Raw genomic sequence first — 72089 nt, 5'->3', positions numbered from 1 at the left:
CCCTGGAGTCCTGGCAACTTCTTTGTAAATCTTCTACGCACCCTTTCCAGCTTGACAACATATTTACCATAACACAGTGACCAACACAAAGGAAAGGACAACTTAGTCATCAGCGGTTTATTCGGGGTATCGATTTCACCTGTAATTTGTCCGAGAGGAAAAAGTTTTGAGTGTGAGATGAAGTCTAGTTCGCAGTGTGTTGGACTATTAAAATGTCTGCACATCATCGCATGTATATAGGGGGCTATGCTTAGAATTTAGAGATATAGCATCAAAAGAGGCCCTTCGGCCCACTGAGTCCATGCCGACCATCGGGCAATTGAACAAGTACACCAGTTCTGTGCTAGACCATCCTACACACTAGGGACAATTTACAGAGGCCAATCAACCTACGTCTTTGGAAAGTGGGGGGGAAACCGGAACACCCGGAGAAAACTCACACGGTCACAGGGAGAATGTGCGAACTCCACGCAGACAGCACCCGCAGTTAGAACTGAACTCTTTGGCTGGTCTCTGGTCCTGTGAGGCAGCGATGCGCCCCAGTGTTGGCCAGTCTTGTAGGGCGGACTGTGATGTGGGCGGTTTCTGGGGCTCCTAGATGGTTGATTAAGCCACTGTGAAAACAGAGTCTCTTCCATAGACGGGGAAGAAGTAGTTAGTGGGGCAGCGGGGAATATGGGAGAAGGTCCACTGATCGCCTGGACACGCTGCCTGTCGTGGTTCTCAATACAACACCAAACCCACCTCTAAACGTAGGCCGTCATGGGTCAAAGGTTCACAGGAGTCAGTGGGGATATTGGATCTATTCAATTCACAAAATGCTGGAGCAACTCAGCAGGTCAGGCAGCATCTCAGGAGAGAAGGAATGGGTGACGTTTCGGGTCGAGACCCTTCTTCAGACTGATGTCAGGGGAGCGGGACAAAGGAAGGATATAGGTGGAGACAGGAAGACAGTGGGAGAACTGGGAAGGGAGAGAGGAAGAGAGGTTACAGAGGAACTATCTAAAGTTGGAGAAGTCAATGTTCATACCGCTGGGCTGCAAGCTGCCCAGGCGAAATATGAGGTGCTGTTCCTCCAATTTCCGGTGGGCCTCACTATGGCACTGGAGGAGGCCCATGACAGAAAGGTCAGACTGGGAGTGGGAGGGGGAGTTGAAGTGCTCAGCCACCGGGAGATCAGGTTGGTTAAGGCGGACTGAGCAAAGGTGTTGAGCGAAGCGATCGCCGAGCCTGCGTTTGGTTTCGCCGATGTAAAGAAGTTGACATCTAGAGCAGCTGATCTATTCAAGGAAGCTTTCAGTACATCCTTGAATCCGTTGCGCTGTCTGCCTTGAATTAAATTCCCATAACGACCAATTTGTTTCAGGATGCAGAAACAAGGAACTGCAGATGCTGATTTATGCAACAACAAAAAAAACGCAAAGTGTTGGAGTAACTCAGCAGGTCAGGCAACATCTGTCAAGAACATGGATAGGTGATGTTTCGGGTCGGGACCTTCTTCAGACTGATTCGGGTCTCGCCAACAGATTCGACTACCGCCGGCCGCTACACCCCAACACCTGAAGCGCAGTTTACAGTGCAAACATCGCATAGACAGCACCAGAGGTCAACACTGTACCCTGGGGCACTGGAGTTGAGACATAGGATCATCCAACAACAGCTCCATCCAAGACCGCAAGAAATTGCAGCCAATTGTGGACGCAGCCTAGACCATCACACAAACTAACCTCCCTTCCATTGACTCCATTTATACCTCACGCTGCATCAGTAAGGCCAGCAGCATAATCAAGGACGAGTCGCACCCTGGCCACTCCCTCTTCTCCCCTCTCCCATCAGGCAAAAGGTATAGAAGTGTGAAAACGCACACCTTCAGATTCAGGAGGTTTCTTCCCGGCTGTTCTCAGGCAACTGAATTAAGGTTCAAGGCCACGGTTTCAAGGTCAGTTTATTGTCACATGTACCAATTTTGTATTGTCACATGTACCAATCGTTTTGTTACAAATACCTATGAGAGAGAAGCGAGTGTTACCGAACTTCTAAATTCATTGGGGTGGAACACTCTCCAAGCCCACTGTTTGACCTGTTTTTACAAAATGTTAAATAGTCAGCTCGACATAGATTACCACATCTACACCAAACCCAAACCTATCAGGAGTAAACGAGGGCATTTGATTCAATTTGAGATACCAGCTGTCAAGACAGATGTGTACAGCAATTCATTCTTCCCTCGCACAATTAAAGCATGGAATGGTCTTCCCCCTACTATAGTTACTCAACCAGGCACAACCAAATTTAAGGCAGCTCTTCCCCAAGAAGCCCTTCTTACTTAAGTCCATACTCCGCCACCTCCAGTTTAAATTCTATTTGGACCCAAGAACCAATCCAAAATCCAAATCCAAAATAGCTTTATTTGTCATTCGTTCAGAACGAGATTACTTAGCCAGCAGTACAAAAAACACAAGACACAACCCCAACACAAACATCCATCACAGTGACTCCAAACACCCCCTCACTGTGATGGAGGCCAAAAACTTCCCCTCTCTTCCCCCATGCCCCTCCCACGTACAGACAACTCGACCCCTACCGAGGCGACCGACCCGCACAGCCCCCGCAAGGAGATGGAAAGTCCACGCGGCCGAGCCGCACCGGGCGATGGAAAGTCCCGCGGCCGAGCCGCACCGGCGCTGTTCAGTCCCGCGGCCGCGCCGCACCAGGCGATAGAAGGCCCCGCGGCCGAGCTGCACCGGGCGATAGAAGGCCCCACGGCCGCACCGGACGTTGTTCAGTCCCATGGCCGCGCCACACCGGGCGATGGAAGATTCCCCCCCCCCCCCCCACATACACCCCCCCCACACATACACGCCCCCCCCACACACATACACAACCAAAACAAAACACCCCAACACCAACACACAAACAAAAAAGGACAAAGGACAAACAGACTGCCAGCGAGCCGCAGCCGTTAGGCACCGCCACACGTGACCGATTAAGGTACAGTGAAATTTGAGTTGAATAATCCTACCACAACCAGAGAGCAGTGCTGAACTACTATCTACCTTGTTGGTGACCCTGGACTTTGATCAAACTTCACTGGCTTTTCCCTTATCATATTCCCTATACACTGCAAATAGCTCGATTGCAATCATATGTATTGTCTTTCTGTTGACTGGATAGCAGACAACAAAAGCTTTTCACTGTACCTCGGTAGACGTGACAATAAACTAAACTGAATAGCAGCCGTTCTAGCAGCACCTTTTGTGAACTGCTCTAGTGTTTTTAACCGGGTCATTAACTCAGTGAGTTAACAATTCCATTCTCGGAGACACGTCATATATATAAAAAAAGGAGTGTACGTTTCCTTCATACACTGTGTATGGTGCGGATGGTGGAATGCATTCAGAAGAACAGAAAGGAATCCTGGGACCATTGCAGTGTGACAGGAGTCAGAGACATTCACTGATTGTTGTCAAAGCCCTGAATAGCCAACTGTTATTTTTTTACAGGATAGTTTTATGTAGGCAATTATCTTACACATAATGTGGCCCTCTGTAAATTCCAGCCTTTGCCTCGATTTCTTGTCTTTCTGCGCTGCAGCTGTGACTAAACCTCAAACTATTTAATTGACAGTAAACGTTCTTTGTGATGTCCTGCCAGGGTTGTGAAAGACGCTTTTGTAAATGCAAATGTGTTTTTGACCTGGGAGAGGAGTCTGGGTCATTTATTGCTCGTTACTTCATGCTGTTCACATTATGGACGCATACTTTTGCTTTATAGGACCGGGTTGAGCTCACTACATTTTCCCCCTGCTATTTCCAACAAAAAGCAGGAAAAATGTTCCCCATGTTGGAGAGCCCAGAACCAGGGGTCACAGTTTAAGAATAAGAGGTAGACCATTTCGGACTGAGATGAGGAAAAACTTTTTCACCCAGAGTTGTGAATCTGTGGAATTATCTGCCACAGAAGGCAGTGGAGGTCTATTCACTGGATATTTTCAAGAGAGAGATAGATCTAGCTCTTGGGGCTAACAGAATTAAGGGATATGGGGGAAAAACGAGGAATGGGGTACTGATTTTGGATGATCAGCCATGATCATATTGAATGGTGGTGCTGGCTGGAAGGGCCAAATGGCCTACTCCTGCACCTGTTTTCTTTGTTTCTATTTGGTTGTTTTTCGAATCTGTCAGGGACTTGGGGTGGAGCTTTATTGCCATTCTTAAAAAAAACTAGAATTTTTCAGTAATTGATACATTATGCCATTAAGGATCATTCCGAGTCAGCATGGATTTAGAAGGGGAAATCATGCTTGACTAATCTTCTGGAATTTTTTGAGGATGTAACTAGGAAAATTGACAGGGGAGAGCCGGTGGATGTGGTGTACCTCGACTTTCAGAAAGCCTTCGACAAGGTCCCACATAGGAGATTAGTGGGCAAAATTAGAGCACATGGTATTGGAGGTAGGGTACTGACATGGATAGAAAATTGGTTGACAGACAGAAAGCAAAGAGTGGGGATAAATGGGTCCCTTTCAGAATGGCAGGCAGTGACTAGTGGGGTACCGCAAGGCACGGTGCTGGGACCGCAGCTATTTACAATATACATTAATGACTTTTCAGTCAGAGAGTTGTAAATCTGTGGAATTCTCTGCCTCAGAAGGCAGTGGAGGCCAATTTTCTGAATGCATTCAAGAGAGAGCTAGATAGAGCTCTTAAGGATAGCGGAGTCAGGGGGTATGGGGAGAAGGCAGGAACGGGGTACTGATTGAGAATGATTAGCCATGATCACATTGAATAGTGGTGCTGGCTCGAAGGGCCGAATGGCCTACTCCTGCACCCATTGTCTATTGTGTGATAGGGTGAGGAATTGTTTCTTCATTTGGGAAACCGGATTTAAATCTAGCTCAAGCTTCTGCGATAAAAAATAACCCCTTCTCTCCTTGAAAATGTCAGATAAAACATATAAAATAAGAGCAGGAGTAGGTTGAAATGTAGAGAGCACCCTGCCTGAGGTTATTTGTGGCTGGCCCCAGTTTCGTTTAGTTTATTGTCACGTGTACCCAGGTACAGTGAGAAGCTTTTGACGCGTGCTAACCAGTCAGTGGAAAGACAATACATGATTACAATCGAGCCATTTACAGTGTATAGACACATGATAAGGGAATAACGTTTAGTGCAAGGTAAAGTCAGTAAAGTCCGATCAAAGATAATCCAAGGATCACCAATGAGGTAGATAGTAGTTCAGGACTGCTCTCGGGTTGTGAAAGGATGATTCGGTTGCCTGATCCCTAATCGGTGGTGGTCTTTTCTCACCTGCAGCTCTTCACCCTTCCCTTCCTTCACCCACCCCCAATGCCGTTCTTTCAGTCTGAAGAAGGGTCCTGACCCCAAAAGTCACCTATCCTTTTTCTCCAGGAATGCTGCCTGACCCGTTGAGTTTCTCCAGCACTTTGTGCATATCTCAGGAATAGGTTATTGAAGCTGCTCCACCATGCAACACAATCGTAACCAGTCCTCTGTTCCAATATCATTTTGCTATTCTCTCCCAAATCGCTTGATGGCTTTTGCATCCAGAAATGTATTTGGTTCAGTTTAGTTTATTGTCACGTGTACCGAGGTACAGTGAAAACCTTTTGTTGCTTGCTAACCAGTCAGCAGAAAGACAATACATGATTACAATCGATCCATTAACAGTGTATAAGAAAATAACTGCAGATGCTGGTACAAATCGAAGGTATTTATTTCACAAAATGCTGGAGTAACTCAGCAGGTCAGGCAGCATCTCAGGAGAGAAGGAATGGGTGACGTTTCGGGTTCGAGACCCTTCTTCAGACTGAAGATGGGTCTTGACCCGAAAGAAGGGTCTCAACCCGAAACGTCTCCCATTCCTTCTCTCCTGAGATGCTGCCTGACCTGCTGAGTTATTCCAGCATTTTGTGACATTAACAATGTATAGTAATTTAAGTATATTCATAGACATAATCTCCACAGCCTTCTAGTGAATTCCATGGGTTCACTACTCATTAAGTGAAGACATTTCTTTTCATCTCAGTCTCAATTTTCTTGCCCTTTGTATGATTCACTATTCTAGCCCGGGGACAAAACATCTCGCATCCAGTCTGCATACGTCTACCAAGGAGAATATTCTCCCTGCATCCAGTCTGGCTAGCTTTGGGATTAGTTTGTTTCATGCAAGGAACCATGTTAAAATGAAATATTAGTGAAATGTTAGTTTCATCCAAAAAGTAGCTGTTTTTAGTTTTAGAGATACAGTGCGGAATCAGGCCCTTTCGGCCCACCGGGTCCGCGCCGACCAGCGATCCCCGCACATTAACATTATCCTACACCCACTAGGGATCATTTTTTTACATTTACCAAGCCAATTAACCTACAAACCTGTACGTCTTTGGAGTGTGGGAGGAAACCGAAGATCTCGGAGAAAACCCACGCAAGTCACGGGGAGAACGTACAAACTCCGTACAGACAGGATGGAACCCGGGTCTTCGGCACTGCATTCGCTGTAAGGCAGCAACTCTACCGCTGCGCCCATGCTGTTGGCAATGCAATGCTGCATGATTCTCCATTAGACATGGCAGCACACAAAAAAATAACCTTGCTTTCTTGCCTTGAAACTCAGATGATTTACAAATATAAGCTTCAGATAGGTCAGCTTTTGTTTTGCCATCCATGCCATTGTTGCTGAATTGTTGTTTGAATGCTGTGTCTTAAATATCGAGGATTTGCTTAAAAACAGGAAATCTTTGTTGATATTTCGAACAAGAGGTTGTTTGGAAAGAATGTTATTGAAAATGTTGCTTAGTGCAGGGACCACAATTTAATCCACTATCCGAAACCATAGAAATGTATGGCTTTGGAAGAGGCTATTCTGTCCATTATATCTATACTGACCCAAAATTAGCAATTTCAGCTAAACACACTTTTCAGCAGTCTGTAGCCTTAAGTTATAGTGCATTGATAGCTGGATGGTACTCAGTCTGAAGAAGGGTCCTGATGCGAAACGCCAACCATCCTTTTTCTCCAGAGATGCTGCCTGACCCGCTGAGTTACTCCAGCACTTTGTGTTTATGGTATAAACCAGCACCTGCAGTTCCTTGTTTCTACTTCTTAAATACAAACATTTCTGCCTGAACCAACTTTACAGTGAGTTTCAAACCCCCACAATCCTTAAATGGTTTCCTTTTCCTCTTAATGCATAACCAATCCCATCGATGATGGGTATTCACAAACACAATACAATTTAAACAAACATTTGATTGGATCTCAACTTAGTTAGTTAATGAGTGAATGTCACAACACTGACCTATGGTGTTAGTTTTTGTCACCGATCTCATTATCACAAAATGAATGAAGAAACAGGAACTGCAGATGCAGTTACAATAAAAAGACAAAGTGCTGAAGTAACTCAGCGGGTCAGGCAGCATCTCTGGGGAACATGGATAGGTGACGTTACCAAACTGAACTCATCAATTCTGAAGAAGGGTCCCAAACTGAAACGTCACCTGTCCATGTTCTCCAGAGATGCTGCCTGACCCGCTGAGTTTCTCCAGCACTTTGTGTCTTTTTAAAATCATAAAATGAATGTTATGTTTAAAAGTTAAATGCTTAAACTTTTAAACTTTAAACTTTAAAGTTTAAATGTTTAAACTTTAAAATCTGTCTTAGCTATGCTTCTGTTTCCAAATGCAGGATGAGGTGTCGACACTTAACTGTAAAAATGCTTTAAACTTGTGTTGCAGACATGGGAAATGGTGCTTTGCAAGGGATTAGTTATTCCAAAGGGTAATGAAATTGGTACAAATTCAGTCATTCATTAATTGATTCCAAGCTCTATTGCACTGGAAGTTATGAGTACCTTTGGAAAGATAATATCAAGCTTCATGGTTTTTAAGTTCAGAGGCACCCCAACCTAAATTATAATTACATGCAATGAGGGAAAAAGGAAAAGTTGCTAGAATTAAAATGCCAAGTGGGAAATGCTTAATTAAGAGTTAAGTCAAATTGAAAGTGAAATTATCCCCTTTACTGAACACAAATATCCAGATAAGAAAATTTAAAAAATGCAAATGCTTAAAATCTAAAATAAAAACAGGAAAAGCTGGAAACACTCACTAGGTCCAGGCTCCATCCTTTGAGTATTTACACTATTTTCTCATAGAGGAAGTGTTAAGCTTTTGAAAGTGGATCATTCAGCAGGTCTGGATGGAATATATCCAAGCTGTTCAAAGAAGCAGGAGAGGAAATTGCAGAGGCTCTGACAACAGTTTACCACATACCAGAGTGGTGGCAGAGTTTAAAGTACTGTTAATATTGTCCTAAGTTTCAAAATAAAGTGATAATTACAGGCCAATTAATTAACATTTAGTGGCTGGCAAATTTGTGGTAAGAGACAAAATAAACCTCCATTTGGAAAGGCACAGGTTAGTTAATCAGGGACAGAGGATTTGGCAAGTGATTTAAATTAAACTCTTTGAGAAATCACATTGAGGATCAATGAGGACAGTTACTGTGACATAATCTACATGAATTTCAACAGGGCTTTAGAATAAGTAAACACCCACAGGAATGTGTATGGCATGTGGATTCACTTTTGGCTCAGTGGGAGGAAGCACAGGTTGTTTTTGTGAGTGTATGTTAGATGCCATTGCTGTGTCACAGGGCTTACTAATTGGTCCCATGGTTTTGGCAATATATATTAATGAATTGACCAAATTATAAAATAATTTTACAGTCGGTACAAATTATGTGGTTGCCAACAACGAAGAAAGCTTCGAGCTGCAGGAAGATATAAAAGTTCTGCTTAGTTGGGCAAAGAAATAAAACAACATGTAAGGTAATGCATTTAGGCAGGTGCGATATGGTACCACAGAATATTGGAACCACAATAAACGGGAGGATATTGAGTTGTGTAGAAAATCAGAGGAACCTTGCAGGTACAAAAAGCTGGAGTAACTCAACGGGTCAGGCAGCCTCTCTGGAGAAATGGAATTGGTGACGTTTCGGGTCCAGACCCTTCTTCAGACCCAGAGCCAGGGAAAAGGAGAACGAGAGATAAAGACGGTACAAAGGACAAATGCATGCAAGATATGCACCAAGCAACGATAATCCTAGAGCCGGCGAGCAGGAGGAATCACAGAGGTGGTGCAGCGTAACCTGATAGATGGTCAAAAAGGCATGCTGAATGCCATTCTTTATTGTAATATAGAATGCAAGGGCAGGGAGGTTGCGCTAGAACTTTGAACACTAGTTAGGTCACAGCTTGAGTAATCTGCATTGGGCAGGAGGGACCTTGACACAAAAGATTGTATGTTATACAGTGGAACTCTGCATTATCACCTTCGTTAACTTGTGTACCAGTAGGACTTGAACCTGCCATCTCTGTACCACAAGCAAAAGTTTAACATTTTTTATTTATTTAAAGGCTAGGGATCTATGATGCTATTTCAATCATTGAATTGCAATTTTTTGAAAACAAAGGTTCTCCTTCAGTTTAATTTATTGCTGTCTACAAATATAACTGATAAAAGGGTGAACAAATATAAAAGATCTCTTACACAGACCTAAGGTATTTATTCACAAAATGCTGGAGTAACTCAGCAGGTCAGGCAGCATCTCAGGAGAGAAGGAATGGGTGACGTTTCGGGTCGAGACCCTTCTTCAGACTGATGTCAGGGGGGCGGGACAAAGGAAGGATATAGGTGGAGACAGGAAGACAGTGGGAGAACTGGGAAGGGGGAGTGGAAGAGAGGGAAAGAGGAACTATCTAAAGTTGGTAAAGTCGATGTTCATACCACTGGGCTGCAAGCTGCCCAGGCAAAATATGAGGTGCTGTTCCTCCAATTTCCGGTGGGCCTCACTATGGCACTGGAGGAGGCCCATGACAGAAAGGTCAGACTGGGAATGGGAGGGGGATGACCCGAGATGCTGCCTGACCTGCTGAGTTACTCCAGCATTTTGTGAATGAATACCTTCGATTTGTACCAGCATCTGCAGTTATTGTCATAAATTATCTTACACAGACCTGACCTCTTTAATCCCCAAAATATAATAATTGTAGCATTTGGTCAAGTAATATCATTGATATGTATTGTAAAGTTGGTGTTTATGAAATAAAGCTTATAGTGTGGTGATATTAACATGTTCCTTGTATTATTTTGCGCAAAGACGAAATAAAAATGTTTGATGATTCCACTATTGGGAGAGTCGCCGACCAGAGGGCACAGCCTCAGAATAAAAGGACCACTTTTAGAAAGGAGAGGAAGAGGAATTTCTTTAATCAGAGGGCTGTGAATCTATGGAATTCATTGTCACAGACTGCTGTGGAGGCCGTCAATGGATATTTTTAAGGTGGAAATTGACAGATTCTTGATTAAGTCATAAGGGATAGGATAGGAATTAGGCCTTTCATCCATCAACCCCGCCTTCTCCCCATAACCTCTGATTAATGAATCAATTAATTAATACATTAATTAATACATTAATCAAGAATATATCTATCTCTGCATTAAAAAATATCCATTAGCCTCCACAGCCCTCTGTGGCAAAGAATTCCAGATTCACCAGCCTCTGACTAAAGAAATTCCTGATTAGTAAGGGTGTCAAGGGTTATGGGGCAAAGGCAGGAGAATAGGATTGAGAGGGAAAGATAAATCAGCCATGATTGAATGGTGGAGTAGACTTGATGGGCCGAATGGCCTAATTCTGCTCCTATGACTTACGTATGACAAGGCAAATAAAGTAAAAACTGTTCTGTCATAACACGATAGTTGCCTAAGAAACATCATGTCATAGAACATCGCATTCTAAAATCATTCGTGAACACGAGACAGACTCGGATCCCTCTGCGTCATGGTGCGAACACGCGATGGAGCGATGGGCGATTTCTCCAACTCGCTCATCAGAAGGATGATTTCTCCTGGTATTGGCGCTTGCGATACCGTCGCTCGTCGTGGGAGTCGGCTAAGCGCGTCTGCGTTGGCTGAGCCAGGTTTGGATGCAATGTCGTAATCGTACGCTGCCAGTGTTAGCGACCAGCGAATCACTCGCGGTGAAGCCATTAGCAGAATAGCCTTGTCGTTACTGAACAACCCAAGAAGCGGCTTGTGGTCAGTGTTGATTACGAATAGTCGTCCGTGCAAGCATATGTGCAACCTCTTGTTTGAAGCCCTTCACCAGCTTCGTAAACAACTCATCAATCCGAGGTATCGGATACGTATCAGATCGAGCTGCTGTATTCACCATTAACCTGTAGTTTCCGCAGATTCTCACGCTCCCGTCTGCCTTGTCAATGGAGACAATCGGTGCCACCCATTTCGAGTGTTGAACGGGTTCTATGATTTTCTCTTCCTGTAGGCGATCTAATTCACAATCAACGCGATCGCGACGGGCCAGCGGCACTGGTCGAGCCTTGATGAATTTCGGTGGTACGGCCGGGTCGATGTCGATTTTGACGCCCTTGAGCATCTCGAGTTCCACTTTGAAGAGGTCACCGTATTTGGAGAGGAGGCTCTGCAGGCGGTCGTTCACGTTGACCTGGTTCACCTCCTGCCAGTTGAGTCGCAGAACTCTCAACCACTCACGGCCATGTAGGCCTGGCCCCGCCCCCTTCGCTACCAGCAGCTTGAGCGTCGCTGTTTGCTGGTTGTGAGAGACGGGCACCGAACATTCTCCCAACAATTACACTTTCTCTCCAGTGTAAGTACAGAGAACCACGGTGCTATCACGAAGGCGTTACCTTTCACCTTTTCGCCACTGGTCCTTCCACGTCCCTTCACTGATAAGCGTAACTCCAGCTCCGGTGTCGATTTGTATGGGGATAGTCTTTCCCCCCCACACACATGTCCACAGTGAAAGGAGTAACTTTCTTCTTCTCACTTTTAGTATGATAAAGACCATACACATCACCTTCCTCGGTCAGTTGGTGGCTTTTTGCCGTTTTTCCGGCTGACTGCTTTTCTGCTGTTTTTTCCTTCCACTCTGAGCACTTTTCCCACTCGACTTGCACACCCGCGAGAAATGCCCTTTTTCCCCCGCAGTTGAAACAATCCACCTGTTTTGCTGGACAGTCGTTCGGCTCAGCGTAACACGAAGATCCTCTCACGGTTCCCCGCTTGGGCTGACCACTGTGAGGCCCCCTTGATTTCGCGATGTTGTTTATCGCTTCGCTTGGCTTTTGTTTCCCGTCACGGAGATCAGCCGTGTTGCGGTCTGCCGTCTCCATGGCGGTGGCGATACCCAGTGCCTTGTTGAAATCCAGCGTGGCTTCCGACAATAATCGACGCTGAATGCGGTCATCATCAATCCCACACACCAAACGATCACGTAACATTTCATTGAGATTCGAACCATGAGCACAATGTTCAGCGAGGTGACGTAACTCGGCCACATAATCAGTGACTGACTCACCCGGTTGACGATGACGAGAGTTGAATTTGTAACGCTGGACGATGACCGACGGTTTCGGGACCTTGTGATTCGTGACTGTTGACACAATCTCAGAATATTCAACTTGCCCAGGTTTCTGTGGAGCAAGTAAACTCGAGATGAGTCTGTACGTTGGTCCTCCACACATGGAAAGTAAGATGGCCCTCTTCTTTCCTGCATCTGTAATGTCGTTGGCTAGGAAGTAATGTTCAATGCGCTCAGCGTACTGCACCCAGTCGCCCTGTGCAACATCAAATTCCCCATTGAGCCAAAAGTAGCCATGGTAGCCACAACAGCAAGTCACCAGGCGAAACTTCAAAACAAGTTTAGCCTCGTCGCCAAATAATGATAAGTTCTACTCAGTATCATTCTCAAAAGCACGCATTAAGTGGGAGACCAAAACAGGACACGTCTGGACACAAGATCGCCATTTTAACTCTCTGTGTATTTTCGCAATGCGCAGGGCAGCTTTACCATATTGTTGCATGAATACATCACATAGCAGCTTTACCATATTGTTGCATGTATACATCACAGTTGTGACACTAAAATCTATTATCGCAGATGGCAAAGGTTATCAGGAATTAGTGGGTGTGTAAGCATTGAAACATAGAAAATAGGTGCAGGAGTAGGCCATTCGGCCCTTCGAGCCAACACCGCCATTCAATATGATCATGGCTGATCATCCAAAATCAGTACCCCATTCTGGCCAGACAAGTGCGAGGCACTGCATTCTGGCAAGTCAAAGAAAAGCAAGACTTTCATAGTAAGTGGTACACAGAGGAGCCACATTCGTTCAAAGTCTGCAGAGGCTGGATACTAACTGTTCATGGGAAGAAGCTGTTCTTGAACCTGAAGGTAACTGTTCTCAGCAAGAAGAGAGGATGTCCAGCGTGGTGTGCTACTCTGATATTAGCTGCCTTTGTGAGGTACTTTTCCTTCTAGATCTATTCGATGGTGTGGAGGTCCGTATCCATGATGGACTGAGTGATGTCTACCACTTTCTGCAGCCTCCTCCATTATTGAGCATTCAAGTTACTGAACCAGGCCACAATGCAACTGGTGATTATGCTCTCCATCACACACCTGCAAAAGTTCAATAGAGTATTTGGCAACTTACTGAATTTCCACAAACTACTGAGGAAGTATGGGCATTGGTGAGGTTGCACTGTGATTGAATCAATGTATTAGGCCCAGGGCAGATCAGAGATATATATGCCCAAGAACTTGAAGCTGTTGACAATAGACAATAGGTGCAGGAGTAGGCCATTTGAGCCAGCACCACCATTCAATGTGATCATGGCTGATCATTCTCAATCAGTAATTGACTGTTGACTGTACTGTCATCCCACCAATGAAGGTGGCACATGGTCTTTCAGCATTCCCTTCCTGGTCAACAATCTTCTTGTTATTGTTGAGAACAAGAGGGGATGATTCAACTCCCTCTTGTTCTTTGACCCATTAGAACCAATTATTTGTGCAACAGAGGTATTGTGGGCAAATTTTAATATGGTGTCACGGTGGCGCAGCGGTAGAGTTGCTGCCTTACAGCGAATGCAGCGCCGGAGACTCAGGTTCGATCCTGACTACGGGCGCCGTCTGTACGTTCTCCCCGTGACCTGCGTCGGTTTCCTCCCACACTCCAAAGACGTACAGGTATGTAGGTTAATTGGCTGGGCAAATGTAAAAATTGTCCCTAGGGTGTGTAGGCTGGTGTTAATGTGCGGGGATCGCTGGGCGGCGCGGACCCGGTGGGCCGAAGGGCCTGTTTCCACGCTGTATCTCTAAATCTAAAGAACTGTGTTTAACTTCAGTCACAAGTATAGAGTAGGGCACGGGTAATGAGCACAGAACTGGTCAACAAGTTGTTGTTGCAGCAAATCTATATTGAGGTCGGCTGATGTGGAAGTGGAGGATCTATTTGCAGAGTGAGGCCAAGAGACCCAGTTCCTGGAGTTTGATGATGGATTTGGAAAGAACGATGGTGCTGTGGTCAATGAACAACTGCCTGGAGTGTGTTCCTGTTATCAATTCATTCAGTGCAGCGTGAAGAGCCAGCGAGTTCACATCTATTCCTAATGTGTTGTGGCCGTAGGCAAATTGAAGTAGTTTCAGGTCATTACTGATGCAGTTAATTTGATTCATAACCAACCTCTTGAAGCACTTCATCACAATGCAGTAGTCATGGCTTACAGCACTTGCAGCACCGGAGAACCAGGTTCGATCCAGACTATGGGTGCTGTCTGTATGGAGTTTGTATGTTCTCCCCGTGACCTGTGTGGGTTTTCTCCGAGATCTTCGGTTTCCTCCCACACTCCAAAGACGTACAGGTAAATAGGTTTGGTAAAATTGTAAATCGTCCCTAGTCTGTAGGAAAGTGTTAATGTGCAGGGACTTGCAGATCATGGACGCGGTGAGCCAAAAGGCCTGTTTCTGTGCTGTATCTCTAAACTAACTAAAAAACTAAACTAAACTTGCTCTTCCTGGGCATCAATATTATAGTTATCCTTTCAAAGCAGGCGGAGACCCAAGACTATAGTAGTGAGAGGTTAAAGATATCTGCAGAAAATCCCACCAATTGGTCTGTACAGATTTTGAGAATGGAGTTAGGTACACATCAGGTAGGATGTTGTTGGGCTGGTTTGGACTTTATTCTTTGGAACAGAGACCAAGGGATGACCTTAGAGGTGCACAAAATAATGAAGTGCATGGATAAGATGGATGCACAGTCCTTTTCCCAGGGAACAGAATGAAAATTAGATGGCCTAGCTTTAAGGTGAGAGGGGAAAAATTTAATAGGGACATGAGGGTGCACCTTCTTTACAAAGGGTGGTGCATAAATGGAACAAGCTGCTAGCAGAGGTGGTTGAGGCAGGTATAATAACATCGAAAAGACATTTGGACAGGTACCAGGGTAAGAAAGATTTTGAGCTACATGGGTCAAACAAGGAATAAATTGGACTATCATTAGCTAGACATGTTGGTCAGCATGGATGAATTGGGCCAGAAGGCCTATTTCAGTGCTGTATTAATTTCACGGCTCAAAATAATCATCTGAAAATTATGCCAAACTGTAACCCATATTTAATACACGCAGCAGCACTGAACCTTGAAGTAAGTCAGTGAATAAACAGTTCCATTTTTAATTTTCTCATAGATACCCGTGTGCAAAGCAGTCATGAAAAAAACTTTCACATAACTGAATTAACATACTAAACTAAATAATTTGGAAGGAAAATTAACAGACGGCCACTTACATGTTTTTTAATACTTTGGTACCCAACTAAATTACATATGTAAAGCAATAAACAAAATATAGTTCATTAAAATAATAGGGACTGCAAGCCTGCCATTTAAGATTCATCTCCTCCCACTATCATATCTGATTTATCCAATTTATGCAATTATTTTGATGTGCCATTTGCACAGCCACTCATTACCAAGTCAGGTGTCAAGAGTTGGGAACCAAACAGACCATGAGTTTAAGCAGCTAAAAATTCAGAAGTCCCAAACAGAATGCTTCTGCAGTCATTAGTTTGTTAGTTATTTAAATGGGGATAAAATATCACATTCTACAAACATTTATTGTGGGTGAATAAGGCATCATTCACCCCGATTTTAGGTGGCCTCTTTGACAAAATCCTTTAATTCCAGGAAATTTCTTCATGGCCGTTGTTCTTCATTTAATATTACACTACAATATTTGGTAAAGAGCATTTTAAAGCAAATTGAAACATTAACCTGCCCAAATCAATAGATAACTGGACAAATTATGGAAGATGTATACAAAAACAATATGATCCATGCCTTTCAGGACTATCATTTTAAAATTCAAACTGGACAATATTAACTTAAATTAAAACTACAGGGTAGTGATGCTTAAAAATGGATTAAGTCAAGCAATACACAAATTCATGTTTTACCTAGAGTTGCAAAAAAATATTGTGAACACCATTTAAGGATTACCTATCACAGCAGTAAACAAAAGAAATTGTTGTATTGTTTTATTTAGTATCATTCATGTTAACATCTTTTGTTCATTTGTCAGAGTAAAAAGTTGAGCAATAGTGCTGATCTTTTTTCCTTATCACCATCCACAATCTGAATATCATGTTACTTCATAAGTAATTAGCCTTTGCTCCATTAGAAATGAAAGGCCTATAGGATTAAACACAAATGTTGTTCTTGCTGAATAAATTGATTAGGTACAGCAAATGAGGAAAAAAAAGTAACGTTTTTTTTAAAAGCATAGTAAATTTTGGATTTGTTGCGAGTCAAAAGAGGAAGCTTTGACTCAGATATCTTGCAAGGGCACTTTTGCATACATTCCCACCTAATTTTTCCCCAATAAAGCCAGTAACTTCTGCATATCATGTGAGAGTATTACCGAAAATCTCAAACAATGGATTTAAAATGACAGTAAATCCCAAGGACCAGCATTCCATATTCTGCAAGAGTTGAAAAGTTAAAAAGAAAATGTATTTCCAGACTTGCAAGAATGAACAGTGAAGATTTTAAAGATTTTTTTCCCTAAAATCTTCCAAGGATTTTTGTGCTGTAACTAAAGCAGGATCTTATGAATGCAATTAACATTCCAGGTTTTTTTTTTCCATCTTTATTAGATGTAAAGTTAAAACTCTCTCTGGGACTGGAACAGCAGTGCTTGCACAAAACCACTCAAAATCTTAAGCTCAAAAGCAACAATGAGGTTATGGGAAGCGGAGAAGTGCACCCAAAACAGAGTGCCGCAAAAGAAACAAAAGCACATTTAAAAAAAAAAAATCACATTGATAATCCAAGGAACGTTATTTGGGAGAATTTGTTTTCCTGTCATAAATTTATAAAGCTCAATTTAGTAATGGAACAAGCATATGGTTGAGTCACACCCACCCCCGATAAACATCAAAATAAATACAGAAAAAGTTTACTATACATACAAGCAAATTATATGGAAGTCATGCCAGCAAAATAAAAGTTGTAGAAGTAGCTGAAACCTGCTGTTCCATCCCAGTGTCTCTTGTGACAACTGCTGTCCTAGCCTAGCGCCCCCAGGAGAGGAGGTAGAGTCGTGGGTGACTATTGTTGCTATTGTGTGACCTTTAAAAAAAACACAGGGACACTGACACCCATTATATTACTTTTTATCACACGCTTTACATTCATATCTTTTACAGCATGCCAAACCCTTTGGCATAGGTAATGGCCTTTAGTAGTCTCTCACTGAGCTTTTCCTTGTTGTAATACTCAGGGAGTAGGAGGACATTAAAACATGTGTGAGATGTCGGTAACCTGGAAGGGAAAATTGAGACATTAATTTTAGTATTAAAGAAAACAATTTTCATAATAAAGAATCATATAGTCGTACCTTTTTAATTTTTTTGCAGTTAATTTGAGGATGAAGAGGAATAAACATTTGAGGTAGTGACCAGCATTCTCGATCTACTACCTGGTTTTTGCATTTATTCAGCACCAATATAAAGAACTTTCAAAATATTAATGAGAGGCAAAAACTCCCTATGGAGACCATATGTTGTTATACAACTGGGTCAGGTAGATATTACTTTAAAATTCCATGTTAGCTACAGATGAGAATGATCAACCTGCTTTAATAATTAAGTGCAAACTTGCTGTGGGACTCAAGATTTACAAGTAGAAAAACATTTTCATTGCAGTGACAGAAATCAGCAAGGCATTTGACAAGGTCCCGCATGGTAGGCTGCTCTGGAAGGTTACATCGCATAGGATCCAACGAGAGACGAGTCAACTGGATAGAATATTGGTCTCATGAAAGGAAGCAACGGGTGATGATCGAAAGGTGTTTTACAGGCTGGAGGCCTGTGATTATTGGTGTGCCTCAGGGTTCAGTGCTGGGCTCATTGGTGTTTGTCATCCACATCAATGGATTTGGATGAGATCATATAAGGTACGATTAGTAAGTTTGCAAATGACACTCATGACGGCTTTATAGCAGACCATTACCTCTCAGAATCTGGTCCGTTCTTAGCTATGATCATCTTAAGTTTTCCAAGGCCACCAACCGGTGCTCGATCTGTGCCTGTTGTAAACTGCAGAAAGAGTCGTTTTTGCTCATCCGAAAATGCCTGGACTATATCCCAGAAATCCCTGAAAATTAATTAAAATTCACTGATTAGAACACCTAAGTTCACTGCTTGGTAACACACAATGCTTCATTTCATACAGAAAGTAATTTATTTAATGCCTTTTAAACAGATTCACCACATGTACGGTGCCTGCCATAATGTTTGGGACAAAGACCCATCATTTATTTATTTGCTCCACAATTTGCTTGTACTCCACAATTTGACATTTGTAATAGAAAAAAAAGTCACATGTGGTTAAAATGCACATTGTCAGATTTTAATTTAAGGGTATTTTTACATATTTTGGTTTCACCATGTAGAAATTGCAGCAGGGTTTATACATAGTCCCCCCATTTCAGGGCACCATAATGTTTGGGGCACAGCAATGTCATATAAATGAAAGTAGTTATGTTTAGTATTTTGTTGCATATCCTTTGCATGCAATGACTGCTTGAAGTCTGCGATTCATGGACATCACCAGTTGCTGGGTGAACTCTCTGGTGATGCTCTGCCAGGCTGTATTGCAGCCATTTTTAGCTTGTGCTTATTTTGGGGGCTAGTCCTCTTCAGCATATAAAAGGCATGCCCAATTGGGTTCAGATCGGGTGATTGACTTGGCCACTCAAGAATTGACCATTTTATAGCTTCGAAAAACTCCTTTGTTGCTTTAGCAGTATGTTTGGGATCATTGTCTTGCTGTAGAATGAACCACCAGCCAATGAGTTTTGAGGCATTTGTTCAAATTTGAGCAGATAGGATGTGTCTATACACTTCAGAATTCATTATGCTACTACCATCAGCAGTTGTATCATCAATGAAGATAAGTGAGCCAGTACCTTCAGCAGCCATACATTCCCAGGCCACAACACCCGCACCACTGTGTTTCACAGATGAGGTGGTATGCTTTGGATCTTGGGCAGTTCCTTCTCTCCTCCACACATTGCTCTTGCCATCATTCTGATATAAGTTAATCTTCATCTCATCTGTCCACAGGACCTTTTTTCCAGAACTGTGGGTGCTCTTTTAAGTACCTCTTGGCAAATTGTAACTGGGCCATCCTATTTTTGCGGCTAACCAGTGGTTTGCATCTTGCAGTGTAGCCTCTGTATTTCTGTTCATGAAGTCTTCTGCGGACAGTGGTCATTGACAAATCCACACCTGACTCCTGAAGAGTGTTTCTGATCTGTCGGACAGGTGTTTGGGGATTTTTCTTTATTATAGAGAGAATTCTTCTGTCATCAGCTGTGGAGGTCTTCCTTGGCCTGCCAGTCCCTTTGTGATTAGCAAGCTCACCAGTGCTCACTTTCTACTGCATGATGTTCCAAACATTTGATTTTGGTAAGCCTTAGCTTTGACTGATGTCTCTAACAGTTTTACTCTTGTTTCTCAGTCTCTTAATGGCTTCTTTGAGTCATTGGCACAACTTTGGGCCTCATGCTGATAAACACCAATAACAGTTTCCAAAGGTGATGGAAAGACTGGAGGAAAGACTAGGTGCTGAGAGCTCTCTTATACCTGCATTAAGGCGGCATTTAAACACACCTGAGCAATTACAAACACCTGTGAAGTCCTAAAATGGGGGAACTATGTATAAACACAGCTGTAATTTCTATGCGGTAAAACCAAAATGTATAAAATACCCTTTAATATAATCTGACAATGTGCACTTTAAGCACGTGATTTTTTTCTATTACAAATCTCAAATTGTGGAGTATAAAGGCAAATAAATAAATGGTGGGTCTTTGTCCCAAACATTATGGAGGGCACTGTACAAGACCTTTATACGTCATATTAGTGTAACTACTTGACAACAACCCCCTCCCCAGGTATTACATGCAAGTTAGCCATATTAAAGTGACAAATTTATGTTTAGACTTCTTCACACAGTAAATATAAAGATATTATGAATTGCAACACTTGACTCGACCAACTCCACTTGGAAATTTAAAAAAACCACCTGGAAGTTGGAGACGGCAATTGTGGGTCTTCAAAACTAAAATTACATTGCTCTCATTTGGTGAACAACCATTTGGTAAGAAATGCTCAAAAAGAGGGACTAGTTATAAAACACATGCTGCCTTTCTTGCTGTTAAAATAGACACTCCTAAATAGTAGACTCTCCTATAGAAGACTCTCCTTAGACTCGAGTCTTCTACTCTAAACCATTGTAACGTGGAAACTAGTTTTCCATTTACATATCGTGAGCACAGAGCAAGATATGTGGTGCAGGTGCTTCTATTGATCTGAACAAATGTATATTTTTGACACGTTACCCAATTAGCTTCACTTGCCTCGCATGCCTAGGATTTTTTGACCCCTTCCAGTATTAACCAATTCTCATTTGAAAGCATAAGAATAGCATCTACTCTGAGTGAATTCCAAATTCCAACTATTTATTGTGTAAAGTTCTCCCTTCCATTGTTTCTGGTTCTTTGTCAAATCCTATCAAATGTATAATTTAGTGAAGAATCCAATTAAAATTTCTCCACAAGTGCTTCCTTAATATTATAGTAAATCCATAGGGAGGGGGAAACATTTTTTTTAATTGCACAACAGTTCTTCTGTTCAAGACTTCTACAAAGCCTTCTCTGCCCGCACCTCCAGACTAAGAAACAGCTTTATCCCGAGAGCTATAGCTGCTCCGAATTGGTCCTGCTGAGAGCCCGCCATGATCTGTCTCTGCCCCCAGGGTCATCTTGCACAACTGACCCCTGCATGAACCTTTTTTGCACTTTACCTTGTTCCCCCTTTTTTTTCTTCCCCCCCCTTTTTAGTTTTCATTTTCGCCATGAATTATTTATATATTTGATAGCATCGATATGGAAGTGACATTCTCAATCGTTGTACTTGTACAATAACAATAAAAGATATTGTATTGTATTATTCAGATGAGACCTTTAATGCTTAATTTCTAAATACACAAAATCCTAATCAATTACCTCAGCAACATGAGATGTAGATAAAAAGGCACAATAAAATTTCAAACCAACTGCCACATCATAATAGAATCAGTGATCAGTTATTCTTTTCAAACAGAAAACAAAATAAGTTTTTTGCTAAAAATAATGTAGAACAGTTTTCCAAGTGTGAATTCCAAAGCCCTAGAGCATATCAAAATCACATTTACTCTAGTTTGTTAATGTCATACATAGATTAAAATACTGTTATAACAACCTTTTCTTTGAGGACATGATTCTAAAAATCATACTAGTTTAAATTAATACTCTTCAATTATACTGGGGATATGGGCTTCATTGTAAAGGTCAATACTTATTCTCCATTCCCAATTGCCCTTGATGATACTACCCACACCGTGACAGCTCACTCAAAATTGCCACTGGATAGGAAGGTACAGGATTGTGATCAGGATTGCAATACTTGCAATGAAGATGGCTTCGCAAATAATCTTGGAGATGGTGGAGCTTCCATGACATTGGTGTCCTCGACTGCCTGGACAGTAGAAGTTGTACATTTGTGAGTTGCTGCCAAAGAAACCTTTCCATTGCTGCTACACCTCTTGCAGGTAGCAGACAATGATGCCACTGCGTGCCAATGAAAAATGTGAAGATTTAAGTTGGTAGATAGTGTCAAACACCCTGGCTTCTTTGTGCTGAATAATTGAGTTGACTATTCGGAACATATTTGAGCAGACAAGCAGATAGCATTCAAATCACACCATGACTTTGAATCTTGTAGATGGTGAATAAATATGGGGAAACACTTACCACTGAGCATCCAGGCTTGAAAGTGCTCTTGAAGTAACACTTTTTCATCAATATGACTCTTGGGACATTTATATTGAGGCTTCAGTGTTTGTTCTTTAGCATAATTTATACAGATTCCTCTTTGCCAGAAAAGGTATTTGATTAACAGTTTATCAGCCCATATCTGAACATGCCCTACATCCTCCTGCACCCTGGCATGACTGCTTAACTACTAAGGGATGGGCAAGTGGAATAATCAGTAAATACCTCACTTCTAATGCTATGAAGGAAAAATCACGAAGTAAGAAGAGACGGATAGGATTTTGTCATGTATTAATGAAATCAATGCAAAACTGTGGAAAACATTGCACTTGCTGTAATCTCACTTCGCATAAAAGTGATTGAAGCTGGTGAAAGTTAATGTTTATAGAACCATGATATTATTCCATGGCTATTTGGTGAACAATGGGACAAAATACTCAATCTTAACCAATGCAGCTAAACAAAGGATAAGCCAAAATTGAATTGAAAGAGACATATTTTACAAATGCTAGGCTATATGGCAGCACACATGCTAAAATCAATGTCAATAGAACCTAGGATATGAAGAAAATTGGGAGAACCAAAATTAAACGTATAGCTCAATGCTAAAATAAATCACCTACAATGTTGATTTTAGACATTAGTGCCAACTTAGAAATTGAAGTAAACTTAATACCATACCTTACAATACGAGAATTCTTGGAATATCCACCATCATATTCTGTGGTATCTTCTAGTGCTTGAAAATCTAGGTTCTAAATTTGAGAGATCTTTCTTTATCAACTTTAATAATATAAAAGTTCATGGTCTTCAATTATAAAGTTTAGTACATAGGTTTTTAATACTAATTTACCGGACTTCCACAGACTAGTAGCTCAATCTCTTCTGCTCGGAATAAATACTTGAGTGGTGACTCATTGGTTACCATATGGAAACCTCTTCGAAACGCTTTAAACTGCTTTTCTACTGATTTGTTGAGAATGTGCTCTGTATAAAGATCAACAAATTCCTGTTTGGAACAAAATAACATCACATTAGAGCTGAGTACCATATCAGCAGTGGGAAATACTATCAATGTATCTAATCTAATTTAATATGACACAAAAAAATTGACAATTATTAATTCATGGTTCATTCTTCCATACTATAAATGTCTGCACTGACAAGCTCTACCCGTTCAAGAATTTCTTCGCATTCTCCCACAATTTTTCCTCCTATTCACGAGTTCCTCTGCATAACTTTCATAATATTAATTTGCCAAATGTATTTCCAACTACCAATACTTCTCCGGTGCAATACACTTTTGTCACAGTGTTCTTACATTTAGGGTGAATGTTGTTCTGCAGTAGAACCACAAAACTGGGCTGGACCGCTGGATCTTGAGCAGAAGAAATTTATTTGGATCTTGAGACATGGATCGTCTCAATAGGCGATACTCAACGGAAAGCTCTTAATTTGTACTATTGCAAGTCCATGGCAAAAAGCAAAAAAATAATTTTATTGATATTTTGTGACAGCTCAAAATGGAGGGGAAAAAAAAATCACATCCTTCAAACGTCCATTTCTTCTTCTCTAGCTCTTTGCCCCTCTCCATTGCTACTTGTCTTGCATTGGTCTTTTATTTTCTATGCCCCATTTCCCCCCCCCCACCTCATCCTAAAAGTTAAATGTCCTATACTCACGGGTGAACTTGAGCTCAAGGACCTCAGTTTGACCACAGCTCCCTCAATTTATTCAGATTGGTTTTTATTTATTTTTAAAGAGATAAACAAAAAGATGAAAGCCATTTTGCATTCGCTCAGAGGCAAGAAACAGGAAAGACTACACAGTCCTACAGCAATAGGAGGAAAAAATCTTAAGTATCACTTGGGAAGTATTTAAATTTTTTTTAAATTAGATTGATGTACAGCAACTGCCATCGTGTGAACTGTTATATGTGTACTGGCACCTTTGTTTAAAAAAAAAAAAGCACTATATACAATTATTGAAGCAAGTTTTTCTTTGAAGGAGGTCTGTGCCCACTATTTTATAGTGACATCTGGACAAAGTTATTGTGGCCATCCGTATATCAATGAAAAAATGCCAGTTCTCCAATTTAGGTTATTCTAAATGCAAACTGGAATTATCATGACTTTACCTTTCTGTTTTCATTCGTCACCGGAATCTGATTTCCATTTTCCTTTAAGTCGCACATCACTGGAGTTCCAAACAAGTCATTCTGGGATATTTGGAAAGTGATCATCATGTCATCCTCGACACTGCCATCATATTCAAGAAGTTCTTTTAAACTCTGAAACAAGACCTGTGGGGTAGGGACCATAAATAATGCACATGCATTTGAGTTTCACAAAAGTTATTGCTGATTACATATCACTTTAATGAGTAGATGTATTTCGTATGGTTAATAATCGATCTTGGTTTACATAATTTTATGCAAAACAATGCTAATCGCTGTAACATTGCATACAAAGTGCTCACCACTCTTAATTTGGAGCCGCTTTGTTCAGCTGCCCGATATATATTTGATTAGTTCAAACGGATAGAAAGCTTAACAAGCAAAAGTTGAAATTAATGCGCAATGTTCCCCTTTCTGCAATTGTTTCCTCATCATTCCCCCTAGTTTATTTCATTTTGCTCTTACTTCAATTTTCAACTTTCTTGGTTACCCAAAACCCATGTCTACAGACAAATTGATTAAAATATCAACTAATAGAAACTTGCTCATGCAGATGGGAGGAAAACAGCTCTAGAACTTAATTAACAAGTTGCATGATAATAAATTATTTAAGTAGAGAAAGCTGATAATTCTTGTACGTTACCGGGTGAGAGTCTTCCAAGTCACGCAACGTTCCCTTTTTGCCTAGCAATTTTCTGTAAACGACCATAGGAAAATGCACATCCAGTATACAGTTGTTGTAAATAGCCAGGCCGAGAACTATGCCAATTAGAGTAAACTGTCCCTCGGTCTCAAATGAGGAAGTGTTGAACCAGAACAATTTTGAAGATTCATCATATGTGAACATTCCTGTGAAGGGAGGGAGGGGTGGAAGAGGGGAAGAGGAGCAAGGAAAAAAAAAAGGAAAAATCTTTTATATCTCAAAAAAAGTTACAAATAGTGTATGTTGAAAAATGCTCTAGGTGCTACGAGGTCGGCTGCAGGTGGCACCCCCGGGGCATGAAGACTGTATGGTGGACGGGTGAGGCGAGGGCTGATGGTTCGTGGCTCAATGTGTCCGGATCGAGGCATCGGTGGAATGGGCCGCTGGAGGCCCTGCGGCAACTTGGGCACTGCTCCAAGTGGCCGAATTGGGCACTGAATTGGGCACTGCTCCAAGTGGCCGAATGCATGGATCGGTTGCGGTCTGCAGCGGCAGAGTAGCAGTGGAGGACACTGCACGGTAGGCTGCTCTGGAAGGTTAGATTGCATGGGATCCAAGGAGAGGTAGCTGAATGGATAGCAAATTGGCTCCATGGAAGGAAGCAGAGAGTGATGGTGGAAGGTTGCCTCTCGATCTAGAGGTCTGTGACTAGTGGTGTGCCTCAGGGTTTGTGCTGGGCCAGTTACTGTTTGTCATCTACATCAATGATTTGGATGAGAACATACAGGGCAAGATTAGCAAGTTTGCTGATGATACAAAAGTTAGTGGTTTGCAGATAGTGAAGATGGTTGTGAACGATTACAGCAGGATCTGGATCTATTGGCCAGGTGGGCAGAGGAATGGTTGATGGAATTTAATACAGAGAAGTGTAAGGTGTTGCATTTTGGGATATCGAACAAGGGCAGGACCTACACAGTAAATGGTAGGCTTCTGGGTAGTAGTTGTAGAGCAGAGGGATCTAGGAGTACAGGTGCATGGTTCCTTGAGGGTCGAGTTGCAGGTGGATAAAGTGGTCAAAAAGGTTTTTGGCACTTTGGCCTTCATCAGTCAGCGTATGGAGTATAGAAGTTGGGAGGTCATGTTGCAGTTGTGTAAGACATCGGTGAGACCGTATTTAGAATATTGTGTTCAGTTCTGGACACCATGATATAGGAAAGATATTGTCAAGCTTGAAAGGGTTCAGAAAAGATTTAGGAGGATGTTGCCAGGACTAGAGTGTGTGAGCTATAGGGAGAGGTTGAGCAAGCTGGGTCTCTATTCCATGGAGCGCAGGAGGATGAGGGGAGATCTTATCATCATATCATATCATATATATACAGCCGGAAACGGGCCTTTTCGGCCCACCAAGTCCGTGCCGCCCAACGATCCCCGTACATTAACACTATCCTACACCCACTAGGGACAATTTTTACATTTACCCAGCCAATTAACCTACATACCTGTACGTCTTTGGAGTGTGGGAGGAAACCGAAGATCTCGGAAAAAACCCATGCAGGTCACGGGGAGAACGTACAAACTCCTTACAGTGCAGCACCCGTAGTCAGGATCGAACCTGAGTCTTATAGAGGTATACAAAATCGTGAGAGGAACAGATCAGGTAGATACACAGTCTTTTGCCCAGAGTAGGGGATCGAGGACCTGAGGACATAGGTTCAAGGTGAAGGGGAAATGATTTAATAGGAATCCGAAGGGTAACTTTTTCACAAAGGGTGGTGGGTGTATGGAACAAGCTGCCAGAGGAGGTAGTTGAGGCTGGGACTATCCCAATATTTAAGAAACAAGTTAGACAGGTACATGGATAGGACAGGTTTGGAGGGATATGGACCAAGCGTCGGCAAGTAGGACTAGTGGGACATGTTGGCCAGTGTGGGCAAGTTGGGCCGAAGGGCCCGTTTCCACATTGTATCACTCTATGATTCTGTGACACCAACAACTTTGCTTGGCCAGGCTTACCATGCAATGCCGTCAGGACAACAGGGCTTTATGAGTCAGCTACCTACATTTATAACTACTTGGGACTTGAATCATGAAAAACAACGCCAAGACAAGGTGACTTGTATACTGTCTCAGTGTACTATTCCAATACACTTATTGGAATAGTACACGATTGTGCTGATGTTTACTTTTCAATAATACTTTTACTGAACTGTATGCATAAAAGGAATTGCGCACTACCTCGGTACATATGACAATAAAGTACCATTGAACCATTGAGTTGTACAACACATTGGTGTGGCCACATTTAGAGCATGATCACCATGTTATAGGAAAGATCTTGTTAAGCTGCAAAGGGTGCAACAAAGATTTACAATGATGCTGTCTGGACCCGAATGTCTGAGCTATAGGGAGAGGTTGAGCAGGTTAGGACTTCATTGGCTACGAGAGTGTACAGTCAGAATTAAAGATTTCCTAGTCTAATGGAGGCCTACTACATCACTTCAAGCTAACACGAGTAGCTCTGCGAATGCCTGCAGCTGCAGCCAACATACAAAAATTGGAGCAGTATAAAACTCAAATCCATACCAATGTCAGGGTTGAAGATTTCTTCCACAACAAGCTGAAAAAACTCTTTGGAAACGCCTCCTTCATCCACACCTTGTTCACCTTCAAATTCTACATAGAGCTGTTTCTTCAGATCTGCAGGGTTTTCCATGGCAATCATCTCCAGCTATTACAAACAGTTTAAATGTTGATGGATTATTAATTTAATCAATAACACACTCACACTCAAATTTAAACACACTCACTTCAAAATACTTCAGACGGACACAATCTATCCACGTTTTGGAAGCACGCGTTTGAGATCCTTGCTTTGTAATAAAATATACTTATTTCAGTTTCAACACTGAAGCAGGCCTCATTTGTTGTTTCAGTGCAAATTACAAGGCAAAATGGTTGCATTAACATTCTGTTCACAATTAAAGAAAAGGCTTCCAAGTATGGAATGGAAATACAACAAGAGTGTCCTTTCAGTAGAATGAAACCGATGGTAGTACACTTGAAGTTAGTACATTCTCCATCTTTTGAATTTCCGATAAAAACTAATAGGTTGACCCCCAGTTTATGCTGTTAATATTCACCCTGGATGCAGTGCTTGCTGCCATTTGGAATTTAGTTGAAAATGGAGAAAATAAATTAAAGTCAGTGAAAATGAGAAATCTTAAAATCTACTCGAAGTGAGATCAAAATAGACAGATAGTAGGTTCGCTTGAACATAGTTGTATGTTACCTTTGCTTAGTTTGTAAATTTCACACACTGACAGTAGATGGTACCTTAAAAATGATAACCTTTATTCTCCCATGGACAGAAAATTGGGTCCATGTCAAGAATCATTCACCGATTTCATTCCTCCAGTGCTCATCATAACTTAGATATTATAAAATATTATAATTTTTTTAATTCTGTATTTAGTAACAATTTCATATCATAGCAGATATACTTAGATATTATAAAATATTATAATTTTTTTAATTCTGTATTTAGTAACAATTTCATATCATAGCAGATAAAATGTTTGCATTCTATAACAAAATGCACACTTCAGTATATCGAGATGCAGCAACTAAAAATCATATGAGCCATTTTATACTGTGCTCCTGGAATGCAGGCAAACCAAAATGGGATGGTTGTTTGCCATAATGAACCAATCGTGGTGTGTGGGATGAATGATAGGTTCCCCTTTTCTTAAAGATCGTGATGATCTAGCTGAAATTCTCAGGCAGATATCTTTCATCCATAAATTCTACACCTTCACCTATTAATTTAGTTTTATTTAACCATAATGGAGTTTGAGCCCATGACTTTAGGCAGCTACACCATGAGAGTCTATTTTTAAGTCAATAACATCAAATTAGAAAATATATTTGAATGTAACATGCAAATCCATTAATTTAAAAGCAAAAAAAAAACTGCAGCTGTTAGAAATCTGAAATTTAAAAAACACATGCAGGAAATGCCACATCTGGCAGCAGTGGATATATAAACTCTCATTAAATGCTGGGCATTTAGCAAAATTGATATTTTTGGTCTCCACAAGTATTTCCAAGCATGTCCTGTGGTGAGTTTAGTTTAGAAATACAGCATGGAACCAGGCCCTACGCCACCAACCAGCGATCCCCGCACATTAACAGTATCCTACACACACTAGGAACAATTTGCATTTATACCAAGCCAATTAACCTACAAACCTGTACGTCTTTGGAGTGTGGGAGGAAACCAAATGTCGGAGAAGACCCTTGCGGTCACGGGGAGAACGTACAAACTCCATACAGACAGCACCTGTAGATCGAACCCAGGTCTCTGGCGCTGCAAGCGCTTTAAGACATCAACTCTACCGCCCTTAGTTACTGCTCTTCGAAAATCACTTCAATTCTATTTTCCTTTGTACATGCAGGTCAAAGACCAAATTTATCAGAATTTAATAGTTTAAAAACAACATGAATCTTTTACTCAGAAGTATTAGGCAGTTGTTGCACAGCCTACATGCAAATTCTAGCACTAAATATAATCTATACACCACTGCTTCATATATCAGGGTGCTCAAAGAGTTCCATAATGCAATACATCTCTTTCTGTTAAAAGGTAGTCAAAAGATTAGTTTGATTTTTTTTGTTGCCAAAAATCAAATTATTTTCTCTCATTTATGGTTTTGGCAAAGCGTCTGACAGAAATCAATACATAACTGCTTCTATTTCTAATATGCTGCATAACCTGCTTCCAGCATTTAAAAAAAAATATAAGTACAGCATCTTCAGTTTTTTAAATTTTAATTCAATGTTGCCTTTCTCCTTCATTTTGAATGTACAAGCAACCCTTCTTATTGGCCCCCAACTCCACTCCTCCATCATAAGCCACTTCAAGTTCTGATTCGTTTACTTGTTAATTTTTGTAGATGGGCTATTGCATGCTAGCCAATCGTATCAACCTCACTACTTTCGCCACACCTTTTGGCCGTTTCAAGTTTCTGAGGATGCCTTTCGGCATCAACTCCGCCAGCGAAGTTTTCCAACGTACCATGGAACAGTTGTTTGCGGAGTATCCGTGCGCCATCATCGTTGATGATATTCTTATCTACGGTCGCGACCTGGCTGAACACGATATTAATCTGAAGCGTGTACTCGACCGCGCCAGGGACATTAATCTCAAACTGAATCCACTAAAGTGCAGGTTTCGCCTTCCTGAGGTCACTTACGTCGGACATGTTTTCACCAGCAGCGGTCTCCGACCAGATCCACTGAAAACTGCAGCCATCAATGAGCTGCCAGTTCCTACCGACGTTGTAGGTTTACAACGATTCCTCGGCATGGTTAATTACTTGGGAAAATTTATCCCCAACCTTAGCGAATTATCTGCCCCCCTGCGCGAACTGACACACAAAGACACGGCGTGGTCCTGGTATCAGCAGCACCAAAGGGCTTTTGACACCCTTAAGCTACAGCTAGCTAGCACCCCAACCCTTTCCTATTTTGATCTGGCACTACCGGTTACCATCACATGCGATGCGTCCCAGTACGGGTTAGGCGCTGCGTGCCTGCAGACCACGACTGGTGGCGGCTTCCAGCCCGTCTCGTATGCATCCCGTACTCTGACTGATACCGAGCAGCGTTATGCGCAGATCGAAAAGGAGCTGCTCGCAGTGGTTTTCGCCTGCACCAAATTCAAGGACTTTATTTTTGGCAAGACGTTTACCGTCAAGACTGACCACCAGCCGCTGGTCACTATCTTAAACAAGTCGATTCACGCCGCCCCTGCACGGTTGCAACGGATGATAATGCAGCTGCAGCGGTTTGATTTCCAGATCGTCTACAAGAGGGGTAAAGACATGCACATAGCAGATACGCTATCCAGAGCCCCGCGCAGAATCAATGAACAGCACCTCTCCGAACAGGATGAGTTCTCGGTCATGAAGGTCTCGTTTGTGCCGACTGATCGTCTACGCCGCCTAGCCGAACACACGGCTGCTGATGAGACTTTACAATTGTTGTCCACAGTCATACGGGCCGGCTGGCCCCACAAGCAATCAAATACCTCGTTTGAGATACGCCCCTATTTCCTGGTTCGCGACGAACTAGTGCTCCAGGACGGAATCATAGTCAAGGGCCATAAAGCAGTGGTCCCAGCCGCACTCCGGGACGAATACTACAACGACGTCCACAGGGGTCACCCTGGCACCGAGGCAACCCTTCAACGGGCGCAAAGCATGTTTTACTGGCCCGGGATGACTAAATACATACGTGAAAGAACCGAAACGTGCGCTGTCTGCAACAGCCTGGCACCACATCAACAGAAGCAGCCCCTACTGCCCCAACCGGTCCCGTCTCTTCCATGGTCCTCGTTGGCTACCGACATCTTCGAGTGGCGCGGGAAACACTACTTGGTTTTGGTTGACTCTTACTCGGGATGGTTCGAGATAGACCTTTTGCGGACCATTTCCTCGGAGGCTGTGATCGAGAAGCTGCAACGGCACCTCTCCACACATGGATTCCCTGCACGTCTTCAGTCTGACAACGGTAGGCAGTTCACCAGCCAAGCGTTTAAGGACTTTGCTAACCGATGGGACTTCCAACACATTACCAGTAGCCCCGAATTCCCGCAGTCCAATGGGCTCGCTGAACGCGCCGTCCGGAGTGCGAAACAGCTCATGGAACGAGCTTACCTTGCCAAATCTGACGTATACCTGGACTTACTCAATATACGAAACATTGCTCGAGATCCTGTCCTAGGTTCGCCAGCCCAGCGTCTGATGTCTCGCCAAACCCGTGCTCCCCTGCCTGTCTCCCAGCAGCTGCTCCAGCCGCATGTTCGGTCTCCGCCCGTGGTGCAGCGGCAGCTACAGCGTCACCGGGACGCACAGAAGCGGTTTTTTGACAGGTCCAGTAGGCCGCTCACGCCTCTTGCACGTGGGCAAGTGGTTCGTCTGCAAACCGACAAGGGCCATGCACGGCTGGGACACATTTACAGGCCTTCCACCGAGCCACGTTCATACCTGGTCAAAGTGGATGGGGCCATCTACAGACGCAACCGTCAACACATCCTTCCGGTGAAGGAACCGCGTCCTGCGTCTCCGAGTCGTGACGCCCCGCATCTCGTGTTTGCTCCCACCGTTGATTCACCACCAACCGTTGTTCCTGCCGCGGGTTCCCCACATCGGTCGGTGCTTGACGCGCCCGTGTTATCTCCCACTAGTCCTGTCAAGTCGCCTGTTGCGTCCCCACTCTCCTCCCCTTGTTCTCCCACGAAAGGAGGTGAGGCGGTCTCGTACCGCACGAGGACCGGACGGGTTTGTAGGCCACCCGTTAGATATGGCGATTTTGTGTACCGTTGATTTTGTGTAACTTTGCTAGTATGTTCTTTACATTTGTTGTTCAGTGTTTAACCTACCGTTGTTTCTTTATTTCTACAAGAAGAGATGTAGATGGCCTATTGCATGCTAGCCAATCGTAGTGTTTGTTAGTAGTGATGTAGATGGGCTATTGCATGCTAGCCAATCGTAGTGTTTGTTAGTAGTAGCCCCGCCCATTATGTGCTGCATATATTAAGAACTTGCCTGCGTCAGTCAGTAGGTGCAGCAGCTCGGAGCTGGAATGTACTGCACCTCCTGTGATGTAAGTGTTGCATTAAAAGCCATGTGTTGTATCACAGCGTTGGTATGATCACTTCATTACAATTTTCATTTGTGCTTCTCAGACATGGTGTATGATCCAAGTTATGAAAAGAACACAAGAACATACATAGCGAGACAAGGGACAAAATCACATTTAACATGTATTTATATAATGCCTCTGATATCCCAAGGTAAGCATCAAGAAAGCTACCAAACAAAATTCAGCAAGGCACACACAGAGCTATGTCAGAGGAGACGACAAAACACGCGGTTAAAGTTTTAAGAAGATAAATAAGAACATTGAGGTAGAGAAAGAATTATGGGGTAAATTTTAGAACTTGAAAACATCAACTGATACACAAACATAATGGCGGTGTATCTAAAATCTCTACCGAAGTATCAAACATATTCTACTTCCACGTATGCGATATACAAATAGTGGACTATAGGTTCAAACCAAGGTACAAACCAAGTTCCCTCCATAACGTTTGGGACCAAGACCTATCATTTATTTATTTGCCTCTGTACTCTACAATTTGAGATTTGTAATAGAAAAAAATCACAAGTGGTTAAAGTGCACAATGTCAGATTTTAATAAAGGCCATTTTTATACATTTTGGTTTCACCATGTAGAAATTACAGCAGTGTTTATACATAGTCCCACCCATTTCGGGGCACCATAATGTTTGAGACATAGCAATGCCATGTAAATGAAAGTAGTCATGTTCAGTATTTTGTTGCACATCCTTTGCATGCAATGACTGCTTGAAGTCTGCGATTCATGGACATCACCAGTTGCTGGGTGTCTTCTCTGGTGCTGCTCTGCCAGGCCTGTATTGCAGCCATTTTAGCTTATGCTTGTTTTGGGGGTTAGTCCCCTTCAGTTTTCTCTTCAGCATATAAAAAGCATGCTCAATTGGTGATTGACTTGGCCATTCAAAAATTGACCACTTCTTAGCTTTGAAAATCTCCTTTGTTGCTTCAGCAGTATGTTTGGGATCATTGTCTTGCTGTAGAATGAACTGCTGGCCAATGAGCTTTGAGGCATTTGTTTAAACTTGAGCAGATAGGATGTGTCAATACACTTCAGAATTCATTATGCTACTACCATCAGCAGTTGTATCATCAGTGAAGATAAGTGAGCCAGTACCTTCAGCAGCCATACATCCCTAGACCATAACACCCCCATCACCATGTTTCACAGATGAGGTGGCATGCTTTGGATCTTAGGCAGTTCTTACTCTCCTCCATACTTTGCTGTTGCCATCACTGATATAAGTTAATCTTTATCTCATCTGTCCACAAGACCTTTTTCCAGACTGTGGTTGCTGTTTTAAGTACTTCTTGGCAAACTGTAACCTGGCCATCCTATTTTTGCGATTAAGCAATGGTTTGCATCTTGCAGTGCATCTTCTGTTCATGAAGTCATCTGTGCACAGTAGTCATTGACAAATCCACACCTGACTCCTGAAGAGTGTTTCTGATCTGTTGGACAGGTGGTTGGGGATTTTTTTAAATTATAGAGAGAACTCTTCTGTCATCAGCTGTGATGGTCTGTCTTCCTTGGCTTGCCAGTCCCTTTGCGATTAGTAAGCTTACCAGTGCTCTTTCTTCTTAATGATGTTCCAAACAGTTGACTTTGGTAAGCCGAAGGTTTGGCTGATGTCTCTAAGTTTTATTCTTGTTTCTCAGTCTCATAATGGCTTCTTTGACTTTCATTGGCACAACTTTGGTCCTCATTGAAAAAATCATCCACGCATTAATTTCCTCCCGCCTACACTACTGCAACTCCCTATACACTGGGATCAGCCAATCATCCCTGTCCTGCCTGCAATTGGTCCAAAACGCCGCAGCGAGACTCCTGACAGGTACCCGTAAAAGGGACCACATCACCCCGATTCTGGCCTCTCTCCACTGGCTCCCAGTATAGTACAGAATCAACTTCAAGCTCCTCATATTCACATACAAAGCCCTAAACAAAAATCTTCTAACCCACCACTCTATCTCCAGGTCCTTCAGGTCGGCCGACTGACTATCCCGCAGTCTAGGCTTAAGCTCAGGGGTGACCGCGCTTTTGCAGTTGCAGCTCCTAGACTGTGGAACAGCATCCCTCTCCCCATCAGAACTGCCCCCTCCATCGACTCCTTTAAGTCCATGCTCAAAACCTATTTCTACTCCCTAGCGTTTGAGGCCCTCTGAGGGGGCGCTGTGAACTGTTTATGTATGTGCTGTTATGTTTGTGTGCCATTGTATGTTCGTTCTTAGTACCAGAACTAATGTACAGCACTTTGGTCAACGTGGGTTGTTTTTAAATGTGCTATACAAATAAAATTGACTTGACTTAACTCATGTTGATAAACAGCAATAAAAGTTTCCAACGGTAATGGAAAGACTGGAGGAAGACTAGGTTCTGAGAGCTCTCTTATGCCTGCATTAAGGAGGCATTTAAACACACCTGAACAATTACAAACACCTGTGAAGCCACGTGTTCCAAACATTATGGTGCCCTGAAATGGGGGGAGTATGTATAAACACCGCTGTAATTTCTACATGGTGAAACCAAAATGTATAAAAATGGCCTTTAATAAAATCTAACAATGTGCACTTTAACTACATGTGATTTTTTCTATTACAAATCTCAAATTGTGGAGTACAGAGGCAAATAAATAAATGATGGGTCTTTGTCCCAAACATTAGAGGGTACAGTACATCTCACAGCTAATATCAGTAGCTAAGACAATACTAGTCTAAGTATTAGAAAAGACAGCATACAGTTTGCTTCAGGAAGAGCATGAGCAGATTCTCAAATACATTCCCACAGAACACACTGATTTCTAAGATCTTAGAACCAGCAAAATTCATCTACCATAGGCACACAAAGCACAGCCATCATGTAATTTGTAATATTAGGTGATTAATATCTAGGATGCTCAAATACTGTGCAGGAATTATGAATTTATTTCTAATATTAAGTTCTAATATTAATTTTCATGGGAAGTGGATCACCTGCTTCTTCTAAAAGTTGTGCTGTGGTACACTATTTTGATGTCAGCACCTCCCCTATTAGACCTAATGAGCTGAGACAAGTGTCACTAATGAGCCCGAGGAGGATATCACCGCCATAAAAAGTCAAAAGAGGGAACAATGTGCATGACTAAACAATTACCATCAAAAGAACTCACAGCAAGTTTGAACCACAGTCGCGAGTGATGTGCCAAATTTCAAAGTAGTCACACAATTTGCTCTGCTGCAAATTATTGTTAAGTGTGTCTTTGCACTTGTATGTACACATATACATGACTCAACTGAAAACTTAACTTTCTTTATAAAAAGTGGGCTGGGGAAGGAAGTTACAATTAGCATATTTGTGAAGTTGAAAATTGTGAGCAAGTTAATCAGCTGCATGTGCATCACTGTCCAGCTAGAACTCATCCATCTGTATCCTTTCCAGAGACTGAAAGGTGGATCGGAGATGCAATATAGAGAGTGAAAGCCTTCCATGTCATGTGGGACTGAAATAGAAGCCTGCTAAATCCAGTACTACAGAATAGAACTGTTGCTTTTTGCTTAGATTTACTTGTATTGGGACATTAGAGTTAGACTGACAGCTCCCTCCATATTTGTATATAGAAAATATCAGTAATCTAAATATTAGAAGGTCAACAAGCAGCTTGCTATACTTTGTGTATAAAATCATGAGAGGAATAGATCGGGAGGACGCACACAGTTTCTTGCCCAGAGTAGGCGAATCAAGAACCAGAGGACATGGGTTTAAGGTGAAGGGGAGAGATTGAAAAGGAATCTGAGGGGTTACCTTTTCACACAAAGGATGGTGGATGTAGGGCACAAAGTGCCAGAGGAGGCAGGACTATTGCAACGTTTAAGCAGCTTTTAGTCAGGTACATGGATTGAACATGTTTAGAGGGATATGGGCCAAATGCAGGACAGTGCAAGGATGGGCTATGATGGTTAGTGTAGGGTGAATGGGCCAAAGGGCCTGTTTCCACACTGTATGACTATCACTCAGAGATTGGCAGGTGGACTCTAAATTCAGGGCAAACAAATCCCATTCACTCATTTCATCTCCCAAGCACGCATCCAAATTTAATTTTAGGATTCTATATCTTGGAAGGCTATTCAGCTGCAGTTACATGCATGACTATTCAGTCAGCATCTCAGAGGCCATGACCTCTATCACAATAATCAACAGGTACATGGGAGCACCACTGGTTTTAGGTTGCTCACCACGTTGTATATTATCCTAACTTGGAAATATATCATCAGTCCCTCACTGCCAAATCAAAATCTCGGAACACTTTTTCCAACAGTATCGTTGGAGTACCGTCAGAGAGACAGCAGTCTGCAAAGCGGCAGCTATACACCACCTTCAAGGGAAATTAGGAATAGACAGTTAATGCTGGTGTTGCCTGCAATACACAAACACTGAAAATTAAAAAAAACACCAAGATTTAACACAGTAGTCAAACTGAGGTCACAAATTAGTATTACCATGAATTTGACATGGCACGGTTAAGAGTCCTTCATTACCTCGCTAGATACATGAAGCAGGTCACAAAAGGAATGTCTTGTTCGAAATTGGAAAATTAAGTTCTTGTTTCCCTTGCCTTTTACAGCAAAACATAACATGCATTAATTTGCAAGAGTTAAGACACTTCCAACACATTGCAATTTAATTGTTTCCATAGAACGTTAAAAATAAACTTACCCGAACAAGTGCATCATCTATGACGTAGTCACGTCGGACCTTAAGTCGAAGGTAAGGGTTCAGTTGTTGCCCCTGGACAAGGCTGTAAAGAACAGTGATTCGCCGCTCGCTATACATGCGTATCCTATTGTCATAGTAAAGTCCCAAATTCTTGGTTACAGCATTTAGAATGAAGGGACAGGTCATAAATGAGAATTTATTCTCTGTTTCTACTTTGAAGAAAGTATAGTCTTTATCCATCTCTAGTACGTCGTTTAATGGTTCATTAATAAAGTCTTCAAAAGAAACAAGTGGCTTGTGGCAATCGATTGTTTTCACACCCAACTCGGTTTCGAGGGGATCCATTCGGGGTCCTTTTTTATTTCTCCGCTCTTCACCTAGTAGCTCTTGCAAAGTAATTTCACTGGATTCAGCAACCGCCTCATCGTCCTCTTCCTCATTGTGCCCTATATCCACATCTCCTGCAACAATGTTTGCATAATGCATTATTTTTAAGCATTTTGTAGCAGCAACAACAGCATCGTCATCATTCACCAGGTTTCGACTACTGAATTCGTTACTTATGACCCGATATGTAATGAGCTGCTGAAATGTTTCCACCATCCGACGGATTTGGGCTGCAGTGTATTTTGACCATAAGCGAATTAATTTGGCTTGCGCTGGGAGGGGGAGCTTGCTCATGGCTTTGCAAAAAAGTGGAAGGGCCATTTCCAGATATTCAGGGCTATGAAGGTTGCTGTTCTCCATGACGATAACAAACAAGTTCAGATAATTAGGATCTCTTGAATACACATTATGGTAAGTCAAATCACATTCCACATTTGGCGACAAGTACACCAATGCATTTAGAAATGCTGTTTCTATCTTTTCATTGGAAAGCAATTTATTATAGACCCGTCTGACTGCATCAATATCAATAGATATTTCTTCAGGCCCTAATCTATGAACATTGTTTTCTCTTGACTGTGTGCCTCCGATGAAGCTTCTTGATGAAGAGGCCTCGGCATCATCCATGAACCTTGCAGAAGCAGCTTTTTCTTCCTCATCCTCATCTTTATCCTCATCCTTTCCTTGTAATGATTTTAGCTCTTCCTTTGTGTGTTGTTTAGCCTTTCGGAAACTCTGCACCAAGCCATCTGCACTTGAGAAAACTCTACCGATAACACGTATCAACGGCGAATAATCTTCGCGCTCTCCACACAATTCCAAGATTTCATACACTTTTTCCTCTGTCAGGTAATTCACATCTACATCGGAAACATAATGGGAAGATGTTTATTTTTAAAAAAATACATCACAGGATTTAGTACAATGATTTAAAGTGGTAAAGAATAAAATGGTATCCAACAGGCAATATGGAAGTCAGATTTTGATTATATTCTCAAAATGAATAGCTGTATTGGACTGGACAAAATTCAGAAAATTGTATCTTTCTGGAAATACACACATCCGAGGACATCTAAAATTTACAGTAACTGGTTCATCTACACACTGATCTGCAAATACATGTTCTTTATTAATACAGGGGCTACATTTTTCTTTCAGGACATCAGAAAATCTTTACAGCCAACAAAATACTTCAAAGAATGTACCTAATGGCTGTTGGAAGTCTGAGACATCCAAGTTGCCAAATTTATATTTATCATGTTACTGTTTGCACAGGAATGAGCAACTGAGTCTAACTGGGTTTTAATTTTTCATCTGAGGACTATCGCCAGAATTGAGTTTTTATTCTACCCTCTGAAACAATGAAGAAATACAGCAAGTTGTCCAATGCCTACAAGGCAAGAATCAAGCTGCAATGTTATGATAACCCGTACTCAAAGCCCAAATCAGACTATTTCAATATCCTGTATTTAAGAAATACTAAAAGCTCATACCCTCTGTGAAGGTTCTATCCAAGCAAGAATACATTTAAATAAAATTGCAATCAAAAGTTGAAGCACCCCTTGAAAATGTTGACTTGCTCATTGACACATGACATCCAAGCTTATATCATTGATTCAGTGCAAAACCATTGCTTGCATTGTAGGTTGAGTATCTAAAACAAATTTAGTGTAATATTTGGCAGGATTAATCAGCCAAAGTTGTATTTTCTTTTTAAGAATTGTTTATCCATGATCCACTGAGGCTAAGAGCCAATGTCTAAAATAACATGAGCATTAGCCAATTTGAGAACTAGCTTGATAATATCTAACTGAATGAGAAAACTTTTAATGATAAAGTCCATTAATTAATTTACAAATACTAAGTTCATCATCCCTGTATCTAAATTCATTCAGTACATGTCATAAGAAAGGCATTTATGTATCAACTTCAATAAAATATACTGGATGTGGTTGCAGTGGTTAAGTAATGGACCAGCAGTCATAGTTCTAGATTATTGATCCTGAGACAAAAGTTCAAATCTCCTTCTGGCAGCTGGGGAATTTAAATGTCAGCACGGGAAAGAAATGTTCAATTATGAAAACTGGTTTCAGTAATTTAACCATAAATCAAATTGTCACAAAAACCCGTAGAGTTCTCTGTTGTCCTTCAAGGAAGCAAATCTGCAACATACTAGATTTTGGCCTACATGCAACACAAGAACCACCAAGGTAATTGACTCTTGAACAATAAGTTGCAAGATTGCCAGTGACGTCCTTACTCCATGAACAAATATATAATGTGCTTCACACTATTAACAAAACATTAGAAGCAAAGGTAGGTTTTAAAGAGCAATTTTAAAGAGAGATAGAATGTTGGAGATGGAAATCCAGAACACAACCAGTTTGATAACTGGGGGAGCAAATGAAAACTCACTTTTGTACATCAGATGAATAGTGCACAAATTACACTATACACATCTACTATACACATCTACTTACAACAGTATTACCATCTGTCTTAGCAACTGTTGTCTTGTTTCTCTCTTTGCTTCATTTGCCATTTATGGATTTAAATTTAAAGTTCCAACCTGAACTAGTCAATGATGTCAGAAATCAATACGAATGTAACAGAAATGGGGCGCATGGGCCAACTAATCCAGCCAACCTGAGTCGACTTCCACCTTTACCCAGCAAAATATCCCTCTCATCTCATCTTCACTTAAATGATCGTATAATCCCCCCTATCCCCATATGCCATTCCTGGTGGCACAGGGTTATATGTTTTCACCAGTTGAGTTAAAGTAGTACTTTTTGAATGCCTTGATTTCTTGGTGATTATCCTTTTTTTGATGAGCTCTGGTTTTCTCCACAAGTAGAAACATTTCATTTATATTATGGGCACTTTTCAGAATTTTAAATATATCTAGATCACGTACATCACTGAAAATGTAATTAACTATATTGCCACTCACCTTTAAAATCTTCTCTACGAGACTGCATGTCTTGCTTATTCACTTTTGTTTTTGAGCAACAGATGATGTTATGAGAGCTCGTTGTGCTGTTTTCCATGTAGGCAGTGCTTGTTCCTTTCTTCGAAGGATGAGGATCACATAGTTTTGCATTAATTTTAAAAAGCTCAAGGGCCTTTATGGCCGCAGCATTGTTATCCATACGATGGAAACTTGGACAGGAAGCACAAAACTCATTCGTGCAGACCTCATTTCCACAGCCCTCAGTTAACTGGTGGTAGTAGCGTTCTATTAGATGCTTTGCAGCTGCTCGCTTCCTGTGGCAAACATTCAAAACGGTATGCAGAGGGATTAGTTCAGCCTCCAAAAAAAACACGAAGCACAGTTGCATTAGCACAGCAGTGTTTCATTTAAATAAATGCACAGTAAAAAAGAACAAAAAAAACTTGTTAATTGATATTTAACTTCATTATTTCCATCAGCACATGCAACTTGCAGAAGTTTTCCAATTGGTAAAGGCTTGACATGAAATAATAATTGCAGGGAACGAACAATGTGGCTGTCATTCTGTCCATGAATTGGCATAAAAAGTGTTACCATCCTTTTGAAGTATAATTGCAATTATTTACTACAGCATGTCACAGTATCCAATTCATTTTTACAATCACAGGACATACTCACAGAAACTGGCTGCCCAGTGCAGCATTTTAAGGCAGAAGTGAAATTATTAATTTGGAGTTATTCTGGATCACAATTCCTTCATGATGTCTACATAAGTAAAACAAAATACTGCACAGGGTTTACGCAGGGTTTCTGCCAGGTACTGCCCTTGGGGATTATGGACAAAATGACAAATGATTTATAAAACATGCAGTGCATCCAAACATATACAGTCAATTCTCGTTAATCTAACAATCCCTTACATCTTGTAAATATCGAATTATTGACCGTGTCAGATTACTGAATTTTACGATTTTGGAGGTGACTGACTTTAATGACGACTGTCTGAATGATGGGTATCTGATATGGAATGCACAGGATAAATTGAAGCAGAGGTTCACTTGTAGCTCCTCCAACCTCATCTACTGTATCCGCTGTTCCAAGTGTGGACTCCTGTATATCAGCAAGACCAAGCGCAGGCTCAGCAATCATTTTGCTGAACACCTCCGTTCAGCCCACCTAAACCAACCTGATCTCCCAGTTGCTCAACAATTTAAGTCCCCCTCCCATTCCCACACTGATCTTTCTGCTCTGAGCCCCCTCCATTGTCAGAGTGAGGCCCAGCTCAAATTGGAGGAACAGCATCTCATATTTCGCTTGGGCAGCTTACACCCTATCGGTATGAGCATTGACTTCTCTAACTTCGTAGCCTTTGCTTTCCCTCCCTCTCCATCCCCTTCCCCTTTCCATTTCTCTGACCAGTCTTACTGTCTCCAACTACATTTTATCTCTCTACTGCCCACTCCCCTGACATCAGTCTGAAGAAGGGCCTCGACCCGAAACGTCACCTATTCCTTCTCTCCAGAGATGCTGCCTGTCCCACTCAATTACACCATTTTGTATCTATCTTTGATTTAAACCAGCATCTGCAGTTCTTTCCTATGCATAATTTATTTGCTTTTTGTAAAAATACAAATCTCTTCTGCACACCAGAGACTTCTGTCTACTTGCACTTACATAAGATAAACAAATCAGGTTTGTTTAGTTTAGAGATACAGGGAGAAAACAGGCCCTAAGGCCTACTAAGTCAGCGTCGACCAGTGATCCCCACACACTAACACTATCCTACACACTCACATTAGGGATAATTTAACCAAGCCAATTAACCTACAAATCTGTGTGTCTGGAGTGTGAGAGGAAACCAGAGCTCTCAGAGAAAGCTCATGCAGGTCACAGGCAGAATGTACAAACTCCATACAGACAGCACCCGTAGTCAGGATCGAACCCGTCTCTGGCACTGTAAGGCTGTAATTGCACTACAGATGTGCAATTATTGTAAACCTATTCCTTTATTCTGTCTAGAAATATGCATGAATGAATGATAACTTTTATGAAAGGATGTGAGTTTGATAATTTTGTGCATGAAAACTGTTAATAGAGAATGTAACTTTTACAGTTGTGATTCCAAGTTTCTGAATTAAAGTTACTATTTCACACTTTCTGACTGGCTGAAGGTTAGCAAACTGAACTTATAACCGAGAACGTGTGGACCAATCATAGACGTTATTTGATTGTCTATGAGTTAAATGAAGAGTTGGATGCACAAGGCTGGCAATATTTGTTATCAACATTGCCTGTTTGTTACACGATTGAAATATCTTGCCAAATTAATGATTGATTTTAGAAAAACTGAGTCGGAATATGGAATGTCAGATTGTGAATATTCTAGAAAAATGAGGGTCGGATTAACAAGAATTTACCATATTGGAAAACATTCCGATAGACACGAAGGTTAGATCAGTAACAACATTATTTCCCAAAAATAAAACGTGGCATCATTTTTTTCTTGGATCAGAATTTCTCAGGTTAATTCTATAGGCTACAACTGACACATGCCAGAAACATACATCTTTTAAACCTGCATACATTTTTTCAGAAACCAAACAAAATAGCAATTCTTAAACTTATACTTGAGTTGGACAAGGCACAGACTTTTGAAGAGCTAGTTCTGGAAAGAAACAATTGAAAGTATGTTCTCATTTATAGCAGATCTACTCTCCAAAGAAACAGAGTGCATGGATTGGCTTCTTCATTGTGCACAAAGAAATCGTACATGAAGAAAATTAAGGGCCTGGTAAATGTGCCTCTGCTAAATCTGTCGCCGGCGATTTAAAAATGTATAATTTGTCCAGAGTCAAATACCAATTCTAGCCATGGGATATATTACACTACAAGGGGGGGGGGGGGGAGGGGGGAGAGAGAAATACTGCTTTGATAATTGTCCCATTGGACTGATGAAAGCTACTGAACATTTCAAAAGTGATTAATTTACCTTTCCGTTAATAATTGTGATTCCTTTGAAAATTGCTATTTGTCCAGTGGTGTTTAGCAAGTCTGTGACAATCCTTACATAACATGCTTTCTTCAAAACAATTCAAACTGATGTCACCACATGATAAGACAATATTAATAATTTTGAAATTTTACATGTTCTTCACTGACACTAGTTCTTCATAATTCCAGCAACATATTCTAATACTTTTCAGAGGCACATCAAGCTATTTGTATACTTTGTTGCTATGGTCTATATTCATACATTTATTTAAAAAAATTAAACCTGCTTTTTGTAAAAGGTTTGGCTATTATTCACTGTGGCTGTAGTTAGATCATAAAATTTATTTTACTGAAAAAAAATACCAAAGGATAAGGATTTATTTTTGCTGCTTATGCAAAATACATGAATGGGGGTGGGGATAGCAAGAAGTGATAACTGTTACAGAATATGAAAATTTTATTAAGCATTGCTCTAGTAAATATAAAGATCCGTGTGTGTGACCGCACTGAAATTCCCAATAGCCTGAGCAATTATGTGTAGGTAACACAGCTCACTCTAAACATAAGATGCTGGTACTGAGGGTTGGGATAGACCAAACACCTAATTCAATGGCAGAGCTGGCTTGAAGGCCTGGTGGTCTACGCCTATTGTTTTGTGCTCTTGTTCATGCAGGCAGCTGCACTCCAGATAGTGTTGAGTGACGATTCTGCAAAACTGAATGCAGGTTTCTGCGACTATATATTAACAAGACAATGCATCATCAAGATTGATTGCCCAAAATAATATCCAAGTCAATTAATTCATCTGCCTGGGATACGATAAAATCTCTAAAGATGTGGGACAAATTGTTAATGGTGACAATAATTTGCCCTTTCTCACTTTTGCCTGTTCTCTGCTTGCCACTTGCTGTGCACATACTCCTTCCTCAGTGTCTTCTTTCAACCAATTAGTGCTTCCACCTTGTTGACTCTACAACTTTTGCTTAGTTCTCTTCTCCCTCTGGCTCATGTGTATTCTCCCACCTACAAAATCCACTTCAGCATGTTTGCTCAAGTGCGACTCTTGCTATTATGCTCTCATTCCTCTTATGTACATCTATGTCTTTCAATGTCTCGTTCCCCATGCACTTCCTTCCGTCTTTTCTCAAGCATCAACTCTTTTGTGGTTTCACTGACCTCATCTGCATTGGATGACAAACTTCTTCATTTCCGTGTCACTCCTTTACCCCAAATCGCTCTTACTTTCCTCCAAGCTCCTACCGTAACTACATCTGCCAGAGGACATTTCAGCCTATCAAGTCCATGCCAGCTCACAATCTAATTCTCCTACTAATCTTTCTTGTAACCTATTCTCATCACGTTCCCATCAACTCCTCCCAGATTCCACTTGGAAAATTTTATCGAGGCCAACTAATCAACTAACCCACTCACATTTGGGATATGGGAGGAAGTTGGAGCAGTCACATGGAGAATGTGCAAACTCCACAAACACAGCAGAGATTGGGACAGAACCTGGGTCACTGGAGATGTGAAACACAGCTCTTGTAGCACTGCCACTTTATATCTAGAACTAACATGTTTATGTTACTTTCTTCCCCACTTAACCCCTTAAATTCACTTATTTAGTTATTTTCCTTTTAAAACACCCAACAGTACAGCCATGATGTCTGTGCTGAACATGCCAAATCATGCCAATTAATCACTTTTGTCTATGTGATCCACCATTCCTGCATATCTATGTGTTTCTTTTATAAGCCCCAAACACCAGCATCATATTTGCTTCTGCCAACATCCTTTACAGTACATTCCAGACATCTACCTCTGTACATCAAGGCTGTTATGTAATTTGGCATTTACTGTATAGTTTATCCTTACATTTGATCTCCCAAAGTGCAACACCTCATGCACACTCAGATTAAACTTTTTTGGTATTTACTCCTTTGTCTTCTTGGTTAAAGAAGGGAGGTATTTATTCTCAATATGTCATTGTAACCATACAAGCGATACAGGTCCCTGCTTCAACTCAGCCCTTTATTGCTGGAAGACTAATAGGGGTACAACAGCACTGCTAACTACAAAAATTATGGTTATTTGGAGTAACATTTTTAAAATATAATTTTTTGCCATGCAGAATTTATATCAACAAGTAATTTCACTGGATCACGTACAAAACGTTCGAGCTTAAGTCGAGCCATTTCCTTTAAATGGTTTTAATTATCAGAGGTTTATCAATTTCAATATATAACCCAACTACTGAGTTATTGCAGTGAAGTCCAAGTGGTCTATGAATCATGTAGAAAACTGCAATGAAATATACTGATCCAGTCCAAAAATAGTTTGCTATTTTTTGTTCTGTAGATCAGTACTCATGGGAGTAATGAAAAGAAAACGAGTGATATTAACTTTTATCATAATTTAAGTGTTATAAAGTTCTTTAAAAATGTTTGTGGCACTTGTTAAACAACTTTGCCATCTGTCCACCAAAGATGTTTCCAATTAAATGCAACAGCTGCCCTGGAAACCCCTATGGTAATGAATGTCAGCCATCCCAGTATGAAGCAAAAACACTAACAGTGACAGTTCACATCTGGTTTAAGATGTTGTCAACAGGCTAGTCCCACAGGACAGAAACTTGAAAATGAAGAGAGGGCAGCAAGTGAAGGCTTTCATGAGCTATTTTGCAACTATGTACCCTGCTTGGCAGACTTGGTTACATTGCGTCAGATTATGGGTTTGAGGATGTCAACTCAACATCAGCCTCGAAAAAAGATGCAACTGGTGACATAAGATAAAGTAGAGTTGAAAGGCAAGTTCACAATATTACAGTGGGGCAAGGCAGTTTTTAATGTACTGAATCTATTTGGTCTGTCATGGGAATTTAAAATAAGGAGCATCACAGTGAAAGGCTTGGATAGAGTGGCTGTGGAGAGGATGTTTCCACTAGTGGGAGTCTAGGACTAGAGGTCATAGCATCAGAATTAAAGGACGTTCCTTTACGAAGAAGATGAGGAGAGTTTTGTTTAGTTCGAGGATGGCGAATCTATGAAATTCTTTGGCACAGAAGGTTGTGGAGGTCAAGTCAATAGATATCTTCAAAACAGAGATAGATTCTTGATTATTACGGGTGTCAGGGGTTGTGGGGCGAAGGCAAGAGAATGGGGTTGAGAGGGAGAGATAGATCAGCCAGGATCAGATAGGTCAGGATGGGGGAACACACATCTAGCTCCCTCACCCTGAACATAGGATCCCCCCAGGGCTGCGTCCTTAGCCCCCTACTGTACTCCCTGTACACACATGACTGTGGGGCCAGGTTCAGCTCAAACTCCATCATCAAGTTTGCTGATGACACTGTGGTGGTGGGCCGGATCTCCAACAATGATGAGAAGGCCTACCGGGAGGAGGTGGCTGATCTGGCACTCTGGTGTCAGGACAATAGCCTCCTCTTGAATGTCACTAAAACAAAGGAGCTGATTGTGGACTTCAGAAGGGCTAAACATCCAAGGACATACACGCCACTGGAGATAGATGGGTCTACTGTGGATAGGGTGAGCAGTTTTAAATACTTGGGAGTCCGCATCACAGAGGATCTGACGTGGGCAACGCACATTGCCGCACTGGTGGGTAAGGCTAAGCAGCGCCTTTACCACCTTAGACAATTGAGGAAATTCAGAGTGTCTCTGAGGATCCTTCATTGCTTCTACTCTGGGGCTGTAGAGAGCATCCTGTCCGGCAACATTACAGTCTGGTTTGGGAACAGCTCTGCCCAGGACAGGATGGCCCTGCAGAGAGTAGTGCGTTCGGCAGAACGCACCATGGGAACTACACTCATCCCCCTGCAGGACCTATACATCAGGAGGTGCAGATCCAGAGCAAGCAAGATCATGAGGGACCCCTGCCACCCCAGTAACGGACTGTTCCAGATGCTACGATCAGGCAAACGCCTCCGCTGTCACGCTGCGAAAACGGAGAGGATGAGACGGAGCTTCTTCCCACAGGCCATCAGGACTGTCAACTTTTATAACCCCAGAGACTAAATTTTTGTCGACACTAATAGTAACTTATTAACTTTATTTATATGCTGTAACTGTAATTATTTTTTGTACACAACCCGCAGGCATTGCCACTTTCATTTCACTGCACATCGTGTATGTGTATGTGACAAATAAATTTGACTTGACTTGACTTGATTGAATAGCGGAGTAGACATGATGGGCCGTATGGCCTAATTCTGCTCCTATCACTTATGACTTATAACCTTAAACTTTGAGCTAGGCCACCCAGAAGCAATATCATGAACTAATCCATACAAATGCTTGGTTAAAAGTTCTCCAAAAATGTACTTAAGCTTCGAAAAAGAAAAATTACTATCAAAATTGTGTGAATTTTAAATATATTAAAGGAAATATGATCTATTTGAATGACATGTGGCAGGATGTGCAAAATATCTTATCCCTGTTTGAAACCATTTGAAAGCGCTTCACACAATACAGAACCATGATGAAATAGCTAGATATGGTTTTGCCATTTATTATTGTAAGACGATTCCTGTTAAATATATAACCAAACAAATTCCTGACTCAGTGATGTCATGTGCCTTTATCACGTGTATTTACTTGGTTAAGTTGGCTATTTTGGCACATTTATAACTATTAAGATATTCTCTCTCAAAAACAATAATTGTTTAAAAAACCTCAAGTGATCATTTTCTGCAAAAATAAAAGGAAGTAAACATCCCATGATATTAGTGAACAGTAGGATTCTGGCATGTGTAATCAATATTAACTTATTAATCTCATCATGTTGTTGTTGTGAGTATTATGTTTCGTAATCAAGGGTAATAACTTCAGCATGATTGCAAGACAACCAAGAAACAGGGTATATAGAAAATGTGATCAGTACTCGATAAAACGAACATCATAGCTGATAAATTAAGTTTTTTTTGCAGATACAACGAGCAGGAAAGATGCGGTTTGGAAAATTGGTGTAGGTATTCGATTGATGCCAGGTTAATACACATAATAATGAATTCTAAAATTGACTAGAGCATAGACAAGCTTTCTCTCAATACAAAGCCAAATGAAAAATAGCTGTGATGGTATTGCAAAAAGCTTACAAGACAATATGGAGATCCTGAGTGGGTGGACAAGATAGCAGAAGCATAATGGGGAGGGGGGGAGATAAACTGCAATGAAAAATGGTTTAATTGATGGCTCTTAAACACATGAATAAATATAGATAAAATACAATGCAATCAAGGTTCATTAGATTGGTTTTTGGGTGGAGGCAATCGTCTAACAATGTGATTATGTAATCAGAGGGCATGCTTGGAAGCAAAGGGTTGTTCCCTTGGCTCGAGAATCTTAAACCAGAGGATTTTGTCTCAGAATAATGAGTCCACTATTTGAAATGAAGATGAGAAGATGTTACACAAGGGGGTTTTTGTGTAAAAAAAATTGTGAACTTTTGCAGCTCTCTACCTGAAAAGACCTTTGTGAACATATGTTAGAAATATTTTTGGACTTGGAATTGTAAGCGGACTGGCTGCAAAAGGCAGCGGAACTCTAAGAGGTGGAGCGTGGATCAGACATGACTTGCAGTAACATGGGGCAGTGGAGCAGCAATGGAGGACACCAATGGCTCTGCTTGGCCAGGCCAACCCTGCAACATCGCCAGGACAATGGGCTTTTATGGCCAAGTTAGGAATTCTGCACTTATCACAACTTGGACTTGAAAATGGCACCAAACCTGGCGACTCTGGCTGTGTACTATTCCTATACACCTGCCAGGAATCTAAAATGTGCTTATGTATAGAATAATGTTACTGAACTGTACATAAAAAAGAATTTCACTGTACCTCGACAGGTGATAATAATAAAGTACTGTACCATTGAACCAGTTATAACATTGAATAGCAGAGCAAACCTAAGGGGCATTAAAGGTCTATTAGCTCATTATATTCTTTTAAAAATCTATGAACACTCTCCGTTTCTTTTTGAACGTGCAAAAGGTGATTAAATAAGATCCTGATCTCAGGCCTGGATTGAAAAGAGCAAAACAATGTCAGATGTCTCTGGGTACATGAAAATATCCTGAAGCAGCAGCTTAAAAACAGTATGTTAATATGCAAGGATACTCACATTCGGCTCGCTGTGTGGTTTTCAGCCAAAGGTTCGCTCTGTTTACTGTAATTAAAAGAAATAGCATTACCAGAGCACATTGTATTTATTTAACATAACCAACAGGCAACTTGTTACAGAAAAGATCAACAATTTAGTTTAAAATATTTAAGAGATGAGAACGGAGAAAACAAGAGTAGACCAGCACGAAATATAAACAGATTGCAAGAAGTATCACAGGTAATGTAATAAAGTAAGGGATTTACGCAAGTTAATGTGGGACCTTTACAGAAAGCAGAATTGATACTTGGAAATAATGAAATTAAATATCTTGTTAGTCTTCAGGGCAGACACAAAAAAACCCTGTCAATGGAAGACTACAGTTCAAGTACAAATTTCCAACAAACTATCATTGGATAAATCAATGGGATCAAAAATAATAAATTCCCAGAACTTGATGAACTGCGTCCTAAGTTTTGAAGGGGGCTGCTATTACAGATGGTTGAATGGTAGCAAATGTAATGTACTATTTATCAATGGCGAGAGAGAAGCTAGTTTAACATTCTGTAGTAGGGAAAATGATTAAATCCATTATCATAGTAATCGTCACAAATTTAAAACAAAGTTGATATGGATTTTTGTAAAGGAAATTATATATCTGACTAATATTTGAGGCTTTGTGAGAACCAGCTGGTGTGATAATATTGGACTTAAGTGGTTTTCAAAGATTACATGGAAAAGGTTATTAAACAGAGGACATGGTACTGGGGCAACAGTGATACGGACTGAGTTTTGGTTAACAGAGAGAAAACAGAAACAGAATAAAGCAGGACATTTTTAGATGAGACACTAACCAGTAGGCTACTGTAAAAATTATTGTAAGGGTCCCATCTGTTCACAACCTATACCATGGTTTGGAGGGAGAAGCCAAGTACAATATAATCAATGCTTGCAGAAAATGCAGAAGTATATGACTAAACGCAAGAAGGATGCACAGAAGCTTGAGCCAATTGAGAGACTCAGCAAATGTGCAAAATGTTCAGAGAGAATATAATGTTTTCAATTAAGAGCCCATCCACTTCAATAGAAAAAAAAATAGAAAGTATTTTTTGAGTGATGAGTGAAGACAACTTTTAGGGAAAATAAATTCATATAAACATAGCACAAAAAGTAAGGAAATTTGAGTTTGGTAGATTATTTTGTTGTTGTAACAATGCTTCTTGGCAATAAATCTTATACCGTTGGAAAGCCTGTTTATTTCCCTTTTAAATGGTGCCACATTTGTAAGGAACATGCATTTGTGGGATGAGCAGCAGAGCTGAGTATATGGGTTGCGCCCATGAAAAAATTGCCAAATCTTCTCTGCCAATGCCAAACAGCTTATTCTGCTGTTGCTATTGACTCTTGTTTTGAGCTTCTGGTACCCCCAGGTGCTGACAATCAGGTGCCTGATAGGCACCTAATTGGCAGCATCTGTGAGCATGGGCCCTGCTACAGTGGTCAGTAGGTGTCTGCTCCAAGAATCGGCATGCCACGTTTGACTGATCTGGATAGGGCCCGTGCGATAGGGCAACTTCAAGCTGTTGTTCCGCAAAACCAAGTTGCGGCATTATTTGGAGTGAGCCCTAGTACCATCTCCAAAGTGAAGGCCAAGTTCCATATAATGGGGGATGTCAGAGACAGGCCGCGAAGTGGGCATCCCAAGAAGACGACACCCAAAGAAGACCGTTTCCTCACCCTGTCAGCACTTGGGAACCGTAGGCTGTCTTCTACAGATTTGCCGTCAAGGTTTGCAGGACGATATGGCCGACGGCTCTCTGCCCAGACAATTCGGAACAGACTGCACGCAGCCGATCTCCGGTCTCATAGGGCTGCCAGGAGGCCTGCCATGTCTGCCCTTCACCGTCAGGCCCGATTGCGCTGGTGTCGGCAACACGTGCACTGGAACCTGAACATGTGGAGGAACGTTATGTTCAGCGATGAGTCCAGATTCTGCCTACAGCAGTTGGATCATAGGGTCAAAGTGTGGAGAAGACGCGGAGAACGCTATGCTGATTGCTGCACCGATAGAGTAACATCTTTTGGTGGAGGCAGTGTGATGGTGTGGGGCGGCATCTCCCTCACTGGAAAAACGAGGCTTGTCATCATTGGAGGCAATCTCAATGCAGAGAGATATCGAGATGAGATTCTGCAACCAGTGGCAATCCCATATCTCCACAGTCTGGGACCGAACTCTATCCTCCAAGATGACAATGCTCGCCCCCACAGAGCAGGGTTTCTCAGAGACTACCTCCAGAATTAGGGAGTGGAGAGGATGGAATGGCCTGCCAGCAGTCCTGACCTCAACCCCATTGAACACTTGTGGGATCAGCTTGGGCGTGCTGTTCGTGCCAGAGTGACCAACACAACCACGTTGGCTGACTTGCGACAAATGCTGGTTGAAGAATGGGATGCCATCCCACAACAGTGTGTGACCAGGCTGGTGACCAGCATGAGGAGGTGCCAGGCTGTTGTGCCTGTGTATGGTTCTTTCACACGCTACTGAGGCTCCTGTTTATTAAATGAATAAATTGTTAAATTGCCAATATGTCTTGTTTCTTCAGACTTCAATCATCCAATCCACCAAACAACACCGAACAAGAGTCAATGGCAGAATAAGCTGTTTGGCATTGGCAGAGAAGATTTGGCAAATATACTCAGCTCTGCTGCTCATCCCACAAATGCATGTTCCTTACAAATGTGGCACCATTTAAAAGGGAAATAAACAGGCTTTCCAACGGTATAAGATTTATTGCCAAGAAGCATTGTTACAACAAAGAAATAATCTACCAAACACAAATTTCCTTACTTTTTGTGCTATGTTTATAATGTTCAAATATATTTTATGATCTGCACTTTTGTTTATCCATTCCAACTATGCCTACTATATACATTTGAGAATATGCCACTGATGCATTAAAGGGAGTAACAGAATCATACTGCAGAAAAGCAGTATAACAATTCCAGATCTTTTCATTATTTTCATTTAAATTCAGATTACACAGAATTTAGAAAGATTTTAATCCTCAAATAGGAATTTATTGGCTACCTTTGATTAACCTCCTCTTCACTACACTTTATTAAACACCGTTCCGAGTTATCCTCATAGAACAGGAGTTTAAAAATCAAATTTACTCCAACAAAATTGTGCGATTTGTCCATCACCATTTCCACTCAAGTCTTCCGAATCTGACCCAGCAATTAGTCCTTTTAAATAAAGTCTGCCTTGATTCTAACTAACAATCATACACCCATGAAACTTGAATCTCACTGTCTAGATTTCTATTTCTTGATTGGAACGAGTGTCAGGGGTTATGGGGAGAAGGCAGGAGAATGGGGTTAGGAGGGAGAGATAGAACAGCCATAATTGAATGGCAGAGTAGACTTAATGGGCCGAATGGCCTAATTCTGCACCTATCACTTATGACCTATGGTACCAGTCATACAAAACTTATCAAAACAATTTACTTCTTTCATCTTCCAAACTTGGATGCATTATAGTTGTAATTGTAGCAAATTGTTTTAAGGATGCAATTTCTAAACATACTCTATGGAAGGATTTATAACGTGACAAAATGCTTTAATAACTGAGGTAACAGTGCATTGCAACATATTAATGAAATTAGATTTGAAGTGCTATTTGTGGAACAAATCCAAACAATGAAGTAGACACGTGTCTCCTCTACGGAGTCTAACCTTGTATTTTATTTTACGATCACGGCTGATTTGTCCCAGAGCCAGCTGTCTTTTTCGGTCTTCGTTTTCTAGTCTATTTTGAGTTATCATATCACTAGCCCAACTGTTACCTTAGCCTCCGATCTCTCTTCCTACAAATCAGTGCCACAAAGGAAAAACAACTGCCAAATGATTTCATGCACTCTGGTACAACAAACTTGTTTAGAAAACTATGACAGAACCAAAAGTTATAATGCAAAATGAAAACACTGTGAAAAGTGAAGGACATTTCCAAGCTTAAGGGAATTGGGGAAAAACAGGGCTTAGTGGCAATGCTATTACCTCACAGCTCCAAGGATCAGGGTTCAATCCTGACATTGTCTGGGTGGGATTTCACATTATTTCTGACCACTTGGACTTTCATCAGATATCCATATATCAAAGGAGTCTAGGTTGGCAAGTTAAATGGCCACTGAAAATTCCCCTTGTGGAACTGAGTAGTAAAAGTTTGTTAACACATGGGCAAGTTGAAAGAAATGTGGGGAGAACTAAAAAAAATGGAATCAGAGTAGGATTAATGAAAATTGATGGACTTGGTGGGCTAAGGGCCTGTTTCTACTCTGTAAAGCTCTATGACATAAAGTTCAAATGGAATGATTTTGTACTGAATCTAATAGAGCAAAGTAGTCATTTGTACAAGTCTGAAGGGTCTTGATCCGAAACGTCACCCATTCCTTCTCTCCAGAAATGCTGCCTGTCCCACCGAGTTACTCCATCATTTTGTGTCTATCGTCATTTATACAACATCTTTAACTCAGACCCCTAAATTGATTTAATGATTGGTACGCCATGGGATTAGAAGGATAAAAGGAGGGTGTTTACAGAAAGATGTGAAGAAAAAGAGTTCAAAGACTGAATTCTGGGTTACAGGCAAAGCGAATGAAGTATCAGTATCGGTTTGCACGAATCACAAGAATCAGGCAGGCTATTGAAGGAGACGCCATGGTATGGAGAATAAAGAAATGCAAGATCAGAGAACCATTTATGGCTCCAGATAAAAAGAAACTCAAAGGATGTTTCAATCATGAGCATGTTTAAAGTATTTTTACCGATTTCACACAAACATGGACCTTTTCAAATTAAAATGGTTTAAAACAAAATAGAAGCTCTCAGCTGTACACATGTGCTATCCTGCTAATACTCAAAAATCCAAGAATAACAAGCTTTAAAATATTTTCCTTCCCAGTTACAATACATAATATTTCTTTGGAACAGAACTAATGCGACTTGATAACAGTTTAGTAGTTGATAATATTTCACTATATTTTATCTATGTACAATCACAATATAAATTAAGAAAACAAATAGTTTCAGAATTATTAGGGATTCCAAAAGAATAAAAAGAGTATTACATTTCAATAGACAATAGGTGCAGGAGTAGGCCATTCGGCCCTTCGAGCCAGCACCGCCATTCAATGTGGTCATGGCTGATCATTCTCAATCAGTTCCCCGTTCCTGCCTTCTCCCCATACCCCCTGATTCCGCTATCCTTAAGAGCTCTATCTAGCTCTCTCTTGAATGTATTTTATGGCTAAAAATGTTCACAGGATGGTGGGTTGATTCACCACTGTAAAATCTACCTAGTGGGTAGATGCAGACCTCCCAACATTTCATTTTACAAATTCATAATTTTGATGTCCAAAATCCAGAATTTTACATCAAAATTCATAATATGGCGCGTAATGCAACTTTACAGCAAAATAAAAGTATGCACGCCAAATGCGCATACATGTCGCGCTACATTCATGTGTGAAACACGACTGTTATTTCCAAGTCTGTAGTTCTTGGATTACATGTACAATGTCAGGCCGATCATGAGTATATACTGCTATTTATAGAAAGGTTATTGAACAGAGATTCTTTTTGTAACACAAAGAAAATTTTGTTTTGTTTTTGCTCCTTTGCCTTTTCCTTACACATCCCAATTCTCTTGGTATTGAATAAAAGAACAATGGTCATAAAATGCATGACTAAGTTATGAAGAAAGAGTTGATGTGTGCAACTTGACTAAGCATATGGAAGAAAGGTCTCGACCCAAAATGTCACCTATTCCTTCTCTCCTGAGATGCTGCCTGACCCGCTGAGTTACTCCAGTATTTTGTGACACCTGCAATTTGTGCCAGCATCTGCACTTATTTTCCTACACAAGCATACTTGTTGAAGTAAATTAGCACATTAATTGATAATTAGCCCAAAAAGGCAGTAATTGGCTTTTCTGCTGTGTTTTATATTTTAACCCCGTCTTAATTAATTAAGTTATGTAATCTTGCATTTAAATTTAATATTTACTCATTACAGTTCCACCAATGATTTTCTGGCACTCTTGGTTCCAGAGCTTTGCTGGTTTATCCAGCTGGCCAAGGAAGTCGGCTATAGGGATAGATGTGCTGGCTCCAGCTGGGCTGGAGTTCCAGAGCCCCGGCCGCAGGTTGCAAATTCAACCCACCGATCGGCCATGGAAGTCCCGATGGGGTCGAAATTGGCTGCCTTACCCAGCCTAGGTGCCACATTTTCAGGGAGACTTCCAGGGCGGGGGGATTTCTCGTGGAACCCCTAGCGACCTCTAGCGGCCAAATCTGACCGTAAAAAAATTTGGACTGTGGAGAGAATAAAATGGGTGCTTAATGCTTGGGGATGGACTCATTGGGCCCAGGGGGCCGATTCCCTGCTGTGTGACCACATCTATGGCTATTTTCAGAATTCAGCCACCGGTAAATTAAAATAATCAATACCCAAAGTGAGCAGCACAATTTCCACAAACAGGTGGTATTAATACTTTTCTTTAAAATGGTATTGGTTGAGAAAGCATTCCATTCTAAGTGCCAGAGTCTTTCACATCTACCTTTTGTGTTAATGTTTCATATGAATAGCCACCATCTTCAAATGTGAAATTCCAGATTAAATTATATGCTCAAATTTATGGAGTGGACAGGATTACCCGAGTGAAATCTAAACCAGTTCAAATTAGTTAAGGCAAATGAAATGTATTCAATTCACCATCATGGAGTTGTTTAGAATACAACAGGTCTCTTGGTGCACCAAGTCTATGCTGCCCAACATGCCTATTTCACTAACCTCACTTGCCTGCCTGAATTCCATAATCTTGGTGATTTGCACATTCAATAGATGTCTCTTAAATGTTGTTACTATTCTTGCCTCTATCATTTTCATTTCAGATACCAACTAACCCAAATAAAAATTTACCCCTCTCCCCTATAAACTTTATTCCATGTTACTTTAAATCTGCCCTCTAGTTTTAGACACCTCTTATGAGAAATACTAATACAATCCAACCTATGCTTTTCATAATTTTATACACCTGTCAGATCACCTCTCAACCTTCTTTGCTCCATCTCTCCTTGCAACTCAACCTCTCCAATCTAGGCAACATCCTTGTGAACCTTTTCCACGTCCTCTCTTGGTTAATCACATTTTCCCTGTCACCAGAATTATACACGATATTCCTAGAGCAGCACAACCACCATTTTGTACAACTGATGTCCCAACTCTTGTACTCAATGAGAAAAAGCCGAGTCCATTAGGCTTAGGTTTGTAGCCAGTCACTAAAGAGATGATTTCACAGACCAGGTCAAGCTACACTAGATCACAATGCTGCAAAAGTGATTGTAGAGAAAACGTACCCATTTCTAGTTCTCATGCATCTCCCACAAAGTCTCAAATCCGCCGATTACTCCAAAATTATTATCATTCGTGTTGTCCCTTTCGATGATCAACCTATTTCTTGAACCGCCCAAGTAAGAAACCAGAGTTCCATGAAGTCTCTGATGGTAGCAACTAGTTGACTATATTTTGTGGGGTACCTGCGGTGCTCTAGCTACCACTGCACCTCACTTTGTTCTCGTGTACATTAATAACTGAAAAAAAATTTTGAGGGCTGTTCTTACCAATCTTACATTTTTGATAAACTTCAAAATGACTGACACTGAGATATAGAAGAATGATCATTTTATAAGATATGCCATCACCATGGTATTTGATTCCACCCGACTACAGAAATTAATTTGTAGTGTCAGAGTTCCAAGGACACAATCTATGTTAGATAAAAGGAAATAATGCCAACGCTGAAGACATTTAGAAAGTTATGAATCAACAATGGTTAAACCTTCAAGAATTCTACTATACATTTTAAAATATTTGTTTTTTTCTTCAGTTAGTATATGCAGTTTCGCAGATTAAGGAAAGTGTTTGGAAAGCTAACACAGAGCTGAGAACCACAATGACTTTAGTTCGTAAAAAGTAACAGGAGACAAAGGTGGAGAGGGAAAAATTGATCAGCCATGTTTGAATGGCGGAGTAGATTTGATGGGCTGAATGGCCTAATTGTATTCCTAAATCTTAAATACATACTGGTACCTCCTGTGCTGCTTATCTCTCTCTGGCTGTTATAAATGGATCAGATATCAGCCAACAGGTAGTTGTTGAAAAGTAGCAATTGCAACTGAAAGAAGGAAATAAAGGAAATCAAATTAGCCTCATATTATCAAATAAACTAAGTTGCACGAGTTAAAATTCAAAAGATTGATGCTTAATTAGATATATTAGCAGAATTCCAGCTTTTAATATTACTCACAAATCTCCTGTGCTGACACTAATAACTTGCAGGATATTTAAACTCTAAACCAGCTATTAATTCTAATATCCAGACTCCTAGAGCTATGTTGACCTTCTTCCAATCTGCTTCCTGCAAAGTCTCCATTCCATTCTTGTAGAATCTCTACCATTGTGGTTAACAATAATTCAACATGATGCTGCAACTAGTCCCACCTCTCCCAACATTCAGGTGCAGAATGAATTGGGCACTCCCAGCCCCACTTCTCCCTCCCTTGCTCACTGGCCTTCGATATTCAAACCTCATGCCTCTGCAACACAATATACCATGAGTAATCCACAAACTCCAAGAACAATGTTGGGAAACTGGGATCTTAGTTTGGAGAGAATTGATCAAAAGATGCAAAGTATTCAGCATTTTAACAAGCGTCACTTACACATTTTGACCTTTTGTCAGAATCTTGACATACTGTTTCAACTCTGATAAAAAGGTAATCACTCCAAAATATTAATTTTCTACAGATAGTGCCTGACCTACCAAGTATTTCCAACATTTTCTATTTTATTTCAAATTTCCTGTGTTTGCAGTATTTTACTTTTGTGGCTTATTCATAAACCAGGAATGTCCTCAGATCTTTGCCAAAACACTAGAGGCCAACTTTATGCAAAAAAATAAAATCAGGGAAGTTTTCATGCCAGTTGTGCTCCCAGAATTTTCTTGAACTTTGTGCATTTCAGCTAATACTGCGCCAAAAGCCTTTTTTGATTCATGTTTAACAAACAGATATTTTTAACTCAATTTACCACGGCTGACACTGTAGGCTCTGTGCATGCGTATGTGATCAGCGGAACACATGCAAATGTGAAGTACTCCTAAAATTTCATGATTTTGACAAAAAAAAAAGTTTAATCTCCATAAATGGGTTGATGCTTTAAGGGCCTGTCCCATATAGGCGATTTTTTTAGGCGACTACAGTTGACTAGGCTGTCGCCACACGATCGCCGGGGTGTTACCTGTATGGTCGTGAGTAGTCTCCAAACAGTCGTAGCGTTTTTCTGGTCGCCGCTGGATTTTGAGATTTTAAAACATTTTGGCGACGCTTGTTTGACGCCAATGAGCGTTACTTGACGTCTCCTGACATAGGTGCTGTCGTAGGCTGTCACCGGGTGACTTAAGTTGCCGCCGGTGCTGACTTCGGTGAGTTCCATTGGTGACTACCTACGTCAATGTCAACCGGCGACAGGTACCGGCGTCAAAACCGGGGGCCAAAATGACGTGGATTGTCTTCAGTTGTCGCCTACAGGGTCGCAGCAGGTTGACTTCAGTTGTCGTAGGTTGCCGCCTGTGCAGTCAAAGGTTGTTGTAGGTGGACGTCCTAAGTCGCGACGATTGGGTCGCCGGTTGTCGGTAGCTTGACATTGACTAGGTAGTAGGTTGTTGTAGCTTGTCGTAGACATTGTCGTAGGGGGGGGTCCAGTCGCCGGTATTTCGGCGACCTGCTACGACTATGACTGTCATCGGCAGTCACCTAAAAAATCGCCTAAGTGGGACAGGCCTAAAGGCTTTAATTCTTATCCATGAAGTTCTAAAACTTGCAACAGCTCTTAATGCCCCCTTCCCAGTTCTCCCACCAGTCTTACTGTCTGCAACTACATTCCATCTCTGTCCTGCCCATTCCCAACATCAGTCTGAAGGGTCTCGACCCAAAACATCACCCATTCCTTCTCTCCAGAGATGCGGCCTGTTCCGCTGAGTTACTTTCAGCATTTTGTGTCTACCAACAGCTCATAGATTTCTTCTGCTCTTAAAAGATCTGTAATGGCTGCGTTCCTAAACCCTAGTGGTGTGGAGGTTTTTCTCACTACTAAAGCCTGAGATCCCAACCTACATCGAAAGGACATCCAGAATACCAGCTGGTGCCCAAGAGGAAAGTGATATGCCTTAATGACCGTGCTGTAGTCAATGAACAACGATCAGACTTGGGTGTTTCTTTGTCCAAGTGGCCCATTGTAGCGTGGAGAGCCAACAAAATCGCACCCACTTTTGATCTGCTTTGGCGGCAGGTGAATTATAGTGGGTCCAAATCCTTATTAAGGCAGGAGTTGATATGCATCATAACCAACCTCTCAAGGCACTACTACCGACCGATGGTGATGAAAGAGCTTCGACAGGTCGTTTATAACACATTATCTCCCATCTTAGCAAGGGTTTGGACCCACGATAACTTGCTTACCACTACATTTCAAATGTAGGTGCGATCTTGCTTGCACTCAACTCTGCAATGGGCCATATACGTCAGGCTGTTGTTCATCGACCACAGCTCAGCGTTCCGAACCATCTTCCCCTCTCAACCTATCAAACCGAGGGAACTGTATCTCTGTTGCAACTATGCATTTGGATCCTCCAGTTTCTCATTGACAAACCTCATTCAGTACAAATTAGCAACAGTACTTCTTCTCAAATGATAATCAGCTCAGGAGCACCTCTTAAAACCTGCGTGGCATGGGTTTTATCTTCAACCTCTCGCTACTAAGATCTGAGATCCCCAAGCTTTAAAAGGATGTCCCTAATGCCGGTGTGTACACTGCTCAGTCCCTGGCTTTACTGTTTCTATACGCATGAATGTACAGCCAGATTCAACTCCAACATAATCTTTAAATTAGCCTACGGTAACACCATAGGTAGACGAATAACAGGTAATGACAAGTTAGATTACAGGAGGTAGATTGATATTCTGATTGCTGTTCTGAGTTCCTGGGTATGCACATCGCTGAAGATCTGTCCTGGGCCCAGCGGGATGCAATCAAAAAGAAAGCCGATCTTATCTTAGAAGATTGAGGAGGTTCGGTATGTATCTCAATGCACTATCAAACTTCTACAGGATAACGACAGTTTGATAATCGAAGAAAGCTGCAGAAAGTGTTACATTACCCAGTCCATCACGAATATTGATCTCCTCACCATTGAAGGGATCTACAGGAGGCGCTGCCTCAAAATGGCAGCGTATATCAAAGGCGCACACCATCCTGGTAGTACCTAACCACAGCCCTACCTCAGTAATGATCTACAATTGACATTTTTTTGTTGCACAATGTATTCTGGTTTTGCATTATTTTGGCCTGGTTACTTAGGATAATTAATTTGTTGTATTAGTATATACTTGCTTTATTGGGCCTATAAATCTGCAGCAAGTGAGAATGTCATTGTTACATTCCGATATATGTATATGTATACATATACATAATTAAACACTCCTGACCTGCTCCCCGAAGCAATTTAAAGAAGGTTGTCGACCCGAAACGTCACCTATCCACGTTCTGCCTAACCCACTGAATTACTCCATCACTGTCTTTTTTTGTTAACCGGCATCTGCAGCTCCTTGTTTCTCTATTTTACTGCTCCACTGTGAAATCTGGAAGGCCACTCTGGACTGTCAAAGCCACCACAGCCAGACATGAAAACAGCTTTTTTCCATGAGCAGCAGCTCTACGCAACAACCAAAAGTCTGCAGTCTCCTTTTGCTCTGGTATTTTATTTCATTCTTCACATGTTTAAGTTATAATGTTTTATTCTTAATTGTTTGCTGTGCAGTAATGTCGTATTGTTACTTGCGAGCAAAGCACCAAGGCAAATTCCTTGTATGTATACATACTTGGCTAATAAAATTGATTCAATTCAATTCTCCCCAAAGTATGCCTACTTTGAAGAAGCTTTCCTCTCTCCAATGCAAGTTCTGTGAGATCCTCTTTCACTGCACCCTCTTTGTGGTTCCTGCTGTTCTCCTGTTCGACGATCTTGTTCTGACACAGTGCTTGCCACCACAGCCACTTGTTTCATCAGCACCTGCCAGTGCAGCCATCTTGTACCACATGGCTTCCAGCTTTGTTTCCCGGACTCTCCATTTGACCCCAGCCAGGAAATCAGGTACCTACACTCAATCCACCATCTCTCACAACAGTTCTCTTTCCATGCACTGCATTCTACACTTTCCACCATGCGCTGGCACCAGTAGGCCCTCGCTTTGTCTTTCATGCAGATCTGGGCCTCATTCACCCAGACCTGCAATGGACCTCAGTATATCCTTTTTGGTAAACCCATATCTGCAGTTCCTTGTTTCTCTGACTCTTGATTATCATGTTTTTCACATTTATTTTTGAACAAGACCATCATAACACTAAAGGTTCCCAACATAGAAAAAAACCTGCCAAAACATGTAAACTTCAGTATAATTTCTCCATGTTATTTTGAGGAAATCTTAGACCCCATTTCTAGCATGCAGTTATTTATTGCCATTTAAATGAATATGTTTGATTAACTGCCAATAGTTGTTTTGTGCAAAAAATAACACTATATTTTTGAATTTATATTTTTAATAACCAGATGAAAGCAATAATCTATGCAGCAAAGCTGTTTAATCAGCATCTTTCTCGCAACAGCCCTTCACTTGAAAAAAAACCCAAAAGCTGAGTTTTAATAAGTACTTCCTGTTGTACATTAAAAAACATTTTTTTTATCAATATTGTGCCAGCAAAATGAATAATTAAGAAAAAAAGCTGATGTAGATGTTGAGCAAATTTTTGTTTTCTTGCTCATCAGATTCCAAAATGGACTGCAAAAATCACTATTTCTATTCAACAGGTACAAACTCCATAAAGTTCAGAGTTTGAAAAAAGTATTAATGGCTATAGTAATATAAAGGACACATTTGTCATATTGTAGTTCCAACCCAAAAGCTATGATAAAGTGCATACTCATCAAATACATGATTCCACACCTTTTAATGTTCCTGCAAGTAATGCTCATTACAGAGAGGTACAAAAAGGAGAGTTTCTGTAATACATGCAATCTAGAAATTGTGCTCCAAATGCATTTCAAATAGTATAAGTTCCATTTAATGTTTAATTTATTATTTTATAAGCTTTCAACGTGAAGAGCAAATATATTTAAAAAAGAACATGGATAGGTGACGTTTTGGGTCAGGATTATTTTGTCTGAAGAATGGTCCTGACCTGAAAAGTCACCTATTCCATGTTCTCTAGAAATGATGCCCGACACCCTGAGTTACTCCAGCCATTTGTCTTTTTGCAAACCAGCATCTGCAGTTCTTTGTACCCACACTAGGAAGAACCCTTGAACCAATTTAATTAGCAGGACCTCCTAATTCTAACCTGGGGAGTGGGAAAAGATTAGTGACACAGATTGAATGCATTTTGAATGTCCATTAAAGATCACATAAATCAACACCACATTTTTGGGCACAATTCATATTTTGGGAACATTTTGGACCATTTTAGGGTGAAACACAGTGGTAGAGTTACTGCCTGACAGCGCTGGAGACCCGTGTACTCTCCCGACTACAGGTGCTATCTATAGGGAGTTTGTACGTTCTCCCCATGAACCGCGTGGGCTTTCTCCAAGATGTTTGGTTTCCTCCCACAATCCCTAGATGTACAGGTTTGTAGGTTAATTGGCTTGGTGCACGTGTAAATTGTCCCTAGTGTGTGTAGGATATTGTTAATGTGTGGGGATCGCTGGTCGTTGCGGACTCGGTAGGCCGAAGGGCCTGTTTCCACGCTGTATCTCTAAACTAAACCATCACTTACCTAACTACACATAACTGTATTCCTCCATTCCATGCATAACCTAGTCTTTAAAATGCCACTAACGTATCTGCTTCAACCACCACCTTCGGCAGCGGATTCCAGGCATTCACCATCCTCTGCATTAAAACAAACCTTGCCGTGCACATCACATTTAAACTTTGCCCCTCTCACCTTAACGCCCTCTAGTATTTGATTTTCCCATCATGACATCATTCTGGTAAACCCCATCTGCGCCCTTTCCAAAGCCCTCACATCCTTCCCATAATAGGGCAACCAGAACTGCATCATGACTCTTGTACACAATGCCTTGACCCATGAATGCAAGCATACCATGTCGCCTTCACTCTATCAACCTATGTTGACACTTTCGTGGAATTATGGACTTGGACTCCAAGATCTCTCTGTACATCAATTTATTAGGGGTCATGCCATTAATTATATATTTCCCCCCTTATATTTGACCTAAGTTCATAAGTCGTAGGAATAGAATTAGGCCATTTGGCCCATCTAGTGCACTCTGCCATTCAATCATGGCTGATCTGTCTGCCCCCTCTCTACACTATTCTCCTGCCTTCGCCCCAAAACCCTGAACACCCAGACTAATCAAGAATCTGTCAATCTGTCTTAAAAATATCCATTGACTTGGCCTCCACAGCCTTCTGTGGCAATGAATTCCATAGATTCACCACCCTCTGACTAAAGAATTTCTCCTCATCTCCTTTGTAAAGGTACGTTCTTTTCTTCTGAGGCTATGGCCTCTGGTCCTAGACTCTCCCACTAGTGGAAACATCCACTTCGTTTCCACTCTATCCAGGCCTTTCACTGTTCAGTTTCAATGAGTTCTCCCCTCATCCTTCTAAATTCCAGCAAGTACAGGCCCAGCACCTTCAAACGGTCATCAAATGTTAACCCAATCTTCCCTGGGATCATTTTTGTAAACCTCCTCTGAACCCTCTCCAATGCCAGCTCATCCTTCCTCAAATATGATATATCAGATAAAAGTGTAAATTGTCCCTAGTATTTGTAGGATAGCGTTAATGTGAGGGGATTGCTGATCGGTTCGAACGCAGTAAGCCGAAGGGCCTGTTTCCTCGCTGTATCTCTAAACTAAAATTTTATTGTGTAAGAAGGAACTGCAGATGCTGGTTTAAACCGAAGATAGACACAAAAAGCTGGAGTAACTCAGCGGGACAGGCAGCATCTCTGGAGAAGGAATGGGTGACATTTCAGGTCGAGACCCTTCTTCAGACGTATTTGGTTCTGGGAACAAACCAGAAGCTCAAACCTTAGATTTTAACTGCAGTTTAGCAATGGCACATTCCACACTTAGAAATGAAGCTGCCAAATTAGCACCCCACGAGTACCATTTGTACTAAGAATTTGCTTAGTACTGCTGGTATATTTATCATTCTTAGAATGTGATACTGACAGGATTGAAGCCAGCTGCACATTAGAGTCGATCTATATTAACTGCTCACTAATATTCAATTACTTTAACCATGGTTCTTTAATTCTCAGCTTTCATTTTCGATAACTTGTCACGTGCATTTTAACCTTGTCTCCAAATATATTATTCATCAACATATATCAACTCAAAATTTGATACAACAAATTCACTGTAAATCCAAAAGCTAGAACTATGCTATGTTTTTGTTACAAGACTACATAGGCCATGTATTCTTTTCTTCCACAATTATATTTAAGACATTGCCTCAGAACATACATGTATTTTAACCTTGAGTGCAAAATGATCACATTATAAATGAATTAATATTATAAATGATAAACCTTGTTTGAAAACAGGTTTTAAACCATATGTATTCTTTGGTTATAGAGTTCTTTTAGCACATTGCTTGAATAGCTATTGCATCACATGAAATGCTTAATAATAGACATAACGTGAATCTTGGGATTTTGTACATCACCCCTAATTTCATCTTTTCAGTATCTTTCCAATACTTCACAAAAGAATGGGCTAATGCTTGTTTACCGGAGTTCAATTTTTTAATCATATATACACTTTCCAGCACGCACATGGATAAGTCAGAGTAGGAGATGAACACTTTGATCGAGGGAAATGACCATTTAGGCACACCACCAGCAGCCATTTTAGCTTCCGGTCATGTCTGCAAAGTGCGAAGTCAAAGAATGATCAATGGTGATTTAACCTTTGGTGTGCCCAGCTTTAGCATTCTGGTTCTGTCTCCACACATGTCTGTGATCAGAACTCCCAGTCCAACCAAATGTGGCAATTCTATTTTCAGAAGGACTAATCTAAATTCTGTAATAATGCCTTTACCAATAAATTTGAAAGTTGGCAGTCCAGACCTAATAATGTTTCTTCAAAAGGGGAATTGTTTCAATTTTGGGGGAAATAATTTGTTTATGATGTGGAAGAAAATTGTGAAAGTTTAAATTTTAAACAAAGTGAAGTACTGAATAATTTATTCAATTATTTTAAAATGTTCCACAATCTCCACACAATGAGAATTTTGCACCACTATACACGTGACAACAGTTTCAGTGAGGCAGGTTAATACTCACCACATTTGATCATTGAAACCAAAACTGCTTTTGTCAATAAAGTTTTATTTAAATTATTGATTTACCAAATCTTGAAGTAACTTGGGGCAAGTTGATATTTAGGATTCCATTTAGACAGCTGTGGCCTTTACAAAGTCAAACAGTTCTATGCAAGACTGAAACATTTGCCATTCTTGGAGAAAGAAAACTGTTGCCGCTAAAATGCAGTTTGTCGCACTGACTAGATTACCAAACGATAAAGTCATTTTTCTACACAACTACAGCTGTACTCTGATCAAATCTAGTTTTCCAAAAAAAAATTTAAAAATTTGGATCTCCCATCACATCTTACATACAAACAATACTCTCAATAAAAAAAGCAATTTATAATTGTAGAATATTACAATCAGAAGGACTTCCATCTTCAAGCCACTGCTAACTCTTTTTGGGACAATCCATTCCATCTTACTCCCAATTCTTTTTAGTATCAACAATTCTTTTGCTTACATATGTATTCAATTCTTTTTTGAAAATTCATTTGAACAAGACATTTTAAATTCTAACTATTTAATGTTTAATGGTTTCTGCTCATTGTCTTTATTTTTTGGCAAAGTCTGGGTCTTCTGGTTACTGAACCTTCAGCCATTCAAAGCACTTTAAATATTCGTCCAAACCCTTTACGAGGTTAAACATTTGTGAAATGAACTCCGGACTTTCATTGCTCCAAGGAGATCGCCAGGCATATCAGACTACCCAATTCCTGGTGCCACTCCAAAACCTTCAATGAATTTAAAACTGAGATTCACTTTTGCTTTCCCCCCAGAGATCTATGAATCCTTATAATTCTCTACTCCAATAAGCCGAGGATACTTAATCATTAAGTATATTCACACCCAAAATAGATTTTTCAACATTTGGAAATGAAGAATTAATGGAGAACAGGCAGGAAAACTAGTAATAAGGTTCCTGAACTTATCAACCATGATCTTATTGAATGACAAAATACTCAATGAACTCTGTGGCTAACTCATGTTCTTATTTCTCAACTTTTTTTATGTACGCAACTTACGATTCAACATGCTACTCTAGTTGACACCAGGTTTAGCATAACTTCCTGAATTTTCACTCCTGTGGCTCCATTTATACAGTTCAAAGAAAGCTCAAGTTTCAAATATGATACACTTCACAATCCATAACCTATTTAGGCAAATCTCATTCCCTCATCCTTTAACCATAATCACACACGATAAACTGATACCAACTTGCAAGACTCAAACAATGCAAACAAAATGTGTACATGAAATACCATGAATCGCAAGTTACAAATTTACGTTACAGTAGTTTCATCACCTTAAAATAGCAACACCTTGCAAGATGTTAGCTGCTACTTGTTTCATGGTATTCCATGTACATATTTGTTTGTATTGTTTGAGTCTTGCAAGCTGGTATCAGTTTGTCGTGTGCATTTATGGTTAAAAGGTGAGGAAATTAGATTTGTCTAATATATATCCAAAATATATTTGGACCTCTCTCGACCCACACAAGTGGACTCTGACAAAATACAGTAGCCCTTTGCATCACCTGGTGACATTCACTCATTTTGAAGTGCAATCAATTATAGCAAACAGCAGATGAAGATCTTCTTTATCAATCCTCCAGTTTGAAAGAATGAGTCGACTGGGCTTGTATTCACTGGAATTTAGAAGGATGAGGGAGGATTTTATAGAAACATATAAAATTCTTAAAAGGTTTGGACTGGGTCGATGCAGGAAAAATGTTCCCGATGTTAGGGAGTTCAGAACCAGGGGTCACAGTTTAGGAATAAGGGGTTGGCCATTTAGGGCTGAGATGAGGAAAAACTTTTATCCCAGAGAATTGTGAATCTGTAGAATTCTCTGCCACAGAAGGCAGTGGAGGCCCATTCATTGGATGTTTTCAAGAGAGAGTTAGATTTAGCTGTTAGGGTTAAGGGAATCAAAGGATATGAGGAAAAAGCCAGAAGAGGGTATTGATTTTGGATGATCAGTCATGATCATATTGAATGGCAGTGCTGGCTCAAAGGGACAAATGGCCTACTCCTACACCTATTTTCTATGTTTCTATGTTTACAGTCAAAAGACAAGTGTGTATTCAAATCGTCCTTTAAAAAATTTAGAAACAGTTAAGCTCAAAAACTTCTAAAATTAAACAGACGAGGCTGCAGATGCTGGAATCTTGAGCAGAAAAACAGACCACTGGAAGAACTCAGCAGGTCAGGTAGCATCCTTGGAGAGAAAAGAACAGGGGACATGAAACGACATCTGACCATTTTCCTCCACAGATGCTGCCTGTCCAACTGAGCTCCCCAACAGTCTAAATATAGAAAAAAGGAACTGCAAATGTTGGTTTACAAAAAAAGGACAAAGCACTGGAGTAACTCATTGGGTCAGGCAGCATCTCTGGAGGACATGGATAGGTGACTTTTCAGGTCAGGTCTTCTTAAGTAGGGTTCTGACCCAGGACGTCACCTATCCATGGCCCCCAGAGAAGCTGTCTGACATGCTGAGTTACTCCAGCACTTTGTGTCTCTTTATCCCTACAACAGCCTGCTTTATTTTTTTTCTAACACTGAAGCCTGGTTTGACACACCGACCAAAATTAAAATCAATACAGCAATTGTATTAAGGCACTTTAACGAGCGACGAGGAGCAAAGTAGTGTAATGAAACCTTTGGCCCATCCTGTTGACAGGAACAGGCCAGGGCAGGGCAAGAGTAGGCCAGGAAGGGGCAAGGCAGGAGCACAGCAGGAGCAGGGAAGACCAGGGGAGGGTAGGGGCAGGAGCAGGCCAGGGTTGGGTCTGGGGGCGGGTAAGGTAGAGGCAGGAAAGGATCAGGCCAGGGACAGGGTACGGTAAGGGCTGAGGCGGGTAAGGTCCTGGGCAGTCCAGGGGTAGGGGTAAGGCAGGGTAGGAACAGGGTTAGGGCAGGGTAGGAACAGGGTTAGGGCAGGGTAGGAACAGGGTTAGGGCAGGGTAGGAACAGGGTTAGGGCAGGGTAGGAACAGGGTTAGGGCAGGGTAGGAACAGGGTTAGGGCAGGGTAGGAACAGGGTTAGGGCAGGGTAGGAACAGGGTTAGGGCAGGGTAGGAACAGGGTTAGGGCAGGGTAGGAACAGGGTTAGGGCAGGGTAGGAACAGGGTTAGGGCAGGGTAGGAACAGGGTTAGGGCAGGGTAGGAACAGGGTTAGGGCAGGGTAGGAACAGGGTTAGGGCAGGGTAGGAACAGGGTTAGGGCAGGGTAGGAACAGGGTTAGGGCAGGGTAGGAACAGGGTTAGGGCAGGGTAGGAACAGGGTTAGGGCAGGGTAGGAACAGGGTTAGGGCAGGGTAGGAACAGGGTTAGGAAGTCCAGGGTTAGGGGAGGGCAGGAGCAGGGGTAGGGTAGTCCAGGGTTAGGGCATTGGCACGGTAGGAGCAGGGGTAGGGCTGGGCAGGTTAGGACCAGGGGTAGAGCAGGGCAGGATAGGAACAGGGGTAGGGTAGGAGCAGGGGTAGGGCTGGGCAGGGTAGGAGCAGGGGTAGGGTAGTCCAGGGTTAGGGCAGGGTAGGAACAGGGTTAGGGCAGGGTAGGAACAGGGTTAGGAAGTCCAGGGTTAGAGGAGGGCAGGAGCAGGGGTAGGGTAGTCCAGGGTTAGGGCAGTGGCAGGGTAGGAGCAGGGGTAGGGCTGGGCAGGGTAGGACCAGGGGTAGAGCAGGGCAGGATAGGAACAGGGGTAGGGTAGGAGCAGGGGTAGGGCTGGGCAGGATAGGAACAGGGGTAGGGCTGGGCAGGATAGGAACAGGGGTAGGGTAGTCCAGGGCTAGGGCAGTGGCAGGGTAGGAGCAGGGGTAGGGAGCAGATATGGGGTAGGGCAGGAGCAGGCCAGAGGCAGGTAAGGTAGAGGCAGGAGTAGGCCAGGAATACAGTACGAGTAGGCCAGGGGAGGGTAGAGTAGGGCAGGGTAGGAGCAGGCCAGGCCTGGGGCAGGAGTAGGCCAGAGCAAGGATAGGGAGTGGTAGGGCCGGGTAGGCCAGGACATGGCAGGCTAGAAGCAGGGGGGTAGGGCCAGGAGGGGGGGGGGGGGGGGGGGTAGGGGGGTAGGGGGGGGTAGGAGCAGGGGGGGTAGGAGCAGGGGTAGGGCCAGGGGGGTAGGGCCAGGGGGGTAGGGGCAGAAGCAGGAGTAGGCCTCATGTCTCCCTTCACACCCGGGTGGGGGAGGGGGACGGGGAAAAGAAGCGGCCTGCGGCCTCGAGTAAACTCCGACACCGACCTTGCGTTCGCCTCCGCTGGCGCACACTCCGAGTTGCCTTCGGCGGAATTCATACGAGAGTGGGTGGGGGAGAGGAGAGCGGGCAGCGTTGGAGGAGGTGGAGGAGGAGGCGGGGTGTGTGAGGCGAGGGCGGCCTCGGCTCCGTCGCTCTCTCTCTCTCTTTTTTTTCTTTCTCTCTCTCTCTCCTTCCTTCCCTCCCTCCTTCACACTGGGTTAGGGAGCAGGCGAGGGATGTCTCCCGGAGTCTCCTACAAGGCCAGGGCCGCTGGGGCTCGTTGTTGTTGTTGTTGCTGCCACCGCCGCGGCACCTCGGCTCCCCGCTCCGCCATCTTGATGCGAAGATTCCCGTTGGTGCTGGCGCTTAAAGGGACATTCCTCACTCCTGTCCTGCCCTCTCTTTCTCTCTTTCTTTCTCTCCCTCCCTCCCTCTCCCTCCCTCCCTCTCCCTCCCTCCCTCTCCCTCCTTCCCTCCTCCCATCTTCCCTCCCTCCCTCCCTCTCAACCTCCCTCACTCTCAACTTCTCTCTCTCCCTCCTTCCCTCTCAACCTCCTCTCCTTCCCTCCTCTCCCTCTCTCCCTCCTTCCCTCCTCCCATCTTCCCTCCCTCCCTCTCAACCTCCCTCACTCTCAACTTCTCTCTCTCCCTCCTTCCCTCTCAACCTCCTCTCCTTCTCTTCCTCCTCTCCTTCCCTCCTCTCCCCTCTTCCCTCCTATCTTCCCTCCCCTCCTCTCCCTCCCTCCTTCCCAACTCCCCTCCACACTCCCTCCCTCCCTCCTATCTTCCCTCCCCTCCTCTCCTTCCCTCCCTCCTTCCCAACTCCCCTCCACACTCCCTCCCTCCCTCCTCCCCTCTCCCTCTCCTCTTCTCTCCTCTTCCCTCCTCTTCCCTCCTATCTTCCCTCCTCTCCCTCCCCTCCTCTTCCCTCCTCTCCTCTTCCCTCCCCTCCTCTTCCCTCCCCTCCTCTTCCCTCCCCTCCTCTTCCCTCCCCTCCTCTTCCCTCCCCTCCTCTTCCCTTCCCTCCTCTCGTCTCCCCTCCTCTCGTCTCCCCTCCTCTCGTCTCCCCTCCCTCCTTCCCAACTCTCCTCCACACTCCCTCCCTCCTTCCCTCCCTCTCCCCTTTCCCAACTCTCCTCCACACTCCCTCCCTCCTCCTTCCCCTCCTCCATCCCCCTCGCTACTGCTAACTCCCTCCTCCCTTCCCCCCTTTCTCCCTCCTGTCTCTCCCTCCCTCTCCCCTCTCCTTCCTCACCTCTCCCTCTCTCCCCCTCTCTCTCCCTCCCTCTCTCTCTCCCTCCCTCTCTCTCTCCCTCCTTCCCAACTCCCCTTCTTCCCAACTCCCCTCCTTCCCGCCTCCCCCCTCCACCTTCCCCCCCTCCACCTTCCCCCCCTCCTCC

The 72089-nt window shown here is 41.9% G+C and overlaps 1 protein-coding gene across 2 annotated transcripts; it reads right to left on the bottom strand.

Moving 5' to 3' along the window:
* Positions 1-15517: 15517 nt before the first annotated feature.
* ube3a (ubiquitin protein ligase E3A) lies at positions 15518-71070 on the bottom strand. 2 transcript variants are annotated; one of them, XM_078402118.1, is made up of 11 exons: positions 70695-71070; positions 49959-50003; positions 40831-41144; positions 37491-38737; positions 27684-27828; positions 25101-25306; positions 24419-24583; positions 23135-23290; positions 22963-23036; positions 18414-18557; positions 15518-17723 (listed from the first exon to the last, which is right to left on the bottom strand). In XM_078402118.1, exons 1-11 carry the CDS (start codon positions 70745-70747, stop codon positions 17603-17605), a joined length of 2670 nt encoding a protein of 889 aa, XP_078258244.1. In that variant the 5' UTR covers positions 70748-71070; the 3' UTR covers positions 15518-17602. The 2 variants fall into 2 exon arrangements, with proteins under 2 accessions (XP_078258244.1, XP_078258245.1); XM_078402119.1 differs by lacking the exon at positions 70695-71070 and adding an exon at positions 58086-58170.
* Between the last annotated feature and the right edge of the window lie 1019 nt (positions 71071-72089).

Source organism: Rhinoraja longicauda, chromosome 7 (assembly GCF_053455715.1).
Source record: "Rhinoraja longicauda isolate Sanriku21f chromosome 7, sRhiLon1.1, whole genome shotgun sequence".
Taxonomy (NCBI): domain Eukaryota; kingdom Metazoa; phylum Chordata; class Chondrichthyes; order Rajiformes; family Arhynchobatidae; genus Rhinoraja; species Rhinoraja longicauda.
Note: the sequence above shows the minus strand (reverse complement) of the source record. Positions and strands in the feature narration are given on the sequence as shown.

Bases quoted from the DNA above. Each gene is read 5' to 3' on its own strand.
- ube3a (XM_078402118.1), bottom strand. From the start codon at position 70,747: ATGAATTCCGCCGAAGGCAACTCGGAGTGTGCGCCAGCGGAGGCGAAC. The intron at 23,037-23,134 runs GTAAATTAGTAT...TCTCAAATTTAG, and splicing joins TACTAGTCTGTGGAAGTCCG to AACCTAGATTTTCAAGCACT. The intron at 18,558-22,962 runs GTATGGTATTAA...ATTAATTTTCAG, and splicing joins AAGAATTCTCGTATTGTAAG to GGATTTCTGGGATATAGTCC.